The following is a 72,089-nucleotide window of genomic DNA, read 5'->3' as shown; positions in this document are numbered from 1 at the left end:
CTACCAAACATTTCCAGAAGAATTAATACCTATTCTTCTGAAACTCTTCCAAAAAATAGAAATGGAAGGAAAACTTCCAAACTCATTGTATGAGGCCACCATTACCTTGATCCCCAAACCAGACAAAGACCTCATCAAAAAGGAGAATTACAGACCAATATCCCTGATGAACAAGGATGCAAAAATTCTCACCAAACTACTAGCCAATAGGATCCAACAGTACATTCAAAGGATTATTCACCACAACCAGGTGGGATTTATCCCTGGGCTGCAAGGTTGGTTCACCATCCGCAAATCAAACAACGTGATACAATACATTAACAAAAGAAAGAACAAGAATCATATGATCTTCTCAATAGATGCACAAAAAGCATTGGACAAAGTACAGCATCCTTTCTTGATCAAAACTCTTCAGAGTATAGGGATAGAGGGTACATACTTCAGTATCATAAAAGCCATCTATGAAAAACCTATAGCGAATATCATTCTCAATGGGGAAAAACTGAGAGCTTTCTCCCTAAGGTCAGGAACGCGGCAGGGATGTCCTCTACAACGACTGCTATTCAACATAGTATTCGAAGTCCTAGCCACAGCAATCAGACAATGAAAAGAAATCAAAGGCATCCAAATCGGCAAAGAAGAAGTCAAACTCTCACTCTTTGCAGATGATATGATACCTTATGTGGAAAACCCAAAAGACTCCACCCCAAAACTGCTAGAACTCATACAGGAATTCAGTTAAGTTGCAGGATATAAAATCAATGCACAGAAGTCAGTGGCATTCCTATACACCAACAAGACAGAAGAAAGAGAAATGAAGGAGTCAATCCCATTTTCAATTGCACCCAAAACAATAAGATACCTAGGAAGAAATCTAACCAAACAGACAAAGGACCTGTACTCAGAAAACTATAAAATACTCATGAAAGGAATTGAGGAAGACACAAAGAAATGGAAAAACGTTCCATGCTCATGGATTGGAAGAACAAATATTGTAAAGATGTCAATGCTACCTAGAGTAATCTACACATTCAATGCAATCCCCACCAAAATACCATCCACTTTTCTCAAAGAAATGGAACAAATCATCCTAAAATTTGTATGGAACCAGAAAAGACCCCGAATAGCCAGAGGAATGTTGAAAAAGAAAAGCAAAGCTGGCGGCATCACAATTCCGGACTTCCAGCTCTATTACAAAGCTGTCATTATCAAGACACTATGGTACTGGCACAAAAACAGACACATCGATCAATGGAACAGAATAGAGAGCCCAGAAGTAGACCCTCAACTCTATGGTCAACTCATCTTCAACAAAGCAGGAAAGAATGTCCAATGGCAAAAAGACAGTCTCTTCAACAAATTGTGTTGGGAAAGTTCGACAGCCACATGCAGAAGAATGAAATTGGACCATTTCCTTACACCACACACAAAAATAGACTCCAGATGGTTGAAAGACCTCAATGTGAGACAGGAGTCCATCCAAATCCTAAAGGAGAACACAGGCAGAAACCTCTTCGACTCAGCCTCAGCAACTTCTTCCTAGAAACATTGCCAAAGGCAAGGGAAGCAAGAGCAAAAATGAACTATTGGGTCTTCATCAAGATAAAAAGCTTTTGAACAGCAAAAGAAACAGTCAACCAAACCAAAAGACAACCGACAGAGTGGGAGAAGATATTTGCAAATGACATATCAGATAAAGGGCTAGTATCCAAAATTATCAAACCCAACACCCAAAGAACAAAGAATCCAATGAAGAAATGGGCAGAAGACATGAACAGACATTTTTCCAAAGAAGACATCCAAATGGCCACAGACACATGAAAAAGTGCTCAACATCGCTCGGCATCAGGGAAATCCAAATCAAAACCTCAATGAGATACCACCTCTCACCAGTCAGAATGGCTAAAATTAACAAGTCAGGAAAGGACAGATGTTGGCAGGGATCCGGAGAAAGGGGAACCCTCCTACACTGTTGGTGGAAATGCAAGCTGGTGCAGCCACTCTGGAAAACAGTATGGAGATTCCTCCAGAAGTTGAAACTTGATCTACCATATGATCCAGCAACTGCACTGCTGTGTATTTATCCCAAAGATACAAATGTAGGGACCCGAAGGGGTACATGCACCCCGATGTTTATAGCAGCAATGTCCACAATAGCCAAACTGTGGATAGAGCCAAGATGTCCATCGACAGATAAATGGATAAGGAAGAAATGGTATATATATACAATGGAATATTAGTTAGCCATCAAAAGGAATGAGATCTTGCCATTTGCAACGAGGTGGATGGAATTGGAGGGCATTATGCTGAGCGAAATAAGTCAAACAGAGAAAGACATGTATCAAATGACCTCACTGATATGAGGAATTCTTAATGTCAGGAAACAAACTGAGGGTTGCTGGAGTGGGGGGTGGGATGGGAAGACTGGGTGATAGACATTGGGGAGGGTATGTGCTCTGGTAAACCTTGGGAATTGTGCAAGACGGTTGAATCTCAGATCTGTACCTCTGAAGCGAATAATGCAATATATGTTAAGAAACAAAAAAAAAAAAAAAGAAGAAGAAGATATCAGGAGGGGAAGAATAAAGGGGGGGAAAGTGGAGGGGGAGATGAACCATGAGAGATGATGGACTCTGAAAAACAAACTGAGGGTTCTAGAGGGGAGGGGGGTGGGAGGATGGTTTAGCCTGGTGATGGGTATTAAATAGGGCACATTCTGAATGGAGCACGGGGTGTTATGCACAAACAATGAATCATGGAACACTACATCTAAAACTAATGATGTATGGTGATTAACATAATAAAAATTTTAAAAAAAATTTAAAAAATTTTAAAAACAGTGTTTCTAAGACGGTAGTTTGTAGTGATACAGGCGTAAATCAAGAAACAAGAATCGTCTCAAATAAGCGGCCTAACTTTCCACCTCAAGGAACCAGAAAAAGAACACGGAAGCCCAAATTTAATAGAAGAAAGGAAGTAACATCTCAAACAAATAAATCAAATACAGACTATGAAGGCAATAGAAAGATCAACAAAAGAGCTGGTTCTTTGAAAAGAAAAAAGCTGAGGGCGCCTGGGTGGCTCAGCTGGTTAAGTGACTGCCTTCGGGTCAGGTCATGATCCTGGAGTCCCGGGATCGAGTCCCGCATCGGGCTCCCTGCTCAGCAGGGAGCCTGCTTCTCCCTCTGACCCTCCCGCCCTCTCATGTGCTCTCTGTCTCTCTCATTCTCTCTGTCTCAAATAAATAAATAAAATCTTTAAAAAAAAGAAAGAAAGAAAAGAAAAAAGCTGACAAATTTTCAGCTAGCCTCAAGGTAAAAAAAAAAAGAATGAGTACACATAATCAGAAATGAAAAAGATGTTTCCATTGATACCATAGACAAAGGCTCATAAGAGACTACTGTGAACAATTACACCCCGACAAGTTTGACCGTCCAAAAGGAAAGGATAAATTCCAAGAAACACACAACCTTCCAAGAATGAATCATGAAGAGACAAATTCTGAACAGACCAATTACCAGTAGGGAAACAAAATGAGTAATTAAAAACCTCTCAACAGTCAGGAGTCCAGATGGCTTTCCTGGTGAATTCTACCAAATTTTCAAAGAAAAATGAATACCAATCCTTCTCAAACTTTTCCACAAATACAAGAGGAAGGAATGCTTCTCAACTCCTTTTAGGAGGCCAGCATTGCCCTTATCAAACCCTACCAAAATACCACAAGAAAAGAAAATTACAGACCCGTATCTGTGATGAACATAGATATAAAAATCCTCAACAAAAGAAGAGCAAACGAAATTCAACAATACAGGAAGAAGTATGAACAAGTCAGATTTATTTCAGGGATGCAAGGGGGGTTCAACATCCACAAATCAATCAAAGAAATAGGCCCCATTAACAAAACAAAGGGTAAAAATCCTATGATCTTCTCCACCAATGCAGAAAAAGCATCTGACAAAACGCAACACCCATTTTGATAAAAGCTCTCAACAAAGCAGGTATACAGAGAATGTAACTCAACCTAATAAAGGCCATACCTGAGAAGCCACGTCCTATGCAAGAGTGAAAGCCAAAAGCTTCTCCTCTAAGATCAGGAACAAGACAAGGATGCACACTCTCGCCACTTCTATTCAACATACAGTTGGCCCTTGAACAATGCAGGGATTAGGGTTGCCAACCCCTGTGCAGTTGAAAATCTGAGAATACTTTTGAGTCACCCAAAACTGAAATACTAATATCCTACTGTTGACCACAAAAGTTATCAGGAACACAAAGATTTGATTCAGACATATTTTGAATGTTACATGTATTATAGACTGTATTCTTACAACAAAGTAAGCTAGAGAAAAAGAGTGTGATTAAGAAAATCTTGATGGAGCTTGGGGCTCAGTTATTAAGCGTCTGCCTTCGGCTCAGGTCATGATCCCAGCGTCCTGGGATCGAGCCCCGCATTGGATCCAAAGACTGTGGGGAGCCTCCTTCTTCCTTTCCAACTCCCCCTGCTTGTGTTCCCTCCCTTGCTGTGTCTCTCTCTGTCAAAAAATAATAGTGTGGAGGTTCCTCAAAAATTTAAAAATAGAGGTACCCTATGACCCAGCAATTGCACTACTGGGTATTTGTCACAAAGACCCAGATGTAGTGAAAAGAAGGGCCATATGCACCCCAATGTTCATAGCAGCAATGTCCGCAACAGCCAAACTGTGGAAAGAGCCGAGATGCCCTTCAACAGATGAATGGATAAAGAAGATGTGGTCCATATATACAATGGAATATTACTCAGCCATCAGAAAGGATGAATACCCACCTTTTACATCAACATGGATGGGACTGGAGAAGATTATGCTAAGTGAAGTAAGTCAAGCAGAGAATGTCAATTATCACATGGTTTCACTTATTTGTGGAACATAAGGAAAAACATGGAGGACATGAGGAGAAGGAAGGGAAAAATGGGGGGGGGAATTGGAGGGAGAGATGAACCATGAAAGACTATGGACATGAGAAACACACAGGGTTTTAGAGGGGGGTGGGGGGGATTGGTTAGCCCAGTGATGGGTATTAAGGAGGGCACGTACTGCATGAAGCACTGGGTGTTATACGAAAACAATGGACCGTGGATCACTACATCAAAAAGTAATGATGTATTGTATGGTGACTAACATAACATAATAAAATTAAAAAAAAAGAAAAAGAAATAAATAAATTCTTTAAAAAAAAAAATCCTGATGAAGCTAGAGTGTATTATGCTAAGCAAAATAAGTGAGTCAGAGAAAGACGAATACCATGTGATTTCACTCCTAAGGATTTAAGAAACAAAACAGATCAACAAATGGGAGGGGGAATACAAAGAACAGAGAGGGAAACAAACTGTAAGAAACTCTTGATGCTGGAAAACAGAGATTTGACAGAGGGGAGGTGTTTGGGGGATGGTCTAGCTGGGTGATGGGATTAAGGAGGGCACTGTTATGATGAGTAGTAGGGGTTGTAAGCAAGTCATGAATCACGGAATTCTCCTGAAAGCAATATTGCACTGTATGTTAAGTAAGTAGAATATAAATAATCATTTTAAAAGAAAAAAAAATTCAAAAGGACAATACCTTTACAAGCAATGCCTGTATTTACTGAATAAAAAAGGTATTCATTGGACCACACAATTCAAACCGACGATGGACAACGGTCAATTATACTACTGGAAATCCTAGCCAGAGCAATTACACAAGAAAAATAAAGAAATAAAATACATCCAAATTGGAAAGGAAGAAGTAAAGGTCATTATATTCAGGGGCGCCTGGGTGGCTCAGTTGTTTAAGCGACTGCCTTCGGCTCAGGTCATGATCCTGGAGTCCCGGGATCGAGTCCCGCGTCGGGCTCCCTGCTGGGTAGGGAGTCTGCTTCTCCCTCTGACCCTCCTCCCTCTCATGCTCTCTGTCTCTCATTCTCTCTGTCTCAAATAAATAAATAAAATCTTTAAAGAAAAAAAAAAAAGGTCACTATATTCAAATGACATTTTATATGTAAAAAAACCCTAAAAACAACATGAAAAAAACTATTAAACAGATTCAATAAAGTTGCAGGATAAAAAGTACATAAAAATATGTTCCATTTTTATATACTAATAATGAACAGGAAAATAAATTTAAAAAATAATATTTAAAACTGCATCAAAAAAAAAAACAACACAAAAAACACTTAAAGATAAATTTAACCAAGGAGGTGAAAGCCTATATACTGAAAACTGTAAGACACTAAGGAAAGAAACGGAAGACAACACAAGTAAATCGACATTCCATGCTCATAGATTAGAAGAATTAAGTGTTAAAATGTCTACACTACCCAAAACCGTCTAGAGATTGAATGCAATTCTTACCAAAATTCGAAACACGTTTTAAAGACATAAGGCAAAGAATCTTTAAAATTTGTATGGAGGGGCGCCTGGGTGGCTCAGTTGGTTAAGCGACTGCCTTCGGCTTAGGTCATGATCCCAGAGTCCCGGGATCGAGTCCCAAGTCAGGCTCCCTGCTCAGCAGGGAGTCTGCTTCTCCCTCTGACCCTCCCCCCTCTCATGCTCTCTATCTCATTCTCTCTCTCAAATAAATAAATAAATAAATCCTTAAAAAAAAAAAAAAAAGATTAGTATCCAGTACATATAAAGCACTCCTACACTCAATAACTACAGCAAAAAAACAAAGTGGTTAAAAAGTGGGAGGATTATCCAAATGGACATTATCCAGAGAAGACATCCAGAGATCCAACAGGGACGTGAAAAGATGCTCAACATCATGAATCATCAGGGAAATGCAAATCAAAACAACAATGGGATAGCACCTCACACTGGTTAGAAAACTTAGTATCAAAAAGATGAGAAATAACACATGTTAGCAAGGATGTGGCCGAAAGGGAACCCCAGTGAGCTGTTGGTGGGAACGTAGGTACGTGCATCCACTGTGGAAAAGAGTATGCAGGCTCCTCAAAACATTAAAACTAGAACGAGCCTACAATCCAGCAATTTTTCTCCTGGCCATTTAGCCAAGGAAAACAAAAACACCCATTTGAAAAGATACCTGAACCCCCATGTTCACTGCAGCATTATTCATAACAGCTAAGATAGGAGAACAACCTACATGTCCACGGAGGGATGAATCGATAAGGAAGATGTGGTGTATGTAGACACTGCAATACTCTTTAGCCATAACAAAAAACGAAATCGTTCTTTTTACAACAACATGGATGGACCCTGAGGGCACGATGCTAACTGAAAGAAGTCAGAGACCAATACTCTATGACAACACTTTTATATGGAATCTAAAAACACCAAAAAACTGAGCTTAAAGATACAGCAGTCAGATTGGTGGTTGACAGGCAGGGGGATGGGTGTGAAATGGGTGACAGGGGTCAAAGGTTCAAACTTACAGGTATAAAGTCAGTCAGTCACAGGATGTAACGTACAACATGGCGGCTATATTTAATAACACTGTATTACAAGCTTCGAAGTTGTAAAGAGAGTGATCTTACAAGTTATCCTAAGGAAAAGGTCTTGTAAAACACTCCAAGACAAAACTGGATTTAAACAGGTAAGCCGTACACCATTGTTCAGGGGACTCAGAAAGTGCAGGGACCTGCCCAAATCTGTGCGGGAAACTGCCCTCCTGTTCCTCACAGAGGCTAAAGGAGAGCTTTGTACACTGGTGAGTGCGTGCACAGAACAGCATGTAAAGTGCTAGGCTCCTCTCTACCCAGAGCACTGGGCACTGCATCCCGCTTAGGGGTACAGGAAGAAGCAGGGAGTTCCTGGGAGATACTGAAAAAGTTGAGGAAGAACAATGCAGGGTGGATGGAAAGTGCCTTACCGGTTTTCCAAATCCCTGGGCATGTTCCATCGTGTAGGTGTCTTTTGAGATGCTACCAAAGGTCGCCGCTGCTGTCTACTCAGGCTCTTGCGGCTGGGCAGCCAACTTCTTTAACTCACTGGCAACCTCTGAGTCATCACTGTCTCTTGACCGTCATTCTAGGGGGAGAGGAACACATAAAATGGGTCTCATTTCTCTCAGTTGGGATGGTCTGTCAGCTCTTGATCTGAATCACTAACCACCGCCGTTACATCTGTGCCCATAAAGCACTGCGAGTGAATAAAGACTACGATGGTAACAGAAATAGAGAATACTTATCCCTCTGTATTCCTCTGGGTTAGGCCCTATTCTAAGCTGTAAGGTGCAGAGTCAAGCAGAGAGGCATGAGGGTTTCGGATACGCCCCAAACATGGAGAGGTTGGAAGCACAGGTTTTGGAGCTGCAAAGACAAGGGCTTGAAATCTGGTTCCAAGCATTACCTGCGTCTCTAAGACTCAGAGGCCTATCAGGATCCTAGCCCACGGAGATGTGCAAACTGATAAAGGGTGTAGAATGCTTAGCCAGTGCCAGGCACAGAGCAGCTCCTCAATTAACTCACGATGATAATCATGAGGATGGCAATCAAGGTGTTCCTTCCCCAGTGCTAGCAATAACAATAACTAATACTTCTGTGATATTAATCCCAAAGACTCTTACTGCACTTATCTCGTGCCAGGAACCATGATTTACATTGACTTTGGAAATGGGTTCTGTGTACTACTTCACTAAATCCCCAAAACAAGCCTATATAGGTCCTCTTTGCAGGCCCATCTCTCAGATGAGAATTCTGAGGCCTGGCGATTACCTATCTTGCTCAAGGACACACAGCTGGAAGTGGAATAAGAGGAATGACAACCTGTACTCTGAACCAGTCTAGAGGAAACCCATTACCTACGTTAAATCTGCACCATAACCCTAAGGTTTGGCTGTTCTGCCCACTTTACAGATGGAGAGACTGAAGCTCAGGCCCAGGGCAGAGGCCGAACTCACCTGGCCTCCCCAATGGGAGGAAGCAGGACTTGGCACTCCGTCTCAGGCTTGGCCACTGGGTCTGTGTGGCCCCCTGTGTCCCCTGCAGATACCAGGCTGAGGGGCACCTCTTCCTCGGAACCGCAGCATGCTAGGGTTCCAAGGACGCCGATGCCCCCGGCTCCCTCTGCTCCCAGCCATACCGCCACTGCCCCCAGCTACCGCCACTGCCCCCAGCTACCGCCACTGACACCCGCTGCCCATCACAGACGATGCTTCTGACCGCCGACGCGGCTGGCCCACGCTGCCGCCCTCTGCCGCCTGCTGCTTGCTGGCACTGACTGCCCAGCGCTGACCCTGCCCCTACCGCCACCGGGCCGCTGCCCCCGCCAGTTGCTGCCAATTATCGCTGCCTACCGCCCCAGCCACCTACCTGCCGCTGCCGCCTGCCACCCTTGCCTGCATCCCCTTGCCTCCGCCTGCCTGCCCCTTTCCCCTGCCGCTGCCTGCTACCTCCTTCCACCGCCCGCCGCCCTTGCTTGCCTGCCGCGGCCGCCTGCCTGCGTGCCGTTGCTTACCACAGCCTGCCACCGCTTCCTGCCGCCGCCTGCAATCGCCTACCGCCGCCGCCCACCACACTTGACTGCCGCTACCTGCCTCCCTGCCCCCACCGCTTACTGCCGCCCCCTGCCTCCACTGCCTCCACCGCCTCCCGCTGCCACATACTGGCCCCACTAACCCGGCAACTACCGCTGCCGCCGCCCGCTGCTGATACTCCCACTGCTACCTCTGTTGCCCGGAGCTTCCTCTGCTGCCCAACGTGGAAGCTGACTGGCGCCAGCAATACTGCTAACGCCGCTGACGCCGCTGACGCCGCTGACGCCGCTGACGCCGCTGACGCCGCTGACGCCGCTGACGCCGCTGACGCCGCTGACGCCGCTGACGCCGCTGACGCCGCTGACGCCGCCGCGTAACCCGACTCTGCCCGCCGGCGCTTCCGGCGCCCCTCCCCACGCTGACCGTCGCTGCCGCCGCTGACCCGCCTGCTGCTGACCCCGCCCCTATCGCGGCGCCTGCTTCCCGCGCCGGTGACTCCGGCTGAAGCCAATGGCACCTGCTGTTGAGGCTGCCACACACCGCCACCCGATGACCCGGGGCTGCCCAAAGCTGGCGCCCCTGCAGCCCTTGCCGCCCCTGCAGCCGCTGTAGCCGCAGACGCCCCCCGCTAGTGCTGTCACCGCTGCAACCTCTGCTGCTGCCCGCTGCCGCCTGCCACCGACTGCCACCGCCTGCCTGCCGCTGCCTGCAGCCACTACCCACCAATGCTGCCACCGCCGCCTGCCACTGCCTGCCTGCTGCCGCCACCAGTCAGTACTACCACTGCCGTCTGCCACTGCCGCCCCCTGCTGCCGCTTACCTCTGCCTGCCGCCGCCACCTGCCTTCTGCCACCCACCGCCCTTGCCTGCGCCTGCAGCCTGCTGCCCGCCGGCATCCATGACCGCCTGCCTGCCGCCGCCGCCGTCTGCTGCCACAGCCTGGCTCCACCGGGCCCAGCTACCTAACCCCGAGAATGCATGCCAACGCTGCCTGCCTACCCCCACCGCTGCCGGCACCACCGGCCTACCGCTGCCACCTCCCTAATGCTGCTCTCTGCCACCTGCCTGTCCCCGCCGCCTGCCTGCTGCCGCCGCCTGCTATATCCTTGCACCACCCGCGGCCCTTACCTGCCGTGGCCTGCCTGCCAGCCACTGCTTACTGTAGCCTGAACCTGCTACCTTTTACCTGCCGCCACTGCCTGCCTACCGCTGGCGCCTGCAGCCCGCTGCCCCCACTGCCTGCCTCCGCTGCAGCCTGCCTCCTCCTGCCACCTTCCCGTGCCACCTGCCTCCGCTGTCTGCCACCGCTTCCTGCCACTGCCGCCTGACACCGCTGCCGGTTGCCCGCCACGGCCCGCTGCCGCTTCCTTACCACCGCCGCCTGCTGCCGCTTACCACTGCCCGCCACCGCAGTCCGCCACCAACGCATGCCTACTACTGCCGCCTCCCAACAGTTGCAATTCCCGCCTTCCTAACACTGCTGCCTGCGGCCACCACCTGTCCCCGCCAACCGCCTGCCACTGCTACCTGCCACCACCGCCTGTTGCCATCTGCGGCTACTGCCACCAGCCTCCGCTGCCTAACCTCGACGATGGTTGCCAACGTTGCCTGCCTACCGCCGCCACCTGCTGCCGCTGCCCCCTGCAGCCCGCTTGGCCCCACCGCCAGCCGCTGCCACCTGCCGCCGCTGCTGTCTGCTGCCCTCACTGCCTGCCGCCGCTGCGGCCCGCATCCCCCTGACACCTGCCCCTGCCGCCGCTTTCTGCCACCGCTTACGGCCGGCTGCGACTGTTAGCCGCCGCTTCCTGCCTGGCCCCTGCTGCCTGCAGCCCGCCACGGCCTGCAGCATCGCCGCCTACCCCCGCCTACTGCCACTTACCACTACCCGCCACGGCAGCCCCCCGCCAGCACATGCCTACCGCTGCCGCCTACCTAACGCTGCTGCCTGGACCTGCGCCTGCCGCCGCTTACCACTGCCTGCCCCCGTCTGCCACCTCTTGCCGCTGCCGCCCCCTGCCTGCCCATAGCCGGGGCCTGCCGGCCGCCACTACCTGACCCCACCACTGCCCGCTGCCACTTCCTGCTGCCACTGCCTGTTGCCACCTGCGGCTACTGCGTACCCCCAGTGCTGCAGCCTGCCTGCAACTGTCTGCCAGCTGCCTGCCGCAGCCTGCCTGCCCCCGCCCACTGCCGCCGCCGCCGCCTGCTACCTCCTTCCACCGCCCGTGGCCCTTGCCTGCCTGCCGCCGCCGCCTGCCTGCCTGCCGCTTCTTACCCAAGCCCGCCACCGCTTCCTGCCGCCGCCTGCAATCACCTACCGCCGCCGCCCACCACACTTGCCTGCCGCTACCTGCCTCCCTGCCCCCACCGCTTACTGCCGCCCCCTGCCTCCCCTGCCTCCACCGCCTCCCGCTGCCACATACTGACCCCCACTAACCCGGGACCTACCGCTGCCGCCGCTCGCTGCTGATACTCCTGCTGCTGCCTCTGCTGCCCGGAGCTTCCTCTGCTGCCCAACGCTGAAGCCGACTGACGCCAGCACTACTCCTGACGCCGCGAACGCCGCGGACGCCGCTAACGCCGGGGACGCCGCCGCGTAACCCGCAGATGCCCGCCGGCGCTTCCGGCGCCCCTCCCCACGCTGACCCACGCTGCCAACGCTGACCCGCCTGCTGCTGACCCCGCCCCTATCGCGGCGCCTGCTTCCCCCGCCCGTGACTCCGGCTGAAGCCAATGCCACCTGCTGCTGAGGCTGCCACACACTGCCACCCAATGACCCGGGGCTGCCCAAAGCTGGCGCCCCTGCAGCCCTTGCCGCCCCTGTAGCCACTGCAGGCGAGGACGCCACCCGCTGGTGCTGTCACCACTGCCACCTCTGCTGCTGCCCGCTGCCACCTGTCACCGACTTCCACCACCTGCCTGCCGCTGCCTGCCACCGCCTCCTGCCACCGCATGCCTGCTGCCGCCACCAGTCAGTACTACCACTGCCGCCCCCTGCTGCCACTTACCTCTGCCTGCCGCCGCCACCTGCCTTCTGCAACCCACCGCCCTTGCCTGCGCCCGCCGCCTGCTGCCCGCCGCATCCGTGGCCGCCTGCCTGCCACCGCCGTCTGCTGCCGCAGCCTGGTTCCACCGGGCCCAGCTACCTAACCCCGAGAATGCATGCCAAAGCTGCCTGCCTAACCCCACCGCTGACAGCACCGCCGGCCTAACGCTGCCACCTGCCAATCGCCACAGCTGCCGCCTGCCTAATGCTGATGTCTGCCACCTGCCTGCTGCCACCACCTGCTATATCCTTGCACCACCCGCGGCCCTTACCTGCCGTGGCCTGCCTGCCAGCCGCTGCTTACTGCAGCCTGCACCTGCTACCTCTTATCTGCCGCCACTGCCTGCCTACCGCTGGCGCCTGCAGCCCGCTGCCCCCACTGCCTGCCTCCGCTGCAGCCTGCCTCCTCCTGCCACCTTCCCGCGCCACCTGCCTCTGCTGTCTGTCACCGCTTCCTGCCACTGCCTCCTGACACCGCTGCCGCTGCTTCCTGTTGCCGCCTGCCTGCCGCTTGCCGGGGCTTGCCTGCCTGCCGCCCCAGCTGCCTGCGTCCCACCGCTTCCTGCCGCCGACGCCTGCTACCTCCTCGCACCGCCCGCCTCCCTTGCTTGTGGCTGCCTGACTGCCAGCCACTGCTTACCACAGCCTGCCCGTGCTGCTGCCTGCTGCCACTGTCGCCTGCCCTGCCGCCTGCCTTCACTTCCTGCCGCCGCTTCCTGTCACCACCTGCCGCCGCCGCTGCCCCCTGCCCCGCCGCTTGCCTTCGCTTCCTGCCGCCGCTTCCTGTCACCGCCTTTCGCCGCCAATGCCCCCTGCCCCGCCGCCTGCCTTCGCTTCCTGCCGCCGCTTCCTGTCACCACCTGCCGGCCCGCTGCCACTGCCGCCTGCCTTCGCTTCCTGCCGACGCTTCCTGCCACCTCCTGCTGCCAAGGTGCCTGCCCCGCCGCCTGCCTTCACTGTGTCACTGTACCAACACCGCGTGGACAAACCACATGGGACACATTGACTGTTTTCATAGCTCCCCCTCTTCCTGATGCAATGGCCACATTTAGATGGAAAATACTACTTCAATACGTGAAAGAAGAACCATCAAGGGCAGCATTCTAGCAAGAGATTTAAGAGAAGGGGGAAAGGACTAGGCCACTCTTCTCTCCCCTTCTCTCTGGGAGGACTGGTGTGATCTTGGGAATTTGCTAGAACAGCTCAGGGAACTCCTGGAAAGAACAGCTGCATCTTCTGTCGATCAGCACTCACATCTGGGACTGCCTAGAGTTGGAGAAGGCCCAGTTCTCCAGGTGAGCACCTGTTTGCACCATTCGCCATGTCACCACCTGAACAGGCTGGTGTCAACGTCCTCACATTTAAAAGAAGGATGAGCATCATGACACCAACTTCATAAAGCTGTCATGAGACCTGAATGCCCCCACAAAACTCTTAACACAGCCCCTGGCATATTGTGTGTGCTCAAGAGATACTAACTCTTATGATCATTACTAATAACATATTAAAGTTTTCCACGACTAGAACCTTCCACAGATCTTGTTTTTTTTCCGGAATCGGTCATGGGTATTATATTTGACCAAAGATATACATTTATGAGATAGTTTCCAAGGGGTGAAGATGCATTGTGTCCATAAAACAGTTTTCTGCTGGAGCCCACATAGCCTTGCCTGCTTCAAATGCAGTGGGTAGCTCATGTCTGCTCTAGAGATTAGAAACACTACATGGGGAGCTTAAGGACCCCATGGTTCTGATTGTGTGACCTCCTGGAACAGAAAGTCATTCAACCTACTAAACCTCAGATTCCTCAACATCGCAATACACTTTACCGGATAATCTTAGAGATCCTCTCCAGGCAAAAATTCCAGTTCAACAGTTTTATAACCCAAGCTTTGGAGAATTTGTCTGCCATGTTTGCTCCTCTATTCCCAATCCCTGCCACAGAGAAGACACTAAATAAGCATTTGTAGAGTAAAAACATGGATAAATAAAAAAGATCCACTTGAAAAAATAAATCCAATTGATCCTTTTCCTCTTGAAGAAAAAAAAAATATTCATTAATTAGATACTTCCAAAATTTAATATTTCTGTCTATTTTGTTGTGCTGCCCATGTATTAACTGTGTAAAGCAATAATAATGCCTTCTTTTTTTTAATTTATTTTTTTATTCTTATGTTAATCCCCATACATTACATCGTTAGTTTTAGATGAAGTGTTCCATGATTCATTGTTTGTGCATAACACTCAGTGCTCCATGCAGAATGTGCCCTCCTCAATACCCACCACCAGGCTAACCCATCCTCCCACCCCCTCCCCTCTAGAACCCTCAGTTTGTTTTTCAGAGTCCATTGTCTCTCATGGTTCGTCTACCCCTCCGATTTCCCCCGCTTTATTCTTCCCCTCCCGCTACCTTCTTCTTTTTTTTTTTTCTTAACATATATTGCATTTGTTTCAGAGGTACAGATCTGAGACTCAACAGTCTTGCACAATTCACAGAGCTTACCAGAGCACATACTCTCCCCAGTGTCTATCACCCAGTCACCCCATCCCTCCCAACCCACCCCCCACTCGAACAACACTCAGTTTGTTTCCTGCGATTAAGAATTCCTCATATCAGTGAGATCATAGGATACATGTCTTTCTCTGTTTGACTTATTTCACTCAACATAGTACCCTCCAGTTGCATCCACGTCGTTGCAAATGGCAAGATCTCATTCCTTTTGATGGCTGCATAATATTCCATTGTATATATATACCACCTCTTCTTTATCCATTCATCTGTCGATGGACATCTTGGCTCTTTCCACAGTTTGGCTATTGTGGACATTGCTGCTATAAACATCGGGGTGCATGTACCCCTTCGGAACCCTACCTTTGTATCTTTGGGGTAAATACCCAGTAGTGTAATTGCTGGATCATAGGGTAGCTCTATTTTCAACTTTTTGACGAACCTCCATACAGTTTTCCAGAGTGATAATGCATTCTTTTTTTAAAATTTAAATTCAATTAGCCAACATATAGTACATCATTAGTTTTTCGTGTAGTGTTCAATGACTCATTAGTTGCATATAACACCCAATGCATATCACAACACGTGCCCTCCTTAAAAATCCCATCACCCAATTACCCCATCCCCCCACCCACCTCCCTTTCCACAACCCTCAGTTTTTTTCCTGGAGTCAAGAGTCTCTCACGGTTTGTCTCCTTCTCTGATCTTTCCTCCCTTCCCCTATGATCCTCTGCATTGTTCCTTATATTCCACTGCCTTCTTGGGCTTACAGTGAATACAATAAAATATAGTTCAGCAATGATATGTAGATTGTGGGAGTAGTAAATGAAGTTAAAGTATTCTAGTGTCCTCATATTTTCTGGGAAAAGATCAGAGGCTCTAATTTATATTTGTCTGTAGTAAGTCAAAGGCATACTTTTTACCTTTGATTGCAGTTACTAAAAGAATAGTAAGTGAATGTATTACTTCTGTAGTGCATTGAATGGTGGCCCGCAAAATGATATGTCAACATCTTAACTCCTGGAGCCTGTGAATGTGATCATATTTAGATATAGAGTACACAGATGTAATTAAGTTAAGGATATCGAGAGATCATTGTAGATTGCCCAGGTGCACACTAAATCCAATGATAGGTGTCCTTCTAACAAACAGAAGAAGATGGACGCACAAAAGGGAACACTATGGGACAGCAGAGTCAGAGATTAGAGTGACAATGTCACAAGCCAAAGAATGAGAACAGACACCAGAACTGAAGAGGCAAAGAAGGATTCCCTCCTAGAATGGCTGGAGGGAGCATGGCCCTGCTGACTCCTTGACTTCATGCTCTTGGCCTCCAGAACTGTGTTCAAGCCACCGTGTTTGTAATAATTGATTATAGCAGCCATAGGAAATTGAGAAGTCTTTTATTTTAATTTTTTTCTCTTTCATTATTCAACCAATTTCTTACTTTATCAACTTTTTTTAAAATCTTTTTTTTCATTTTTACACTTACATTTTATCCTTTCATTGTATTTAATTTTATTTTTGTATATATATAAGTTTTTCTTTCTTTACAATTTTGGGATGCAGTTTCTTCTAACAAATAGACCAAAATACACCCAGAATTTAGCATATGGTTCTCTTCTCTTCACCTATCTGATCGTATTCTCTCTTTTTTGTCTTTGTTTTGTTTTGTTTTCTTAAAGTCATTTTTGTACTTTCATCTTTACACTTACATTCTATCCTTTCAATGTATTTAATGTTATTTTTGTATATATATGTTATTCTTTCTTTATAATTTTGAGATGTAGTTTCTTCAAACAAACTGAACAAAATACGCTCAGGATATAATGTATAGCTCTGTTCTGTTCACCTGTTTATATTCCTGTCTTCTTTTTTTCATTTTTTTCTTTTTTAATTTTCATGTCTACAGTTACATTCTATTCTTTCACTGTATTTTATTTTATTATTGTACACACATAAGTTTTTCTTACTTTACAATTTTGGGATCTAGTTTTCTAACAAACAGACCAAAATACACACAGGATCCAGTGTATTGCTCTATTCTGTTCACCTCTGGTTATATTCTCCTTTTGATTCTTTAATTTCAATTTTTTTTTTTTTTAGTTTAAGATCTCTCCTGATTTGTTTAGTGTATATTTCTCTGGGGTCATTGCTGTCATTGTGGTATTTTGTTCTTTCATTCATCTATTCTTCCTGGACAAAATGGTCTAAGACAGAAAAACTCACCTCAACAAAAGAGAACAAGAGGCAGTACTGACTTCCAAGGACCTAATCAGTATGGAGGTAAGTAAGATGTCAGAACTAGAGTTCAGAATAATGATTATAAAGATAATAGATGGGCTTGAAAAAAGCATAGAAGACACTACAGAATCTCTTTCTGGAGAAATGAAAGAACTAAAATCTGCGCGTGTTGAAATCAAAAAGGCTATTAATGTGATGCAATTAAAAATGGAGGGAGATCCCTGGGACATTTGCAGACAGGACCAGGAGTCCCTGAAGCCAAGGGAAACTTCAGATCAGGAGAACGGGCCTCGCCCGGGAAGGAGGCCTGAACACTTTGCCCTGATTGTCTTGTGCGCACGGACGGACGTGACCTGGCCCTGCCTTGAGCCCCTAGGTTTGCTGTAGTGCCAGGTGGGCCTGAGTGGCTGGGCTCCGGGCCGGGATCAGCCCTTCCCACCTCCCCCAGGGCTTGTGTGATTGAGACAACTTCCTACTTCATGGCAAAGTCAGGGGCAACTGTTTTCTGGAACCTGGCTGGCCTCCCCTCCCCCAGCCCAACTGCTCTGCCCTGGTTGCCGGGCACCGTTGACCTCATAGGTGGAACTCTCCACAGGATTCTCAGTGGTCCGTTGTGGCCACAGGACTCTGGCACTTGGAGACAGAGCTGTGGAGCCTGACGCAGCCATGGAGGGCGCCCTCTTGGCCACCAGATCCACTTGCCAGCTGGTGTTGGAGCACCTGTGGGGGGCGCTGCAGCTGATTTCTGAAAGCTGGGGACACACCCCGAGTCTCCCCGTGTTGCCCTGTGCGGTGCTCATATGGACTGTGCTGCTGGTTCTCCTAGTGAAGAGACAACTCACTCGAAGAAGCGCGAAGGCACTGGGCCACAGGGGCTCTGCCCGCCACGAAGTGTGTGGAGCCCGCCGTGAGGAGAGTGGCCCAACCACACAAGCCGAGGCCGCCCTCAGGCCGCCCGCGGTGGTGGCCAGTCCTCCCTTGTTACAAGCCCTGTGCTTGTCGGCAATGAACACAGAACTGAGCAGGCTGGTGGATAGGGACACTGTCAACTTTTTGAGGAAGGTACTGAAGGAACTGGACCAGCCTCCCGACCTGCCCCAGGTCCCTAGGGAAAAACCCATCCTCAGAACATCGGAGAAGGATGGAAAACAGCTTCTGACGAAAAGAACGAAGGATCAGAGTGAAAACACTCCTTTTCCAGAAGGTCCCGAACCGCTCAACCAAGAAGTTTCGAGATAGAGGCAGAAAGGGCAGGAGAAGGAGGAGGAAGAAAGGCTGGAGCCGTCGAAGGCATGCATGGAGCTGGTCCCGAAAGATCAAGCCAGCCAGTCCCCGTCCAGGGCCGGACCCGGGCTGCAGGCCGTCCCCCCGCCTGACCTCCCTGCAGAGCACAACGGTGCTGGGACCCAGGGAGTCCAGCCAAAGAGGGGAGCAGGAAATGGTGATCAGCCCGCCCATCGGGCAGCAGTGGATCTGAAGGGCGTCCCTGAGGATGCTGGCTGCCCTGGGTCCCCTCCAAGTCCCGAAGGGGAACAGCAACACAGAGCCAGACGACTGTGGGCAGAAAGGCAAGAGATCGTGGAGCTGACACGACAAATCCACAGCCTGCAAACCCAGGAAGCCTCTTTGCAGAAGGAAACTTCACAGCTGGACAAGGAGATTCAGCCGCTGAAGCTGAAACTTCAGAACCCCCTGGATGAACAGGAGCAATACATCCTGCAACTTGACCGAAAAGCGTTTCAGGCGCAAGCTCAGTGCTTGGAAATGAAGAAGAAACTGGCCAGCGTGCACAGAGAAATGAATTCACGTGCCAGATTCGCAACCTCTACAAGAAGATGGCCCAAGACCTGGGCAAAGAGCTGGAGAGAACCACCTCCTACTATCATCGCAAGCTGGTCCTCTTCCATCAGGACAGAGTCGCGAAGAGCTGGGTGGTGGCTGCATCCAGAGAGAGGGAGTTCCAGGAGCTAAGGAAAGAGAATGATCACTTGAGGCGGATGCTAGCCGGTGTGGAGTCCAGCTGCCGGCCTGTCCTGAGGGACCCTCTTGGTCCTGCTGCTCCGCCCACAGCCCACGCAGGCTGGGAAGTGTCAGGGGGTACCCGGGGTCATCAGGCCCCCAGGGGGGATGGGAGGTCCACCGTGAGGGCCCCGGGACCCGGAGTCGCCAGCAAGGGTGACCGGGCTCAGGGCAGCCGGGCTCTGAGCAGCCAAAGCCCGGCTCAGCATCTGCGCAGAGCTCCGTGAAGAACGTCTGATGGCTCTCTCTCTAGTGAAACGGCTACCATTTCGGAACTGATGCCACAGTGACTCTCTGCAGGATAGCGGTGGAACCCCATCACAGACTGTGTAACTAGAGCTTTGTCCACATTGTCATGAATACATAGCTTCCCTGCCGGACGCTTTAGAACTCTCGGCTGTAGGTATGGTGGTCGGATTTAAATTAATGCCACTGGGACTGAAGACATCCTCAATTGTGGACATAGACAGAGACTTTCAAACAAGACCATTTCTGTGCTCTAGGACTAGGGTTACAGTTCCGCAGAAATAACTCAGTATTTATGTGATTGCCTTAAAAAAAGAGAGCAGAAAAACCTTAAACAAAACATCTCACTCAAACTGTATGAAAGAGTTTGTGCTGTCTTAAATTCAAATTTTAGTCCTAAAACTCATATTTTAGTCCTAAATTCAAATTTTAGTCCTAAATTCAAATTTTAGTCTTAAATTCAAATTTTAGTCCTAAATTCACATTTTAGTCCTAAGTTCATATTTTAGTTCTGAATTCATATTTTAGTCCTAAATTCATAGCAATAGTTTAGTCTTAAATTTATAGATAGGAAAACTTAGGAATTTGCAACCATTTCTTCCTTGTTCTGCAATTTTTTTCTTCTTAGCCTCTGTTGTTTTGTTTAAGATACTGTTTGTTGTTTAACATTTGTGAATTTTATGCAGTCAAAATACAAACTTTTCTCCTGATAACAAGCATACACTCCCATGAACGTGGACGCGTGCACACGCACACACCCCAGGATGCAAACCTAGACTATTGTAGTTGTTTTATGAATTCATATTTTAGTCTTTAATTCTTATTTTAGTCCTAAATTCATGGGATTAATTTAATCTTAAACTTATAGATAGGAAAGCTTAAGAATCTGCAACCATTTCTTCCTTGTTCCGTGATTTTTTTCTTAATCTTTGTTGTTTTGTTTATGATACTATTTATTGTTTAACACTTATATATTTTAAGCAGTCAAAATACAACGTTTTCTCCCGAAGACAAGCATACACTCCCATGCACGTGGACACGTGCACACGCGCACACCCCAGAATGCAGAATCTAGACTATTGTAGTTGTTTTTTGAGTACCTGGAAAATGTAAAAATAGAATTGACAATTTCATTAATTGCTTGTAGATAAATAAATTACTGAAAGGAAAAAAACGTGTGTGTGCAATGTGTAAAGAGAGGAAAGTCTCCTTGATCTTCTGCACAGAGAGCAGAGTCTCCAAATGGACCAGGGAAGATCCCAGGCAGAAGCGCTTCTCCCACAGGGTCTGGAGGAAGAGGCCAGGGGACAGTCCCCAGCTGAAGCAGGGAGTAGGGCAGGACCAAGGAGGGGGCTCCCAGCCTCCAGCCACAGGGGGAGGTGGTCCCACCCCTGGGCCTGGAGGGAGGACAGGGAGGTGGCATCTGCTGAGCCCAGTGGGGGGCTGTCCCAGGAATGGTGCAGGGCCGCCCCCAGAGGGCCTGGAGAGCAGACAGGAGTCAGCCTTGGGCACAGGGCAGACAGAAGAGGGTTCAGGAGCAATTTGGAGAACGACCCGCAATCATGACTCTCTTTGACCCAAAGTGTGCCTGTGTGTGTTACTGCCTGCATTTGCGCCCACATATGTAGTGAGAATCTCTGCAGCTTCTACGATGTCTTTGGCACTGGGCCGCCGTGGCTCTCTAACTGTCCCTGCTACAGGCTGGGGTGGGGTGGCAGGGCAGGGGGGCTCTCTGGAGGAGGTGGCCTCTGAGCTGAACACTGATGGATAAGCAGCGGTTATCAGTGGTGCTTTCACACTTGAAAGAGCATGTGAAAATCTTGGAGACCTTGTTACAGAAAGATTTTGATTTCAAGTTGTGGAGCTGAGAGCTTGCACGGCCCCCACGTGAGCTCTATGCTGGGACCAGACATGGAGTAGGAAGGATCCTTAGATGATGATGGGCTAGGAGCGAGTGGGGGCAGGTGGATGGCGCAAAGGCATTTCCGGCAGAAGGCACACACAGGCAAAACCACGGGACACAAAACAGCCTAGTCTGGTGAGCAAGGCAAGGTTGTGCAGTTAGCTTTCTGGAGCCCAGAAACTCAACGCTGGGAGGGTGCGAACAGGAGTCGGAATAGATGCACACCCTGTGCACATGTACTGTTCCCAATTACGCTGTCCAGGGCTCCTGTCCTAACGGGCAATCTTGTCCCGCTAGAGAACCTCTCTCCTGACTCACAAGCACCTAGAATACTCTAATCTTGGGGTGCCAACGGCCATCATGTTGCTTTTGGAAATCCTCCGAGAACATAAGCTATCACAGAGAAAACAGTAGAGCCAAAAGACAGCAAGAAACAAAATCCTGATACCTGGACCCTTGATCCAGCTGTTCCTGAAGCTTCTTTCCGAGTCTCAGAAAGGACCTAACCTGAGTCCCCTTTGAGGCTTAAGCAGGTTGAGATAAGTTTCTACCACCTGCATATGAAAGAATCCTGCTGGTTATATTTTATAATAGTTCTGCTGATAGCAAACCCTGTCTTCAGGAGAAGGCACTGTCCAAAGTCACAGAGTCCATCAGAACAGACAAGGTGAGACAGCTCACAGGTTCAGTTGGCCACACTCAGGCTCCTACCTTACAAGTATAAGGACAGTGACAAGCTTCCCTGTTTCTGGCACTGCAGGGCATTCTCCCTCTGGGGTCCCTCACTGCCCATGACAGTTGTCCTCTCCCTGGGTGGGCATGGGGACATTGTTGTGCTCAGCTCCCAGGCAGGGTTCTCAAAGCCAAACCCCACCCCATCCTGAGGTTCATGACATCATAGTGAGGACACTAAATCCCCAGGCTCTGCCATCCCTTGACATAAAACCCCACCCGAACTCTTGTCTAACCACCAAAGGTTGACCCTCTGGGAAACTGTGTGAGTGACTGTGCCCTGGGTTAGGCTTAGAAGGGTCCTCCATCCATTGCTAGATTGACAAATCGAGGGTGCTCCCTCACCCAGGACTCACGGGCTGTGCACCCTCCTGGAAGGGCAGGCTGTTCCTTCCCCTCCCAGAGCGACAAGCCTACTACCGGGCTTCTGATGGACCCCAAACTATCGGGTGAGGAGGAAAGGCTGCTGGCCACCCACAGGCCCTGTGTGTAAGATGCTTTGACGTGAATAACCCAGACCCATGGAGGGAAGGACAGGACCCCGTGGGAGCTGGGGAACCATGATGGACACGAAACACAATCACCATGGCAACGTGCTCTCTAGCCCTGGCCTCCTCACCTAGTCCTGGCCCCTGTCCTTTCCAACGTGTGGCCTGAGGTTCTCTCTAGGGTGTGGTCACCGGAGTTCTTTCTGCCTCATGCAGAACGAGGTGACAGATGCACCCATTTGGTGCTTGGTGCCCGTACGGGCTTGAATAACATCCCCTCAGATTCATGTCTGCCTGGAGCCTCAGAAAGTGAGCTTATTTGGAAATAGGGTCTCTGGAGACATAATTAGTTGAGATGAGGTCATACTGGGCTATGGCACAGGCCTGATCCAACACGACTGGTGTCCTTACAGGCGGAGCGGGCGGACTCAGACTGGCAGGAGGGAAGCCGGGTCAGCCGGGGACAGGGACTTCGGTGAAGCAGCTTCGAGCCCAGAAATGCCCTGCTTGGCCGCAGCGCCCAGAAGCTGGGACAAAAGCATGGAAAGGATGTCCCTTTGGGCCTCCAGAAGGGACGGAACCTGACGGACCCTGATTACAGAACTGTGGCCTCCAGAACAGTGAGAGAATACAGTTCTGGGGTCTCAAGCTGCCTGGTTTGGGGTGTTTTGCAAGAGCAGTCACTGCAAACGAATGCGGTGCCACAGAGCCCTCAAAATGCAGGCCTTGCAAATGCTCAGAGCTGGAATCCAAGGAGCCCGAAGCTGCGGGGAAAGGAAAGACGTGTGTCTGTCTGACGTGCACCCCTCCTGCTTCTAGGGACAGATGTCGCCAGACAAATGGCCCCGAACCATTGAGCCCCTCCTCTTGGATACTGATGTGAGAAGTCACCCCCTAGGGAGCCCATCATGACCTGGACCCATGACCCTGGGTGCAGAGTTAGCCTCCGGGAGTGACCCCGCAGCTGCGGGCTGGAGACCACCCCAGTGGTTGCTCTGCGGACTGAGCAAGAGTGACGGGCAGGAAGGCACGCGGGAATGCTCGCCTGCCGCCCTCCAACCTCTGTCTTATTCTTCCAGAGGTTGCTTTGTTTGGGGTGTGTTCCCAGGAGGGGGTTGGAGACTCTGTCCCATGGCTTCCACTTCTGGGCAGCCCCCACTGTCAGTGCGGAGTGCACTAAGTCAGCCCCTCGTGGGAAAAGCGTTTGTGGACCTGCCATTCCAACACGACACCATCCAGCACTTGGGGCACCAGCGCCCCCCAAGCAGTGGTGGGGGAGGGACAGGGACACTTCTGATGGGACTCCAGCCCTCCACAACCACATGAACCACGATCTCAGCACGTGTGAAGCCGTCAGACCGTAACGGAGTGTTGCGGGAACAGAGTGTGGCCGACGACCCGAATCACCCGCTAGCAATCTTTCGCCCTGCTTCAAGACCAGAGGGGGCTGCATTCACTGTCCTTCCTTCACGTCTGTGGTCCTGCATCCACCAGCACCCTGTACATCACAGGGTGGGGGTCCTTTCCTGTCTGGGGCATGCCAGGGTTCCTGGTGTTTGCTCTGCAGAGTCAGGCTTGGGTTCACCTAGAAAGGTCTTGGCCCTGTGGCTTTGTCTACCTGGATGCTACTGGGACAAGTGACACTGTGGAGACCCTTCCCCCACTACATGCAACTTTGAGTGAAGGAGAAGGCTCTTGATTGTCACCAGTGCATGGAGCAGCATCAGCCTGGGCCAGGGGTTCCTTCATTGGGCTTAAGACATGTCTTAAGACATGTCCCCATCAGAGATCAGGCTGGAGAGTCAGGTGAACCACCAGTTAGTCCCCTCAGCTTTGAAGAAATGGGACAGGAAGGCAATGGAGATGCGAGGATATGAGGAGGGTATAAGAAGGGGAGAGAATGGGTTACTATGGAGAATTTTACCACAGATGCACAATTACATTCTAAAAATTTGCTTTTTCTGATGGCAAAGCCTAAAAGGTATCCTAGTTAAAACTTTACTCTGCAAAAGAGAAATTAAGAACCGGTCCCATTTACAATTGCACCAAAAAGAATAAAATACCTCAGAATAAACTTAACTAAGGAGATGAAAGACTTTACTCTGAAAACAACAAAACACTGATGAAAGAAATTGAAGAGGACACAGACAAATAAAGATATTCCATGCTCATGGGTTGGGAGAAAAAATATTATTAAAATGTCCATACTACCCAAAGCAATCTACAAATTCAATGCAATCCCTATCAAAATGTCAACAGCATTTTTCACAAAACTAGAACAAATAGTCCTAAAAATGTGTATGGAACTGAAAAAAAAAAAAAAAAAAAAAAAACATCACCACAACAAAAAAAGCCCTGAATAGCCAAAGTAGTCTTAAAGAAGAACAAAGCTGGAAGTATGACAATCCCAGATTTCAAGATATACTATAAAGCAATAGTAATCAAAATGCCATGGTACTGGTACAAAAATAGACACATAGATCAATGGAACAGAATGGAGAGCCCAGAAATAAACCCACATTTATATGGTCAGTTAATCTTCGACAAAGCAGGAAAGAATATCCAGTGGGGAATAAAGTCTCTTCAACAAATAGTGTTGGAAAAACTGGACAGCAATGTGCAAAAGAGTGAAACTGGACCTCTTTTTTACACCATACACAAAAATAAATTCAAAATGAGTTAAAGACCTAAATGTGAGACCTAAAACCATAAGAATCCTAGAGGAGGGCACAGGCAGTAATGTCTCTGACATCAGGGGTAGCAACATTTGCTAGATGTGTCCCCTGAGGCAAGAGAAACAAAAGCAAAAATACACTATTGGGACTACATCAAAATAAAAGCTTCTGCACAGCAAAGGAAACGACCAACAAAACTAAAAGACAATCTACTGAATGGGAGAATGTATTTGTGAGTGACAAATCCAACAAAGGGTTAGTATCCAAAATATATAAAAAACAGATACAACTCAAAAAACACCCAAAAAACAAATAATCCAATTAAAAATGGACAAAAGACATAAACAGACATTTTTCCAAAGAGGGCATACAGTTGGCCAACAGACACATGAAAAGCTGCTCAATATCACTCACCATCAGGGAAATGCAAATCAAAACCACAAGGAAATATCACCTCACACTGTGAGGATGGCTAAAATCAAAAAGGCAAGAAACAACAAATGTTGGTGAGGATGTGGAGAAAAAGGAACCCCCGTGCACTATCGGTGGGAATGCAAACTGGTGCAGCCTCTGTGGAAAACAATATGGAGGGTCCTCAAAAAATTAAAAATAGAATTACCATATGATCCAATAATGCCAATACGGGGTAATTACCCAATGAATACGAAAAAACTAATTTGAAAAGATACACGTACCTCTAGGCTTACTTCAGCATTATTTATAAGAACCAAATATGGATGGATGGATAAAGAAGATGTGTTATGTATGTATGTACACACACACACACACACACACACAAATGTAAATGGAATATTATTCAGCCATAAAAAGGAAATGAATCTTGCCATTTACAACAACACAGTTGGATCTAGACAGTATAATCCTATGTGAAATAAGTGGGTCAGAAAAAGACATATGATTTCACTCATATGGAAAATTAAGAAACAAAACAGACCAAAAGAAAAGGAGAAAAACAACAACAACAAAAAACCAAACTCTTGAATATAGAGAACAAACAGAGGGTTAGCAGAGGGGAGGAAGTTGGGGGAAGGGGGAAATAGAGGATGGGGACTAGGGAGTACACTTGTCCTGATGAGCACTACATTGTACACCTGAAATTAATATAGCACTCGATGTTCACTAACTGGAATTAAAAAATATATATATAGGCATAAGGTTCAAAGCCAAATGGATCCCCAGTATCTTTTCTTTAATAGTTTTACTTTTTATTGAGATATACACCATTTCTACTGTAGGTGCTCAAATCTTAGGGGCACTTAACTGTTCAGTGACCTTTTACATACGTCTACAGCCATGTAAGCAACTCCCAGAGCAAGATGCAGAACATTTTCAGGCCCAGAAAGACTAATCGCTCAATAACTAATCGCCCAACCCTAGAGGTAACTGCTGCTCTGACCTTTGGCACATGTCACTACACTTAAAATTTAGAGATGGAATCATACACTCTGCATTCTAGGACCTGCTTTCTTGAGCTCAATATTGAGTCTATGACATGTCCTTGTGTATAGCAATAGTTTGGGGTTTTGTATTGTTGCATACTGTCCCATTACGTGACTATAGCACAATTAGTTTAATTTCTTCTGCAGCTGGTGACCACTTGGGTTGTTTTGTGTTTGGGGCTATTAGAAACAAAGGTGCTATGACCATCCTGGTGGCCAGAGCCCTCACTTGTCCTGAGTACACACCCAGGGATGCCGGCCACGGACATCTGCATGCTCAGCTGTACTAGACACGGACATGCTATTTCCCAACGCTGTGCCACTCCCCCCAGCAGCCTTCCCGGACGGGAGCTGCAACCATCCCCCGTCGTTGTCACACTTGGTGCCAATCTTTTCCATTTTAGCCATTCTGATGGGTGCGCAAGGGTATCTTACTATAGGCTTAATTTGCACTTTCCTGTTGGCTAATAATGTTGGGCACCCTTCCCTATGCTTATTGGCCTCTTGGTTTCCTCTGTTACAGGGGTCTGCATGTTTTTCTGTAAGGGTCTGACGGTAAACATCTTTGGTTTACAGGTCAGATGGTCTCCACTCCAGCCACGCAGCCCTGACGGTGTAGGGGAAAGCAGCATTGACGATGTATGAACGAACGGGCATGGCTGTGTTCCAATGAAACTTTATTTATAAAACAGCCTGAAGGGTTGGATTTGGTCTCCCGGGCCTTCATTTCCCGACCCCTACTCTAGAGTAAAGCCTCTGCTGAGGACGTTTGTCCATTGCAAAATGAGTTTGTTATTTTTTTTTATTCTTATGTTAATCCCCATACATTACGTCATTAGTTTTAGATGAAGTGTTCCATGATTCACTGTTTGTGCACAACACCCAGTGCTCCATGCAGAATGTGCCCTCCTCAATACCCACCACCAGGCTAACCCATCCTCCCACCCCCCTCCCCTCTAGAACCCTCAGTTTGTTTTTCAGAGTCTATCATCTCTCATGGTTCCTCTACCCCTCGGATTCCCCCCGCTTCATTCTTCCCCTCCCGCTACCTCCTCCTTCTTTCTTCTTCTTCCTCCTCCTCCTCCTCCTCCTCCTCCCCCTCCCCCTCCCCCTCCTTCTTCTTCTTCTTCTTCTTCTTCTTCTTTTTTTTTTTCTTAACAGATATTGCATTATTTGTTTCAGAGGTACAGATCTGAGATTCAACAGTCTTGCACAATTCACAGCGCTTACCAGAGCACAAACCCTCCCCAGTGTCTATCACCCAGTCACCCCATCCCTCTCAACCCACTCCAGCAACATTCAGTTTGTTTCCTGCGATTAAGAATTCCTCATAAAAATGAGTTTGTTATTAATCTGTACAAGTTATCTATAAGTTCTGGATCCCAGTCTTGTACTACTAATCACTTATTATGTTCTAGAAATTAGAAGAAATCATGGTACTATATCAGACCATTTCGATAGCTTTGTCCTCGATGTTTCCACATGAGGGCCCTCAGGGAGGAGATGACAGTTGTCGCAGGGAGCCTTCCTCTTGACACGGGGACCCAGGAGACCTGTCCACTGCTGTATCATCCGAGTGGCAGACGGTGCCACACAGCAACCCAGAGCCCTGTGTCTCTCTGCCCCCTACCGCAGATCGCCATGTGTGATGGGCTACAGGATAAACGGCCCTGACTTGTTAAAAGGCACACATTTCCCAAAAGGAACAGAAACAGTATGGATAATGAATGTATATGCCACAGGGCTTTTTTCTTCTGAAGGAAATTTTCCAGTCCTTCAGATCGAAGATGGTCAAAGTGGGGGAGCTCGTAGGGACCCCCTTGCCATTTTTAGCCAAAAGCTTGATGGGCTGGGCATCGGCTGACAGAGGGCTGGAGGGGAAATGGGCCCCCATTCGAAGACCGGCCTGGAAGGGCTGCTACTGGAAATCTGGTCAGGTTCTGCGCACCAGGATGAGACCTTGAGGTCCTTGGGGGCGGGGGTTGGTCAGAGGACTTGTCACTCAGGCCCCAACAAGCCAGCTGCACAGCTGGGATGAGAACCCAGATTTCCCAAGTCCAAAGTCTTCCTCACATCTTCCCTTTATCTAAGTAACTCTGACTTTGCCAGGTGAATCATAATGTGAGCTGCATAGAAACTGACAGGTATTTTGTCTTTTCCTCCGCCATACCCACGTCAGTAAGAGCATCCAAAGACTGAGGAGCCCCATTTATAGAACAAACGGATCATAAGGAAATGAGTAGGAGGTGGTCTGATTATGTCCTGCATAGACGGTTTGGTGCTCATCCCACCCATCCCTCCCTCTCAAGTGTCCCCTCAAGACGGACAGGGTGGCTCGATGCCCAGCATCAGTCAAGACCCTGGGCCAAGAGGAGACTCGCGCTATCAGACTTCTTTCCTTTGTACGTTACTAACGTCGTGGAGGTACCACAGTTTGTGTCCTTCACAGGTGCTCTAATCACAAAGAGATACATCAAAATACGGGAACTTGTCTCATCCAACCTGGCCTTAGATGACCAACTACTCTTACTTTCAGTTTTACCTGATTCCAAATATACAGCTCCTTAGGAACGTAGGAAAGCTGTTCCCAGTCCCTAACTGTGGGATTTATCAGTCATGCATTGTTTATTCTTGCTCAATTTGGGACATCATTTCTGGGAAAGGACTTTCAGGACTGAATAAATCTGTGTCATTTTCCTAGCAGTAATTCTTCTTTGGGCATGCCCTCCTTTCACACCAAAGTGGGGTTATGGGAAGTTTGGGTCAACAAAACTCTTGTGAGTAATTAGTATCCAATTAGCCCAAGGTTTCATGTCTGTGGGAGTCAAGGCCTCTTTCTCCAACCTCTGGGAAGAATGAAGTAGGTCAGGCCTCTGTTTAAAATCAAGGCCCATGCTGACTGCCCACCCATTTTACTAGTTGCTATTAGGGCCTGGACATCTACAGAAAGCGACTCAGTACTTTTGTTGGCCCTCACTGCCAGTGGAAGGTCAAGACTGGCCCCCAGTGACCTAAGTCCTTCCTCTCTATGTCCGTCTTGTAGGAGGTTCCAGCATCACCGAGAATCTTCATCCTGGCCCAGAGGGAAGGACACGACACTGCTCTCTGGGTGAAAGATCATGACGTCCTTCCCATCATCAGCCTGTTTCAAATGATGAATCTGGAGTGAGAGCCTCTCTACTGACAAGAGTTTGTGCCTCATTTACCTTTCCAATCTTTGTATTATGAAAATGTTCAAATATGCAAAAAAGCTAAAAGAAGAACACAACGAACATTTGTATACCTACCCTTAGATTCACCAATTGTCCAAATTGTGCTGCACCATTGGAAAGTAAGTTACACCTTAAATACTTCTGCATGATTTCCTAGGAATAAGTACATCCTTTAATACAACCAAAGTAACATTAGGATGAAGAATTTATCTATTTCTTTTAAGTTATTGAATTAATTGGAGTGAAATTGCTCATAATGTTTCTTTCTTATCCTTATAAAGTCTATAGGATCTGTAGTGATGCTTCTATTTCATTCCTGAGGTGGTAAATTGTGTCTTCTCTCTCTTTTTCTGAATAAATCTGGTTAGATCAATCAATTTCATAGATTTTTTTCTCAGAGGAACTGCTTATGGGATTCTTTTTCTCTTTTTAAAATTTTGCATTTCATTGATATCTCCTTTTATGTTTATTATTCCATCTTTTTGGGGAGGGTTAGTTGTTTTGTTTTGGTTTTTGGTTTTTTTTTTTTTTGTCATTTCTAACAGCTTAAGGTAGAAGTTCAGATTATTAAAAACTGTATCCTAATCTTATCTTTTGCTTCTAAATATTCTTCGTCCCCTTGTGATTTCTTCTCTGACACATGGATTCTCTAGAGGTATGTTGTTTAACTCTCAAATATTCAGGAGTTTGGAACTATATATCCTTGTTCAACACTTGTCATTGTCTATCTTTTCTCCTTTTATGTTTGCCATTCTAGTGCAGGTGAAGTACTATCTCAGTGGTTTTGATTTGCATCTCCTGAAAGACTAATGAGGCTTAGCGTGTTTTCATGTGTTTCTTCCCCATTTGTGTATCTTTTTATAGAAATGTCTATTTACTGGAGTGCCTGGGTGGCTCAGTTGGTTAAGTGTCTGCTTTTGGCTCAGGTCATGATCTCAGGGTCCTGGGATCAAGCCCCGAGTTGGTCTCTCTGCTCAGCAGAGAGTCTGCTTCTCCCTCTTACTCTCCTTCTGTGTGCTCTCTCTCTCTCAAGTAAGTAAATGTCTATTCACATCTTTTTTTAGTTGAAGTATATGTTGCTCTACTGTTGATTTGCAAGTGTTCTTTGTATATTCTGGACACAAGTCTTTTATCAGACACATGATATGTGAATATTTCTTTCCATTCTGTGGGTTGTCTTTCCACTTTCTTGATTTTGTCCTTTGAAGCACAAATTTTTTAGTTTTGATGAAGTCCACTTTATCTGTTTATTCTTTTGTCCCTTGTGTATTTTGGTATTGTATCTAAAAAACTATTGCCGAATTCAAAGTTACAAAACTGTCTTACGTTTCTTTCTAAGAGTTTTATAATTTTAACTTATTTTTAGTTCTAATTTTGAGCTGTTTTTGGTGTGTAGTATAAGGAAAAGGTCCACATTTATTCTTTTGCATGTCGACATCCAGTTGTGCCCTTGATCATTCATTATGCCAAGAAAAAAATTTCCTCTGATATATAAATGAAAAGCTTTCTAATTTTTTAAAGTCATAGGACGTTACCTCTAGAATTCTGTTTACAGGTACTTAGTCCAAATGCTCTCAAACAGGTCAACTGATGTATCCAAGGCCATCCAGGCACCAATCCTGGTCTCAGCTTATGCTCTAGGATCTGCACCAACCCTGATCCTCATTGTGCTGGTATTTGGAGATGGGGCCTTTGAGAGGCAATTAAGTGGAGAGAGTGGAACCCTTGTGATGGAATTAGTGCTCTTATAACAAGAAGCAGGAGAGCTCTTGCTTCCTCTCTCTCTCCACCATGTGAGGACACAGCAAGGAGGCCACCATCTATAAATCAAGAAAAGAGCTCTCCCAAGAACCCTACTGCCCTGGCACCCTAATCTCAGACTTTCAACCTCCAGAATAATGACAAATACATTTTTGTTGTTTACACCATCCACTCTATTGTCATTTGTTATGGCAGCCTAAACTAAGAGCCAGCTACATAAAAATGTCTTTGCTTCTCTTGTCTTTAAAATGGGGTAACCACATTTACCCATCATTTTGGGGAAGATTAATTGAAATGAAATATATCAAGCCCTGAGTCCACTGATGTGCTTGGTCAATGGAGCATAACCCTGGCATGACCCAAGGGTGGGAGATGTTGCTCATGAGCTGGATGACAGATCATCACTGATTACTTAGCTCAGGGGGGCTCCTTCTTGAAGCATCCCCCATCCCCCAGGGGCTCTCTAAAATTGGCAAGATCCCAGTCTTGGCTGATAAAGCCTAAAGATTCCTAAGTCACACTCCCTGCCTCCTGGGGACATAGGCAAATAACCCTGAGACATGTCATTTTAACCCTTCTTCTGCTCCTCCTGCTGGAGGGGCAGCACGGTCAGTCCCACTAGGGACGATCATTCACTCTGTATATGCTCTCTCCTGCTGCTCCACTCAGGCCACCATCCAGCTCTGCAAGTACTCTCTCCTATCTGTCCAGACTCCCTTACTTGAGTGGCTGAGAACAGGCCCAAATCATTATCCACTTGGCCTATTGCAATCACCTCTTAGCGGGTGGCCACACCCTCAAGTCCTCCCCAGTTTCTAACCCCTTATTACACTGCCACTTGAGCAACCTTCCAAAGTCTGTGTAAAGTGTGATCCTGATAGCTTCTGCTCTCAGAAGACACCATTCTCCATTTCTACCATTGGAAATCATCATGGGGCCATTATTCTGAGAGAGAAACTTGACAAGTCTACCAGAGGATCCCTTTTCCTTTCATTCCAAAATCTATGCTTTGTGGTATGTCTCTCAGGCCCTTGGTGCCCTTCCCTGCTGATGCTGCAGTTCACCTTGCCACCCCTCATGGAATTTCAGGCTTTTCCCAAACTAAACTAGATGGACCCTCCTTATAAAACCAGCTATGCCCTGCCTCTTGGCCTTCCCTTGTCACTTTCCCTGCACCTAGTTTATCCTTGCCTCTCATCTTCACCCACATAACACATATGCCTAACACATACGCTATTGTCTCGACTCAGGGTCTCCTTCTTTCAGAAGGCCCTTCTTGGGGCCCCAACAGACTTAAGGGCCCCTCTCATGGTCCCACAGTCTGAGCCCTTGACAAGTCCTTACTAGCTGGCCAACTGCCTTATCAGAGGACAAACTTCTTGTGCATTACTACTCACTGCAGCCCTAGACTTAGCACCACACTGTCAGTGAGTGCAACTCTTCTTAAATACATGTCAGTAGGTGGGGGGACCTTGGTTTGGGAACTAGCTGGGTAGAATGCAGACATGCTCGCCATGTCAGAAGAACTGTTGAATGGGCAGGAAGGCAGCCAGGGGGACAGATCAAAGAGTCTCCTGGGAGAAAACTCAAACTGTGGGAGAGTTTCCAGCTACAAGCTGTTTTATGCTATTATTTGTTGAAGTGATCACCTTCACTTTCCAGAAGTCTCAGATAAGAGGCTGGGGTGGCTGGGATTCCTGGGTGGCTTAGTCGTTAACTGTCTGCCTTCGGCTCAGGTCATGATCCCAGGGTCCTGGGATCAAGTCCCCACATTGGCTCCCCGCTCGGCGGGAAGCCTGCTTCTCCCTCTCCCACTCCCCCTGCTTGTGTTCCTGCTCTCGCTGTCTCTCTCTCTGTCAAATAAATAAATTAAAAAATCTTAAAAAAAAATCCATGTCAGGTATAATCTGGAATCAGAATAGAGATTCCTATCATGTTGGACATGACCTACCAATTAATTTGAGTCTTGATCGCCCCACTCTCACATTGACTTCCAAGATCATGCATCATTCTCAACAACACACAAACATACTTTCAAATCGCCTTTCTTTAAAAACCCCTTCCCTAGACTCTACATCCTCTCCAACTGCTGCTCTATTCCTCTGACATCACAACTACTCTGAAGAGTTGTGTAAATTCACTCTTTGCTTTCTCACTACATATGCTCCCTCCAAACTGCTCCATTCAGGATTTTAGAAACTAACTCTGATTAAGGTCACCTACAACTTCCATCTCACCAAGTCTAATGTTGAATTCTCATACTGCACCTCATTAAAACTCTTCTCGGTATTGGACACAATAATCACTCCCTCCTCTTTCACCTGACTATAAGAGGACCACACTCTCCAGACTGTTTTCCCACAATCTCAGTTCATTGTCTGGTAGTTGTTCTTCTTCCAGACCTCTGAGCACTCGCATAGTCTTGACTGTTTTCCTTGGGCTGTTCCTTTGAACTTACATCAGGTCCTGACTTTAATCCTCTTAATCCTAGAAGCAATTCTCAATTACCCTAATATCCCAGTTTTCCTAAGAGCATAGAGGGCTTTATTCCTGGACCTCGCCTCCAACAACACTTATACTCCAGGTAATATTTTCCAGTTGCATTCCCTCAGTTACCATCTATATGTTGATGGCTCCCCAATTTGCATCCCCGTCCTCAACCTTTCCCCTGAATTCTAGACTTGTAGAGCCAAACACCTACTTGACACCGCCAACTTGGATGTGTTTGCATACACAGGCCAAACTCATGACAAAACAATCCAAAAACGTTTCCTTATCTCCTCTTTAGCTTGCAAAGTTCTATTTCTCTCCCTCTTTCATGTACTTCTTCTTGGCAAGCCAAAAAGCTGAGTCTGGGAACTTTATCTACCAGGCTCATCTAACTTTCAGTTTCGGGTTGCATCCGTGTTCTGCTACTAAAGAGCCCTAGTGTGAAATTTTGAAGGTCGAGGAGAAATAGAATATATTCTGCTTCCCCATGTGTCAACATTCGATATGAAAACTTTGGCAGATGTGAGTCTTTGCAGTAGCCTCTGGGTGCTCCACTGTGATAACTGCTCTCAGTACTATGGGCCAGCTGTGACCATCACCACCAATATCCTGTACTTTATTAATCTCTGGGTGGAAGCAACAACTTCTATATTCACTGGACCAGCAGTGATGGCAGAACTGAATGTCACTGGCACTTCCCCTAACTTGTGTTTCCTCAGCTCTTTCAACATTTTTGTAAGCACTCAAATCCCTATATTAAATCTCTTCCTGCTTAAAAGACCTAGAGCAGTTTCTTTTTCCCTGTTTGAATGCTCACAGATATGGTTCCCCATCTTCTCAATTAACAACACCAACATTTACCCACTTGCAAAGAGCAAAAATTTAGGAGGCATCCTTGACTCTTTGTTTTTCTCTTTATATCTTGCAATCAATCCAGGAAAAAGTCAGCCTGGATAGTCCTCCAAAATATATGCTGAATCCCACTCCCTCACACCTCAAGTATAAGATCCAAACCCCTTACTTCAGCCTACAAGGTCTTGAAACACTAACCTTCACCCACTTTAATGAACTCAGCCCCTCAGCTCTCTCCTTGCTCCAGCTGTAATGATCTCCTTAATTTTTCATGAATACGCCAAGTTAATCCGCACCCAGTGTGTATTTAATATTTTCTGTGCCTAGATTCCTTTATCTCTATACCTTCCTGTGGCTTCTTCTTCCAGTTCATTTAGGTCTCTGTTCAAAAACTTCCTCCTCAGATAAGACTTTCCGAATTCCCCATCCAAAAGAGCCCCTCAAACACCCTTTCTATGCTCCTTTAACCTGTTTATCACTATCTGAAATTGCATTGTCTATTTACAAAATATCTTTGGGGCTAACTATGCCCTCCACTAGAATGTTTGCTCTAAGAGGGCTTGGTCAGCTAGTTCACCACTGTACCCATTCCTTATATTTGTACCTAGCACTTGGTGGACATTCTATAAAAAGTGGTTGAATGCATAATTGGATGGCCTTGCTCCTCTGTTCAGAGAACTTGAGCTTTCCAAGAGGCACAGTTAGCTGATTTCCTCAGGATATTCTCTCCATTAGCTAGTCACAATCATAAGACCCTGGTGAATTCAAAGAGAAACTTGCACAACTACAAAGTTATTGAAGACACAGACCACTTTCCTGACATATACCTAAACTCTTAATAGGGATTCAGCTGAAAATGAAGAAAATCCATTTAAATGTTCCTCATAAGCATTTTCTCTATGCATGGGTTTTAAAAGTTATTTATAATAGCATATAGGACATCAATACATAACATCTTTAAATTGAAAGACATGGCCCACGTTTCCTTGGCAGGAGTCCACCTAATGGATCAACCTTTGATAAGCAAATGCATATCATGTGTCAAGATCAATGCTACATGCTATATGTGTGAAGTGATGGGCAATGGAAAGTCAGCAAAGAACAGAGAGCAAAGGAAAAATACAAGTTAAGAAATAAAATGATCTAAAGGCCAATGAAACTTATTTGACTGCCAATTTTCTGCCTTGGCAGAATTATTTCAGAGAAGCCAAAAATAGCAGGGGAGATTTGAAAGGCATTAAGCAAGAAGTTCAGAATGAAATGCAAGAGGCATGACTTCCAAGAGCTAGTGAATAATGATATATTTGCATTTTTAACTATTCCCCACCACCACCAAGGGTGTAATTGCTTCCATATAGAAGCTCCTTGATACCAGCCCAAGATGCTAAACTGTGTCTATTTACATGGATACTGATGATCTCACTGCTCAAGGCTGTAACTATTGGAGGAGCTGTACCATGTGATCTCCGCTAAGCAAGGCAGGGAAGATGTTTCCTACAGAAAGAATTGTTGAAAAAAGTCCTTTGCCATAAACAAAGAAGCAAAGTGAAGTGGGCCACATAATACATAGTATTAATTAAATATGTATATATATAATTATACATAAATACATAATATGAATAACTGTGGAAGTTATTAATTGTGTTCTCCAAGTATGATTTCTCCCCCTCTAGGCACATCATCATTTTTTTTTTCCTGCTTCCTTAAGGCTCTACTTGACTACTTAAGAATTTCCAGCCAATAATGTCTAAGCATAAACAATATAGTCATCACTGCAGGATAACTAGATCTACCCTATCTGAGTGCCAGATATCTTGTTAAGCATTTTACATTTATTAACTCATTAATTCTCACAATAACCCTATGAGGTAGATAGTTTATTATCTCCCCTTTACAGATGAGGAAACTGAGGCCTAGAGTAGTTAAGTAGTTTTCCCATGGTCAAAATCCACCAAGTGGCAGAGCTTAGATTTGAACCCATGGAGTCAGGCCTCAGCACCTATGCTCTCAATCACACAAATGATGAGAAGGCCTTTAGTTTGTGCAAGGAAGGAAAGTGAAGTCATCTGTTTGGGGAGAAACATATTTATATATGACAGTCAACCCAGGGGTCCATGGGGTCCTCTTATCATAGAGTTATCAGGGACTGTACTAAAGTCTTATTTTATGAATGGAACTGTACTAGTCAGTGTTTCTCTCTCTCTCTGAGAAAGAAAAGAAAAGAAAAGAAAGAAGAAAGAAAGAAAGAAAGAAAGAAAGAAAGAAAGAAAGAAAGAAAGAAAGAAAGAAGAATGAAACAAAGAAAGAAAGAAAGAAAGAAAGAAAGAAAGAAGAAAGAAAGAAAGAAGAAAGAAGGAAAGAAAGAAAGAAAAAGAAAGAAAGAAGAAAAAAGAAAGAGAAAGAGAGAAAGAAAAAGAAAGAATGAAAGAAAAGAAATTGAGGAAGAAAAAAAAAGAGAGAGAGAAAGGTCTATTAGAAGGAATTGCCTCACCCAGTTATGGAGGCTGACAAGTCTAAAACTGCAGTGTGCAGACACAGGAGAGACAATCATGCAGATGAAGTCCAAAAGCAGCCTTCTGTGGAATTTTCTCTTACTCAGAAAAGCTGCTCTTTTTGTTCTAGTCAGGCCCTCAACGGTTTGGATAAGGCCCACCCACATTATGGACGTCAGTCTGCTTCAGCCTAAGTTCATCAATTTAAATGTTAGTCTCATACAAAAGAGCCTTCTAAGCTGACACATAAAATGGACCATCACAGGAATATAGGACCTAGAGGGGTTGAGTCAATAGTCCAAGTTTACATGACAAAGCCAACATCAGAGCTCAGACCTTCTGGTTCCCCAGTCAGTATGATCCTAACACACACTGTCTCCCTGTGAAACCGTGAGACCCATGTGCCACACTTGAGGAAAGAGGTAAGGAGGGAGTGAAGGTGCCCTGTTTAGCTCTGCTGTCTAATGGCAAGAACACAAAGGAGCTTTAATTCCTTCTTATCAATTCTTTTGTAGTTGATGCATCAAATGGAAGTTTTGATAAATAGCAATGGTCTGTTATTTACTGCTTCGAGAAATGGAAACAGAGGAACCACAAAATGTGGCTTAAAATTAGGGAAGGCATATGATTTTTTCCAAGCTGTAGCATTTTTGTTTAGGAGAACTGATGTTTGACCCCCTCAACTAAGAAAGACCGGATCCAGCCCACAATAAGGAGTAGGAGACAGACTGCATTTGAGCTCATCTGAAAATTGCATTTTAATCGCTTCTTTTATCTTAGACTCTCCTGACTTCTTAATTCTTATCTAAATGATATTTCTTGTCCCCCTGCCACATGCCACACTTTATGACATTACCAAAGCAGGTGTCAAACATTGTGCTTGGTGTAACATTGACCAACAACTCAGATGCTCAGAAACATATCATCTCGCTCAAGGTTAAAGGCATTGTTCCCTCTCCTATACATGCAAGATATGTGTATGGACGTGAGCTGGATAAACCTCAAAGCATAGACTGTTTGTATAGACATGATGCAACCAGGAAGTCTGAGAACTGAAAGTTTCAAGAGGTTTATCCAAAGTCAACCAATTTTTCCTTAAGATCCCCATTGCCAGATTATTTGCATGCCAATAACTACTAAATGGTGCGCTTTCTGGGTACAAAACACTGCTGAGCACTTTCCAAGTATTGATTCCTTTCTCTCATACATCCCCCAGGTCGTTATGATTATCCCCAGTTTATACATGTGGCAACTGAGATGCAAAGAGATTAAGTGACTAGCTCAGTGTCACCCCAACTAGCAAATGTTGGAGCCAGAAACCTATCTTCTCATCATCTAGACTGGGGGTTAGCAAACATTCCCTGTGAAGGGCCAGATAGTAAATATTTCAGGCTTTGTGGACCACACATTCTCTATTGCAACTTCTCAGCTCTGCTATTATAGCAAGAAAGCCACAGAAAACACGTGAATGAATGAGCATGGATGTGTTCCAGTAAGTGTTTTATGGACACTTGTCAGTCACACAAAACCAGCAGCTGCCTGGATCTGGCCCATGGGCGATGGTTTGCCAAACCTTCACCGAGACCATCACAGGTTCTGACATGACAAAGAACTGCAGAATGAATCTAGGAATTCGGAGTGAAACGTGTCATTTCTCAAACCATGAGAGACTATGGACTCTGAAAAACAAACTGAGGGTTCTAGAGGGGAGGGGGGTGGGGGGATGGGTTAGCCTGGTGATGGGTATTAAAGAGGGCACGTTCTGCATGGAGCACTGGGTGTTATACACAAGCAATGAATCATGGAACACTACTTCAAAAACTACTGATGTTATGTATGGTGATTAGAATAACATAATAATAAAAAAAAAGAAACATGTCATTTCTACCAGCCAATCATAAAGCTGTAATTATCAAGTAAAATATTGGAAAGAAAGACCTTATCTCCACTTAAAAATGGATTTAAGTACCAGAGAACAGGCAGCTGAGATGTTCGGGTGTGTGTGTGGAGCAAGGTGAGTTTGACTTTGGGCCTAAAGTTCTACTCACAGATGTCTGTGCTGGGAAGAGAAAGCAGAGGGGTTGGGTGGGAAATGGCAGCACCATTCAGAAGGCAAGTGCAAGATAATGCCCTCTGGTTTTTCTCTTTCTTCCTCAGTTCTAGCAAGACTAATACAAGAATGTCCCCTTGCCTTCCCCACAGTGACTAAAGTAAATGAGACATTGAAGAAGTTCAAGAGGGGGATGGAGGTGCATATGTGTAGGCAGAGGCCAGCTCTACTTTCTGGGCAAAGGAGTCCATTCAGTCTTTGGGTTTTAAAGCCCTGGGCTCCCAGGGAGCAGTTGGGGTGCCACCATAGGAGAGAGGGGTAACAGGAAACTTATTATCCCAGTGGGTTAAGTACTAAAGGCTGAAACCCTCTGGGTCAAATCATGGTGTCCCATTAGCAGAGCTTAGCTCTGAGGCACATCATTCACCCTGGAAGATACACAATGGTCTGGTCAGTGGTTGCCCCGCAGAGACTTTCAGGTGGATGGAACCAGCGGTGAACCCAAGCCATGTGACTGCTAGCACCAATCCAAGCCCAGCTTCGTGGGTGGGGTTTGATTAAGTTTGGCCCATTTGGATCAGGTCAACCCCACCAAGTTCCTGAGCAATTTGCAGAGGAGAGAGCCTCAAGAGGGAGATGTTGGACTTTCAGACAAGATGGCCCTTTGAAGGGCGAATCCATTTTTAGTTAGGAAAGAAAATGAATAGATGGGAAGTGTTTGCACCCAAGCTCTGGGAAGCCTTCACTGGGTTATCTGAGGACTAAGTGAGATCCTGTATTTGGAGACTTCCTCCTGTGGCCTGATGTGCCCCGGGGTATAAAAACTGTTCACCTCCATGCTCCCCACTTGGACATTCTCTACCCGTTAAGGAAGAGAGAACCCCATACAGGCTCTGCAGATTGACTCCTTGAGTCTCTGGGTTTTGAGACTGGCCCTCACTTACTGGGCCCCCTACAGGGGCAGACCTACGCTGCCAGTTGGCAAGTCTATCTTCTCTTTGCCTTCTGCCTTCAGTGCTAGCCCTTAGCACACCTTCTTGGAACACCGAACTCCTCCCCTCTGCACACAGACATCTCCGTGCCCTTACATCCTCGAGCCCCAGGACTCCCAGATTCCCAGCTGGGATAAGAGGGCAGCTGAAAGTCCAGCTGAGGGACTAGTTACCCAAAAGCAGGTGGACAGGGTGGGGCACCGGTGGAGTGAGACCCTGGACGTGGGGCCCGAGGGACTGCACCTGGTGCCGTGTGAAGCGGGGGAAAGGTAGCACCCTGTTCTGCGGACACTGCCCTCTCTGTTCTTGTTGACTATCTGGAGGGCTGGGGAGAAGGGGCTGGTCTAAGGTCTATCTCATCATTCTGGTTATCAACAGTAGGAAACTTAGCAACATGAGTAGAGGAAATCAAAAGTAATATGCACTTGAAACTTTTTGAAATTGCTTATCATCTCTGCCTCATTACCAAGAAGCATAATCATGATTACTGACAGCCACTAAGTGTCACAATTGCTTCTTTTCCCAGGGTCCTGTATTCCCAAATCACCATCTCAAGACTTGCGGTTGCAGCTCTGATGAACGGGGCCGTCTCTACAAGCTGCACACGCACTTTTGCATTATCTCTAGATGACCGCTCTTGAAGGACCTACTGTCTTCTCTTAATGAGAAGAGCTCCTGGATCTCTTGTCAGCCTGGATCTTCCAGGTCACCGTCTTAGCATTTCTTTGTATTCTGACGCTCTGACTCCTGGGGCCTTGCCAACCTGGAGACACTGTCCCTCACAGGGCTGGCCAATTCCTAGAGATGATAGATGATTCACCTGCAAGCACACTTTCCATATGTAAGCCAACCAATACAGAGCCCATTCCCAACCACCTCTTTGACTGGGCTCTCACACTCTGGGCCACTATCCCCTTACACAGATGCCCCTGGGGTCAAGAACCAGACAACTAGAGACAACCCCTACACCCCAGAGCCCACCAAAATTATTCAAGCCAGCCAATCCTATGCCTGCTTATTCTGCTTCACCTGTTCCTTCCCATGGAAACCACAATAAGGCTCTTGCCCACATCCTTGTCTGACGTTCTGCCTCCTGAGGGACCCCATTGCTTCCCATATGGCCCTGCATGGCGTGGCATGGCCTCTCTTCTTGGAACTGTGAGTGACACTCATCTTTTCAATGGCAGTCATCTGATCTGCTGGCTTCACCGTATTTGAATAATAATAAAATCTACATTTTAAAATAGTCAAGTCCCCAACAAATGCCACAGATCTTCCTGCTCCTGTAAAAACTGAAAATGACCCAAACCTTCACGCATTAAAGATGTTCTAGCACACATATGCAAAGAAATGGCCCGGAGGGGGAGACATGGGCTTTTTTTTTTTTTATGTTATGTTAGTCACCATACAGTACATCATTAGTTTTTGATGTAGTGACCCATGATCCATTGTTTTCGTATAACACCCAGTGCTCCATGCAATACGTGCCCTCCTTAATACACATCACCGGGCTAACCCACTTTAGAGTCAGATTCTCGGGGAGCCTGAGGTTGTCTCCTGCCCTTCTGCTTTGGAGCTGGGTGGTTACTGCACCTCTCTGTGCTTCAGGCCCCTCGTTTGCAAATAGGAGGCTCAACTGGATTTCAACTGAAAAAAACCTGATACTTCAAAAGTTTTTATCATGCAATAAACACTCAAGATGATTATTTTTGCTGGCAACATTACTCTTCTTCAATAAGTAGTTACCCATATTTTTTTTTAACCAATAGGCCCAATCTTATCTGAATGAAGATTGTCATTTTCCCCTTTACTTCAACTATTCTCTTAAACATTTGATTTGCATATGGTCATTAGAAAGGGTATAGACCTCATTAATCATTAAGGCTTCAAAACCTTTGGGTTAGAATTTGACTGGAGCCTCAAGCAGTGTTTTCCTAACTTGAAAGTTAAGGCAGCCAAGAACACCTCAGCGGACAGACCCCAGCTTGAGAAGCACAGCATTAAAAATTAAATACTGTCCACAGGGGTGATTTCTTCATGCTGACAGAATCTTAAAGCCAACAAATGGGGGCCAAACACAAATGAGGGCCCTGAAATATCACAGGAATGCATGAGGCTATTACCCAAATAATTCATGTTATGAACATAAATATGTAGAGCTAGATGGAATCTAAAGGAAGAAAAAAAAAAAAAAACCTTCTCAAAGAGAGAGTCCCCAGGGATAGTTATAAAGTAGTTTTAAAGTAATTCAAATCATCTTGAAGATGAAAAAAAAAAAAAGAAAAAAACGAGGTGAAGCCTCTGCAAATAGACCTTTTCCTTCTGGACGCACAACTTTTCTTTTTTTTTTAATTTAATTTAATTTTATTATGTTATGTTAGTCACCATACAATACATCATTAGTTTTTTTTTTTTTTTTAAGATTTTATTTATTTATTTGACAGAGAGAGACACAGCGAGAGAGGGAACACAAGCAGGGGGGGTGGGAGAGGGAGAAGGAGGCTCCCTGCAGAGTAGGGAGCCCGATGCGGGACTCGATCCTAGGACCGTGGGATCATGACCTGAGCTGAAGGCAGTCGCTTAACCAACTGAGCCACCCAGGCACCCTAGTTTTTTTTTTTTTTTTTTTTTTTTTTTTTTTTTTAATTGCACTTTGTTTTATTGTACTTCACAGATAATGTGCTTTTTACAAATTGAAGGTTTGTGGCAAAACTGTATGGAGAAAATCTATTGGTGCCATTTTCCCAATAGCAATTGCTTACTTCCTGTCTCTGTGTCACATTTTGGTTATTCTCATAATACTTCAAACTTTTTTTAAATTTTATTATGTTATGTTAATCACCGTACATTACGTCTTTAGTTTTTGATGTAGTGATCCATGACTCATTGTTTTTGTATAACACCCAGTGCTCCATGCAGTACGTGCCCTCCTTAATACCCATCACCGGGCTAACCCATCCCCTCACCCACTCCCCTCTAAAACCCTCCGTTTGTTTCTCAGAGTCCATAGTCTCTCATGGTTCATCTCTCCCTCCGATTTCCCCCCTTCCATTTTCCCTTCCTTCTCCTAATGTCCTCCATGCTATTCCTTATGTTCCACAAATAAGTGAAACCATATGATAATTGACTTTCTCCTCTTGACTTATTTGACTTAGCATAATCTCCTCCAGTCCCATCCATGTTGATGCAAAAGTTGGGTATTCATCCTTTCTGATGGCTGAGTAATATTCCATTGTATATAAGGACCACATCTTCTTTATCCATTCGTCTGTTGAAGGGCATCTCGGCTCTTTCCACAGTTTGGCTATTGCGGACATTGCTGCTATGAACATTGCATATGGGGTGCATATGGCCCTTCGATTCACTACATCTGTGTCTTTGGGGTAAATATTCAGAAGTGGATGCACAACTTTTCTTAAATCAGCGTTCTGGACTAAAGAATTTATCCAGCTTCCATATTATAAACGTTAAGTCTTGGGCATGACAAGTGACTAAATCAACAGCGAGAAAAGATTTGCTCCTCCCCCACTGACACCTATAGTCTCAGCGTCATGGGCATGTCACCTGTGTGCTCACCCAGGGCATGTGCTCAAAGGCCTCCACACTTGATTTATCCCTGCTATCTTGAAAGTCTTACACTTTTTGAACAATGTGCCTGCATTTTCATTTTGCATTGGGCCCCTCAAACTATGCAACCAATCCTGTTCATCCCCACTTACTGCCCAAGGGGTGAAGGGTACAACCCAGGCGGAGAGCCGCCCTGGGAGGCTGCCTTGGGAAATGTGGAGGGCCATCAAGGCACCCTGACAGGAGGCTGGCTCTTCAGAGAACCACCTTCTGGTAGAAATATAATGAGCAAATTTAAAATCATTAAAAATTTAGCAGATACCAGCTTAGAAAAGATGAGGCACCCTACCAGCTGCCTGTTCTCTCTTGTTTATCTTGGCATTTGATTCTTTATTTGGTAGCAAATTAATCTGGGTAGTGATCCCTATCGTAAGTCTTCTGAGTGGTTGAAAGGGCTGATTTTATTACAAGAGATGAATTCTTGGATGCCTGCGGCCTGTTGGAAGATACAGAGCAGGCAGAGCAAATACATTCTGTTCTTTACAAGGTCAGTGTTCCAGAGAACTATTGTCTTGTATCTAAACAAACAACATAGGCGATTCCAGCTCCAAGCCCCTTCTCTTTATCTTTGGCATTGGAAACAGCAACTGGGATCACGCTGGTAATCACTGATCAGACAGGGAACAGACACAGAGACAAAGTTTGCTCTTAGCACCTCCCCAACTCTTTCCAGGGTCCCTGTTTCCTTTTTGTAAGATGCCTCTAATCCTCAGGTCCCCCTTTGCTCAGATACTGCTGTTGGCTCTCTGATGCTCCCTTCCTCCGTCGGTTGCCTGAGTGCCCTTCCACCTCCCACTTGCCAAGCCCTGCAACCTGTAACCTCAGGACTCCACCCTCAGCCCCTCGTCCCTGGAAAACACTAAGCAAACAGGACAGCTGAGGACTGATGACGTGGCAATGGCAATCAAGGAATGCTTGCATTTCACAAGAGGAGACTCCCGGATACAGAATCTGTAAGCACTGTTCCAGACGTGGGGGGTTCTAGGGGTACTTCCTTCCACACGTGACAAGGACATGATCCGGAGTAAGATGAGCTGGGAGAAAGGCTGTCGAGATCTACTTAAAATAATATTATATTTTGTTAAATGTTTGAAAACTTACATTATCAGAGGGAAAAAATGATGGTTTCTTCCACTGAGACTGTCTCAATACATCTCATTGCACGAGTTTTGCTAGCAACTGAGAGAAACTGGTGGGTCTCCAGGGGTGTGGCCTAGCTTCCCAAAGACATATCTCAGTGGCATTGGTGTATTTGCTCCACTGGTTTCTTACTTAAAATAAAAACAAGAAAATTAACTGTTGGTGGGAATGCAAGCTGGTGCAGCCACTCTGGAAAATAGTATGGGAGTGCCTCAAAAAGTTGAAAATAGAGCTACCATATGGTCCAGCAATTACCCTTCAGAGTATTTATCCGAGGAAACTGAACACACTAACTGAAACAGGTATGTGCACCCGTGTTCACTGCAGGATTATCTACAACAATGAAAATATAGAAACAACCTAAGTGCCCATGAGTGGATGAATGGATAAAGAAATTGTCGTAGGTAAACACAATGGAATACTACTCAGCCAGAATAAAGAATGAAATCTTTCCAGCTGCCAAATGGATGGACCTTTAAGGCATTCTGTGAAGTAAAACAGGACAGACAGAAACAGACAAACACTATCCATCACTTACTTGTGGAACTTCAAACAAAACCAAAACAAAAAACTGACCTCCTAGATAGAACAAATGGGTGATTGGCAGAGGTAGGGTGTTGGAGGTGGGAGAAATGGGTGAAGAGGTTAAAAGAAAAAAGAAAACAAGCCCAATTACAACATCTTTCTATTGTAAGTAAGCTGAACCCACAATGTGGCTCAAACTCATAACTGTGAGATCAAGAGTCTCATACTACACTGACCGCGCCAGCCAGGTAACCCAAATTATAGCATCATCCAAAGCGCAATGATTTGAGAAAGGCTAAAGTAATTTAATCTACAATATTTTGAGGGTTATGTATATATTTGGTAAACTTAAAAAAGAAAGAACACAGACTTCAGAGTCCCACACTCAGGTCTGTATCTGGTTCTAATATTTACTATGACATTGAGCAAGTCACTTAACTTCTTCTTTTTATTATTTTATTTATTTATCTGTGAGAGAGACACATACAGAGAGCGAGCAAAAGCAGGGGGAGAGAGAGAGGGAGAAGCAGACTCCCCACTGAGCAGGGAACCCGACACCGGGCTCAATCTCAGGACCCTGGGATTATGACCTGAGCCAAAAGCAGAAGCTTAACCAAATGAGCCACCCAGGTGCCCCTACTTAACCTCTCTTGTGCCTGTGTTTCCCCAGCTCTGAGGATAATATGAAAATTTACTTTTAGGATAGCTTTTGTTTTTAATTTTCTTTAAGAAAAAATTGTTTTTAGAATTAAATGAGATAGAGGTCACATAGAATACTCCTACAACAGTAAGCCCTCAATAAATATTATTATTTTTTTAAAATCTTATTCTGGGGGTGCCTGGGTGGCACAGTCAGTTAAGCAGCTGACTCTTGATTTTGGCTCAGGTCATGATCTCAAGGTCCTGGGACAAAGCCCCACATCGGACTCTGCACTCAGCAGGGAGTCGGCCTGAGGATTCACTCTCTCCCTCTGCCCCTGCCCCTCCCCTCTCGAATACATGCCTGTGCATGCTCTCTCTCCCTAAAGTAAATACATGTGTCAAAAAAAAAAAAAATCTTATCCTGAACATTTGGCTGTGGTATAATCAAAAGCAGTATAACTTTTCATATTTGGGCGTTATCTATAGTTTACAAAGCACTTTTATACACATTCTCTTATTTGAGTCATGAGATGGTCCTCAGGGAAGACTTTGCTTTTATTTTATAGAGGAAAAAAAAAAAACAGACTAAGAGAAGGGGTATGTTTTGTTCAAGGCTGCAGAGGTAACGCATGATCTTCTGATTCTCAGTCTAACCAAGGAGAAAAAAAATCCAAACATTGTAACAAGAGCCAAAGAAGGGAATTACATAATGATAAAGGAATCAATCCAAACAGAGGATGCAACATTTGTAAATATTTACCCACCCAACAGAGGAGCAACTAAATATGTAGAGCATATATGAACACACCTCAAAGGAGAAATCAGCAGCAATACCGTGGGGGACTGTCACACCTCACTTGTATCAATGGATAGACCATCCAGACAGAAGATCAATAAGGAAACATCAGCCTCAGACAACTAGGTAATTAGATGGAGTTAAGAGATACATACAGAAGCCTCCGTCCAAATGCAGCACATGGGATACACTCCTCTCAAGTGCACATAGAACATTCTCCAAGCTAGACCATATGTTAGGCCACACAAGTCCATAAATTCAAGAAGCCTAGAATTTTCCAAAATGATGACTGAAATCAAATCAAGCATCTTTTCCAACCACAGTGGTATGGAATGAGAAATCAATTACAAGAAGAAAACTGGAATTTCACAAACATGCAGATTAAACAACATGCTACTGAATAACTAGTGGGTCTGTGAGCAAACCACAAGAGAAACCAAGAAATACTTGGAGACAAATGAAAATGAAATACAACATAGCAAAATTTATGGAATGCAGCAAAATGGGTTCCAAGAATGCTGCACTTGGCTGGCCTAGACGGCGGAGCATTGGGACTCTTGATCCTGTGATTGCAACTTTGAGTGCCCCATTGGGCATGGAGTTCAATATATTTGTTTTTAAATGTTTCATTTACTACTGGATCACGAGGGCAGAATTCGAGAGAAGCGATACCGTAAGACGAAACAACATTAGAATTATTGGGATCCCAGAAGAAGAAGAAAGAGAGAGAGGGGCAGAAGGTATACTGGAGCAAATTACACCAGAGAACTTCCCTAATTTGAGGAAGGAAACAGGCATCAAAATCCAGGAGGCACAGAGAACCCCTCTCAAAATCAATAAAAATAGGTCTACAACCCAACATCTAATAGTAAAATTTACGAGTCTCAGAGACAAAGAGAAAATCCTGAAAGCAGCTCGGGGGAAGAGATATGTAACCTACAATGGCAGAAACGTTAGATTGGCAACAGACCTATCGACAGAGACCTGGCAGGCCAGAAAGGACTGGCAGGATATATTCAGAGCAATAAATGAGAAAAATATGCAGCCAAGAATACTCTATCCAGCTGGGCTGTCATTGAAAATTGAAGGAGAGAGAAAAAGCTTCCAGGATAAACAAAAACTAAAGGAATTTGCAAACACAAAACCAGCCCTACAGGAAATCTTGAAAGGGGTCCTCTAAGCAAAGAGAGAGCCTAAAAGCACCATAGACCAGAAAGGAACACAGACAATATACACTAACAGTCACCTTACAGGCAATAACAATGGCACTAAATTCCTATCTTTCAATAGTTACCCTGAATGGAAATGGGCTCAATGCCCCAATCAAAAGACACAGTCTATCAGATTGGATTAAAAAACAAGACCCATCGATATGGTGTCTGCAAGAGACTCATTTTAGACCCAAAGACACCCCCAGATTGAAAGTGAGGGGGTGGAAAACCATTTACCATACTAATGGACACCAAAAGAAAGCTGGGGTGGCAATCCTTATATCAGACAAATTAGATTTTAAACCAAAGACTGTAATAAGAAATAGGGAAGGACACTATATCCTACTTAAAGGGTCTATCCAACAAGAAGATCTAACAATTGTAAATATCTATGCCCCTAACATGGGAGCAGCCAATTATATAAGGCAATTAATAACAAAAGCAAAGAAACACATCGAAAACAATACAATAATAGTGGGGGACTTTAACACCCCCCTCACTAAAATGGACAGAATATCTAAGCAAAAGCCAACAAGGAAATAAAGCCTTTAAATGACACACTGGACAAAAGGGACTTCACAGACATATTCAGAATATTCCATGCCAAAGCAACGGAATACACATTCTTCTCTAGTGCCCATGGAACATTCTCCAGAATAGATCACATCCTAGGTCATAAAGCAGGTCTCAACCGGTACCAAAAGATTGGGATCATTCCCTGCCTATTTTCAGACCACAATGCTTTGAAACTAGAACTCAATCACAAGAGGAAAGTCGCAAAGAACTCAAATACATGGAAGCTAAAGAGCATCCTACTAAAGAATGAGTGGGTCAACCAGGAAATTAAAGAAGATTTTAAAAAATTCGTGGAAACCAATGAAAATGAAAACACAACTATTCAAAATCATTGGGATGCAGCAAAGGCAGCCCTAAGAGGAAATTACATAGCAATACAAGCCTTTTTCAAGAAACAAGAAAGTGGCTCAGTTGGTTAAGCGACTGCCTTCAGCTCAGGTCATGATCCTGGAGTCCCAGGATCGAGTCCCGCATCGGGCTCCCTGCTCAGCAGGGAGCCTGCTTCTCCCTCTGACCCTCGCGCCCTCTCATGTGCTCACTGTCTCTCTCATTCTCTCTGTCTCAAATAAATAAATAAAATCTTAATAAAAAAAAAAGAAACAAGAAAGGTCTCAAATACACAACCTAACCCTACACCTAAAGGAGCTGGAGAAAGAACAGCAAATAAAACCTAAGCCCAGCAAGAGAAGAGACATAATAAAGATCAGAGCAGAAATCAATGAAATAGAAACTAAAAGAACAGTAGAAAAGATCAACGAAACTAGGAGCTGGTTCTTTGAAAGAATTAACAAAATTGATAAACCCCTGTCCAGACTTATCAAAAAGAAAAGAGAAATGACCCAAATAAATAAAATCATGAATGAAAGGGGAGAGATCACAACCAACACCAAAGAAATACAAACAAGTATAAGAACATATCATGAGCAACTCTATGGCAGCAAATTAGATAACCTGGAAGAGATGGATGCATTCCTAGAGATGTATCAACTACCAAAACTGAACCAGGATGAAATAGAAAACCTGAACAGACCTATAACCACTAAGGAAATTGAAGCAGTCATCAAAATCTCCCCACAAACAAAAGCCCAGGGCCAGATGGCTTCCCACGGGAACTCTACCAAACATTTCCAGAAGAATTAATACCTATTCTTCTGAAACTGTTCCAAAAAATAGAAATGGAAGGAAAACTTCCAAACTCAGTATATGAGGCCACCATTACCTTGATCCCAAAACCAGACAAAGACCCCATCAAAAAGGAGAATTACAGACCAATATCCCTGATGAACAAGGATGCAAAAATTCTCACCAAACTACTAGCCAATAGGATCCAACAGTACATTCAAAGGATTATTCACCACAACCAAGTGGGATTTATCCCTGGGCTGCAAGGTTGGTTCACCATCCACAAATCAATCAACGTGATACAATACATTAACAAAAGAAAGAACAAGAATCATTTGATCTTCTCAATAGATGCAGAAAAAGCATTTGACAAAGTACAGCATCCTTTCTTGATCAAAACTCTTCAGAGTATAGGGATAGAGGGTACATACTTCAGTATCATAAAAGCCATCTATGAAAAACCTAAAGCGAATATCATTCTCAATGGGGAAAAACTGAGAGCTTTCTCCCTAAGGTCAGGAACGCGGCAGCGATATCCACTACTACGACTGCTATTCAACATAGTATTCGAAGTCCTAGACACAGCAATCAGACAACGAAAAGAAATCAAAGGCATCCAAATCGGCAAAGAAGAAGTCAAACTCTCACTCTTTGCAGATGATATGATACCTTATGTGGAAAACCCAAAAGACTCCACCCCAAAACTGCTAGAACTCATACAGGAATTCAGTTAAGTCGCAGGATATAAAATCAATGCACAGAAGTCAGTGGCATTCCTATACACCAACAAGACAGAAGAAAGAGAAATGAAGGAGTCAAGCCCATTTACAATTGCACCCAAAACCATAAGATACCTAGGAAGAAATCTAACCAAAGAGACAAAGGATCTGTACTCAGAAAACTATAAAATACTCATGAAAGGAATTGAGGAAGACACAAAGAAATGGAAAAACATTCCATGCTCATGGATTGGAAGAACAAATATTGTAAAGATGTCAATGCTACCTAGAGCAATCTACACATTCAATGCAATCCCCACCAAAATACCATCCACTTTTCTCAAAGAAATGGAACAAATCATCCTAAAATTTGTATGGAACCAGAAAAGACCCCGAATAGCCAGAGGAATGTTGAAAAAGAAAAGCAAAGCTGGCGGCATCACAATTCCGGACTTCCAGCTCTATTACAAAGCTGTCATCATCAAGACAGTATGGTACTGGCACAAAAACAGACACATCAATCAATGGAACAGAATAGAGAGCCCAGAAGTAGACCCTCAACTCTATGGTCAACTCATCTTCGACAAAGCAGGAAAGAATGTCCAATGGCAAAAAGACAGTCTCTTCAACAAATGGTGTTGGGAAAATTGGACAGCCACATGCAGAAGAATGAAATTGGACCATTTCCTTACACCACACACAAAAATAGACTCCAAATGGTTGAAAGACCTCAATGAGAGACAGGAGTCCATCCAAATCCTAAAGGAGAACACAGGCAGCAACCTCTTCGACCTCAGCCTCAGCAACTTCTTCCTAGAAACATTGCCAAAGGCAAGGGAAGCGAGGGCAAAAATCAACTATTGGGTCTTCATCAAGATAGAAAGCTTTTGAACAGCGAAAGAAACAGTCAACAAAACGAAAAGACAACCGACAGAGCGGGAGAAGATATTTGCAAATGACATATCAGATAAAGGGCTAGTATCCAAAATTATCAAACTCAACACCCAAAGAACAAAGAATCCAATCAAGAAATGGGCAGAAGACATGAACAGACATTTTTCCAAAGAAGACATCCAAATGGCCAACAGACACATGAAAAAGTGCTCAACATCGCTCGGCATCAGGGAAATCCAAATCAAAACCTCAATGAGATACCACCTCACACCAGTCAGAATGGCTAAAATTAACAAGTCAGGAAAGGACAGATATTGGCAGGGATCCAGAGAAAGGGGAACCCTCCTACACTGTTGGTGGAAATGCAAGCTGGTGCAGCCACTCTGGAAAACAGTATGGAGGTTCCTCCAGAAGTTGAAAATAGATCTATCATATGATCCAGCAACTGCACTGCTGGGTATTTATCCCAAAGATACAAATGTAGGGACCCGAAGGGGTACATGCACCCCGATGTTTATAGCAGCAATGTCCACAATAGCCAAACTGTGGATAGAGCCAAGATGTCCATCGACAGATAAATGGATAAGGAAGAAATGGTATATATATACAATGGAATATTATGTAGCGATCAAAAGGAATGAGATCTTGCCATTTGCAACGAGGTGGATGGAATTGGAGGGCATTATGCTGAGCGAAATAAGTCAAACAGAGAAAGACATGTATCAAATGACCTCACTGATAATGAGGAATTCTTAATCTCAGGAAACAAACTGAGGGTTGCTGGAGTGGGGGGTGGGATGGGATGACTGGGGGATAGACATTGGGGAGGGTATGTGCTCTGGTAAACCTTGGGAATTGTGCAAGACGGTTGAATCTCAGATCTGTACCTCTGAAACGAATAATTCAATATATGTTAAGAAACAAAAAAAAAAAAAAAGAAGAAAAAGATATCAGGAGGGGAAGAATGAAGGGGGGTAAATTGGAGGGGGAGATGAACCATGAGAGATGATGGACTCTGAAAAACAAACTGAGGGTTCTAGAGGGGAGGGGGGTGGGAGGATGGTTTAGCCTGGTGATGGGTATTAAATAGGGCACATTCTGAATGGAGCACGGGGTGTTATGCACAAACAATGAATCATGGAACACTACATCTAAAACTAATGATGTATGGTGATTAACATAACAATAAAAATTTTTTAAAAAAATTAAAAAACAGTGGTTCGAAGATGGTAGTTTATAGTGATACAGGCATAAATCAAGAAACAAGAATCGTCTCAAATAAGCGGCCTAACTTTCCACCTCAAGGAACCAGAAAAAGAACACGGAAGCCCAAATTTAATAGAAGAAAGGAAGTAACATCTCAAACAAATAAATCAAATACAGACTATGAAGGCAATAGAAAGATCAACAAAAGAGCTGGTTCTTTGAAAAGAAAAAAGCTGAGGGCGCCTGGGTGGCTCAGTTGGTTAAGTGACTGCCTCCGGGTCAGGTCATGATCCTGGAGTCCCGGGATCGAGTCCCGCATCGGGCTCCCTGCTCAGCAGGGAGCCTGCTTCTCCCTCTGACCCTCCCGCCCTCTCATGTGCTCTCTGTCTCTCTCATTCTTTCTGTCTCAAATAAATAAATAATATCTTTAAAAAAAAGAAAGAAAGAAAAGAAAAAAGCTGACAAATTTTCAGCTAGCCTCAAGGTAAAAAACAAAAGAATGAGTACACATAATCAGAAATGAAAAAGATGTTTCCATTGATACCATAGACAAAGGCTCATAAGAGACTACTGTGAACAATTACACCCCGACAAGTTTGACCGTCCAAAAGGAAAGGATAAATTCCAAGAAACACACAACCTTCCACGAATGAATCATGAAGACACAAATTCTGAACAGACCAATTACCAGTAGGGAAACAAAATGAGTAATTAAAAACCTCTCAACAGTCAGGAGTCCAGATGGTTTCCTGGTGAATTCTACCAAATTTTCAAAGAAAAATGAATACCAATCCTTCTCAAACTTTTCCACAAATACAAGAGGAAGGAATGCTTCTCAACTCCTTTTAGGAGGCCAGCATTGCCCTTATCAAACCCTACCAAAATACCACAAGAAAAGAAAATTACAGACCCGTATCTGTGATGAACATAGATATAAAAATCCTCAACAAAATAACAGCAAACGAAATTCAACAATACAGGAAGAAGTATGAACAAGTCAGATTTATTTTAGGGATGCAAGGGGGGTTCAACATCCACAAATCAATCAAAGAAATAGGCCACATTAACAAAACAAAGGGTAAAAATCGTATGATCTTCTCCACCAATGCAGAAAAAGCATCTGACAAAACGCAACACCCATTTTGATAAAAGCTCTCAACAAAGCAGGTATACAGAGAATGTAACTCAACCTAATAAAGGCCATACCTGAGAAGCCACGTCCTATGCAAGAGTGAAAGCCGAAAGCTTCTCCTCTAAGATCAGGAACAAGACAAGGATGCACACTCTCGCCACTTCTATTCAACATACAGTTGGCCCTTGAACAATGCAGGGATTAGGGTTGCCAACCCCTGTGCAGTTGAAAATCTGAGAATACTTTTGAGTCACCCAAAACTGAACTACTAATATCCTACTGTTGACCACAAAAGTTATCAGGAACACAAAGATTTGATTCAACATATTTTGAATGTTATATGTATTTTAGACTGTATTCTTACAACAAAGTAAGCTAGAGAAAAAGAGTGTGATTAAGAAAATCCTGATGGAGCTTGGGGCTCAGTTATTAAGCGTCTGCCTTCGGCTCAGGTCATGATCCCAGGGTCCTGGAATCGAGCCCCACATTGGATCCAAAGACTGTGGGGAGCCTCCTTCTTCCTTTCCAACTCCCCCTGCTTGTGTTCCCTCCCTTGCTGTGTCTCTCTCTGTCAAAAAATAATAGTGTGGAGGTTCCTCAAAAATTTAAAAATAGAGGTACCCTATGACCCAGCAATTGCACTACTGGGTATTTGTCCCAAAGACCCAGATGTAGTGAAAAGAAGGGCCATTTGCACCCCAATGTTCATAGCAACAATGCCCGCAATAGCCAAACGGTCGAAAGAGACGAGATGCCCTTCAACAGATGAATGGATAAAGAAGATGTGGTCCATATATACACTGGAATATTACTCAGCCATCATAAAGGATGAATACTCACCTTTTACATCAACATGGATGGGACTGGAGAAGATTATGCTAAGTGAAGTAAGTCAAGCAGAGAAAGTCAATTATCACATGGTTTCACTAATTTGTGGAACGTAAGGAAAAACATGGAGGACATTAGGAGAAGGAAGGGAAAAATGGGGGGGGGATTGGATGAGAGATGAACCATGAAAGACTATGGACCTGAGAAACACACAGGGTTTTAGAGGGGGGTTGGGAGGATTGGTGAGCCCAGTGATGGGTATTAAGGAGGGCACGTACTGCATGGAGCACTGGGTGTTATACGAAAACAATGGACCGTGGCTCACTACATCAAAAAGTAATGATGTATTGTATGGTGACTAACATAACATAATAAAATTAAAAAAAAAGAAAAAGAAATAAATAAATTCTTTAAAAAAAAAAATCCTGATGAAGCTAGAGTGTATTATGCTAAGCAAAATAAGTGAGTCAGAGAAAGACGAATACCATGTGATTTCACTCCTAAGGATTTAAGAAACAAAACAGATCAACAAATGGGAGGGGGAATACAAAGAACAGAGAGGGAAACAAACTGTAAGAAACTCTTGATGCTGGAAAACAGAGATTTGACAGAGGGGAGGTGTTTGGGGGATGGTCTAGCTGGGTGATGGGATTAAGGAGGGCACTGTTATGATGAGTAGTAGGGGTTGTAAGCAAGTCATGAATCACGGAATTCTCCTGAAACCAATATTGCACTGTATGTTAAGTAAGGAGAATATAAATAATCATTTTAAAAGAAAAAAAAATTCAAAAGGACAATACCTTTAGAAGCAATGCCTGTATTTACTGAATAAAAAATGTATTAAGTGGACCACACAATTCAAAACGACGATGGACAACGGTCAATTATACTACTGGAAATCCCAGCCAGAGCAATTACACAAGAAAAATAAAGAAATAAAATACATCCAAATTGGAAAGGAAGAAGTAAAGGTCATTATATTCAGGGGCGCCTGGGTGGCTCAGTTGGTTAAGGGACTGCCTTCGGCTCACGTCATGATCCTGGAGTCCCGGGATCGAGTCCCGCATCGGACTCCCTGCTGGGCATGGAGTCTGCTTCTCCCTCTGACCCTCCTCCCTCTCATGCTCTCTGTCTCTCATTCTCTCTGTCTCAAATAAATAAATAAAATCTTTAAAGAAAAAAAAAAAGGTCACTATATTCAAATGACAGGAAGAAGCAGGGAGTTCCTGGGAGATACTGAAGAAGTTGAGGAAGAACAAGGCAGGGTGTATGGAAAGTGCCTTACCGGTTTTCCAAATCCCTGGGCATGTTCCATCGTGTAGGTGTCTTTTGAGATGCTACCAAAGGTCGCCGCTGCTGTCTACTCAGGCTCTTGCGGCTGGGCAGCCAACTTCTTTAACTCACTGGCAACCTCTGAGTCATCACTGTCTCTTGACCGTCATTCTAGGGGGAGAGGAGCACATAAAATGGGTCTCATTTCTCTCAGTTGGGATGGTCTGTCAGCTCTTGATCTGAATCACTAACCAACGCCGTTACATCTGTGCCCATAAAGCACTGCGAGGGAATAAAGACTACGACGGTAACAGAAATAGAGAATACTTATCCCTCTGTATTCCCCTGTGTTAGGCCCTATTCTAAGCTGTAAGGTGCAGAGTCAAGCAGAGAGGCATGAGGGTTTCGGATACGCCCCAATCATGGAGAGGTTGGAAGCACAGGTTTTGGAGCTGCAAAGACAAGGGATTGAAATCTGGTTCCAAGCATTATCTGCGTCTCTAAGACTCAGAGGCCTATCAGGATCCTAGCCCATGGAGAAGTGCAAACTGATAAAGGGTGTAGAATGCTTAGCCAGCGCCAGGCACAGAGCAGCTCCTCAATTAACTCACGATGATAATCATGAGGATGGCAATCACGGTGTTCCTTCCCCGGTGCTAGCAATAACAATAACTAATACTTCTGTGATATTCATCCCAAAGACTCGTACTGCACTTATCTCGAGCCAGGAACCATGATTTACATTGATTTTGGAAATGGGTTCTGTGTACTACTTCACTAAATCCCCAAAACAAGCCTATATAGGTCCTCTTTGCAGACCCATCTCTCAGATGAGAATTCTGAGGCCTGGTGATTACCTATCTTGCTCAAAGTCACACAGCTGGAAGTGGAATAAGAGGAATGACAACCTGTACTCTGAACCAGTCTAGAGGAAACCCATTACCTACGTTAAATCTGCACCATAACCCTAAGGTTTTGCTGTTCTGCCCAATTTACAGATGGAGAGACTGAAGCTCAGGCCCAGGGCAGAGGCCGAACTCAACTGGCCTCCCCAATGGGAGGAAGCAGGACTTGGCACGCCGCCTCAGGCTCAGCCTCTGGGTCCTGGGTGGCCCCCTGTGTGCCCTGCAGATACCAGGCTGAGGGGCACCTCTTCCTCGGAACCGCAGCATGCTAGGGTTCCAAGGACACCGCTGCCCCTGGCTCTCTCTGCTCCCAGCCATACCGCCACAGCCCCCAGCTACCGCCACTGACACCCGCTGCCCATCGCAGATGCTGCTGCTGACCGCCGACGCGGCTGGCCCACGCTGCCGCTCTCTGCCGCCTGCTGCTTGCTGGCGCTGGCTGCCCAGCGCTGACCCTGCCCGTACCACCACCGGGCCGCTGCCCCCGCCAGCTGCTGCCAGTTACCGCTGCCTACCGCCCCAGCCACCTGCCCGCCACCGCTTCCTTCCACTGCCGCCTGCCACCCTTGCCTGCATCCCCTTGCCTCCGCCTGCCTGCCCGCACCCCCTGCTGCCATTTACCGCTCTCTACCGCCGCCACCTGCAGCCCGCAACCTGCCACCTCCTCTGCTGCCACCAGCCTCCGCTGCCTAAACTCGACGGTGCCTGCCAACGCTGCCAACCTACCGCCGCCAACTGCTGCCGCTGCTCCCTGCAGCCCGCTTGCCTCCGCTGCCTGCGGCCACTGCCGCCTGCTTCCCACACTGCCTGCCCCCACTGTGGCCCGCCTCCCCCTGCCACCTGCCCCCACCTGCCGCCGCTTTCTGCCACCGCTTATGGCTGGCTGCGATTATCAGCCGCCGCTTCCTGCCTGGGCCCTGGGGCCTGCAGCCCGCCACGGCCTGCTGCTTCTTACCTACCACCGCCGCCTACCACCGCCTGCTGCCACTTACCATTACCCGCCACGCCAGCCCACGGCCACCACACGCCTATCGCTGCCGTCTACCGAACGCTGCTGCCTGGCCCTGCCACCTGCCGCCGCTTCCTCCTGCCGCTTACCACTGCCTGCCCCCGTCTGCCACCTCTTGCCGCTGCCGCCCCCTGCCTGCCCCTAGCCGGGGCCTGCCGGCCGCCACTACCTGCCCCCACCACCTGCCCGCCGCCGCTGCCTGTCGCCACTGCCTGTTGCCACCTGCGGCTACTGCGTACCCCCAGTGCTGCAGCCTGTCTGCAACTGTCTGCCACCTGCCTGCCGCAGCCTGCCCGCCCCCGCCCCCTGCCGCCACCGCCGCCTGCTACCTCTTGTCGCCGCGGCCCCCTGCCTGCCTCTGGCCGTGGCCTGCAAGCCGCCGGCACCTGCCCCCACCACCTGCCCGCCGCCGCTTCCTGCCGCCACCACCTGTTGCCACCTGCAGCTACTGCGTACCCCCAGTGCTGCAGCCTGCCTGCAACTGCCTGCCACCTGCCTGCCGCAGCCTGCCTGCCCCCGCCCCCTGCCGCCGCCGCCCCCTGCCACCTCCTTCCACCACCCGCCGCCCTTGCCTGCCTGCCGCGGCCGCCTGCCTGCCTGCCGTTGCTTACCACAGCCTGCCACCGCTTCCTGCCGCCGCCTGCAATCGCCTACCGCCGCCGCCCACCACACTTGCCTGCCGCTACCTGCCTCCCTGCCCCCACCGCTTACTGCCGCCTCCTGCCTCCACTGCCTCCACCGCCTCCCGCTGCCACATACTGACCCCACTAACCCGGCACCTACCTCTGCCGCCGCCCGCTGCTGATACTCCTGCTGCTGCCTCTGCTGCCCGGAGCTTCCGCTGCTGCCCAACGCGGAAGCCGACTGACGCCAACAGTACTGCTGACGCCGCTGACGCCGCCGCGTAACTCACAGATGCCCGCCGGCGCTTCCGGCGCCCCTCCCCACGCTGACTCACTCTGCCGCCGCTACCCGCCTGCTGCTGACCCCGCCCCTATCGCGGCGCCTGCCTCCCCCGTCGGTGACTCCGGCTGAAGCCAATGGCACCTGCTCTTGAGGCTTTCACACACCGCCGCCCAATGACCCGGGGCTGCCCAAAGCTAGCGCCCCTGCAGCCCTTGCCGCCCCTGCAGCCGATGCAGCCGCAGACCTCACCCGCTGGTGCTGCCACCGCTGCCCCCTCTGATGCTGCCCGCTGCCGCCTGCCACCGCCTGCCACCGCCTGCCTGCCGCTGCCTGCCGCCACTGCCCACCAGTGCTGCAACCGCCGCCTGCCACCGCCTGCCTGCTGCCGCCACCAGTCAGTACTACCACTGCCGTATGCCACTGCCGGCCCCTGCTGCCGCTTACCTCTGCCTGCCGCCGCCACCTGCCTTCTGCCACCCACCGCCCTTGCCTGCGCCTGCAGCCTGCTGCCCGCCGGCATCCGTGACCGCCTGCCTGCCGCCGCCGTCTGCTGCCGCAGCCTGGCTCCACCGGGCCCAGCTACCTAACCCCGAGAATGCATGCCAACGCTGCCTGCCTACGCCAACCGCTGCCGGCACCGCCGGCCTACTGCTGCCGCCTGCCTAATGCTGCTGTCTGCCACCTGCCTGCCCCCGCCGCCTGCCTGCCGCCGCCGCCTGCTATATCCTTACACCACCCGCGGCCCTTACCTGCCATGGCCTGCCTGCCAGCCGCTGCTTACTGCAGCCTGCACCTGCTACCTCTTACCTACCGCCACTGCCTACCGCTGGCGCCTGCAGCCCACTGCCCCCACTGCCTGCCTACGCTGCAGCCTGCCTCCTCCTGCCACCTTCGCCCGCCACCTGCCTCCTCTGTCTGCCGCCGCTTCCTGCCACTGCCGCCTGACACCGCTACCGCCGCTTCCTGTTGCCGCCTGCCTGACGCATGCCGGGGCTTCCTGCCTGCCGCCCCAGCTGCCTGCGTCCCACCGCTTCCTGCCGCCGCCGCCTGCTACCTCCTTGCACCGCCCGCCTCCCTTGCTTGTGGCTGCCTGACTGCCAGCCACGGCTTACCACAGCCTGCCCGCGCTGCCGCCTGCTGCCACTGCCGCCTGCCTTCGCTTCCTGCCGGGGCTGCCTGCTACTACCTACCACCACCGCCTGTCTGCCAACCCTGCCTGCCGCCGCCCGCCGTCCTTGCCTGTGTCCCCGTGCCTCCGCCTGCCTGCCCGCACCCCCTGCCGCCGCTTACCGCTGCCTACCGCCGCCACCTGCCGCCACCACCACCACCACCTGCCTACCGCGGCCGCTTGCAGCCCGCTGCCGACGTTGCCTGCCACCGCCTGTCTGCCCCGACTGCCCGCTGCCCGCTACAGCCCACTGCCACTTCCCTACCACCGCCGCCTGCTGCCGCTTACCACTGCCCGCCACCGCAGCCTGCCACCACCGCATGCCTACTACTGCCGCCTCCCAACAGCTGCAATTCCCGCCTTCCTAACACTGCTGCCTGCGGCCACCACTTGTCCCCGCCACCCGCCTGCCACTGCTTCCTGCCACCACCGCCTGTTGCCATCTGCGGCTACTGCCACCAGCCTCCGCTGCCGAACCTCGACGATGCCTGCCAACATTGCCTGCCTACCGCCGCCACCTGCTGCCGCTGCCCCCTGCAGCCCGCTTGCCCCCACCGCCTGCCGCTGCCGTCTGCTGCCCTCACTGCCTGCCGCCGCTGCAGCCCGCCTCCCCCTGCCACCTGCCCCTGCCACCTGCCGCCGCTTTCTGCCACCGCTTACAGCCGGCTGCGACTGTCAGCCGCCGCTTCCTGCCTGGCCCCTGCACCCTGCAGCCCGCCACGGCCTGCTGCTGCTTACCTACCACCGCCGCCTACCCCCGCCTGCTGCCACTTACCACTACCCGCCACGGCAGCCCACCGCCACCACATGCCTACCGCTGCCGCCTACCTAACGCTGTTGCCTGGCCTGCCGCCTGCCGCCGCTTCCTCCCGCGGGTTACCACTGCCTGCCCCCGTCTGCCACCTCTTGCCGCCGCCGCCCCCAGCTTGCCCCTAGCCGGGGTCTGCCGGCCGCCACTACCTGCCCCCACCACCTGCCCGCCGCCGCTTCCTGCCGCCACTGCCTGTTGCCACCTGCGGCTATTGCGTACCCCCAGTGCTGCAGCCTGCCTGCAACTGTCTGCCACCTGCCTGCCACAGCCTGCCTGCCCCCGCCCCCTGCCGCCACCGCCGCCTGCTACCTCTTGCCTCCGCGGCCCCCTGCCTGCCTCTAGCCGTGGCCTGCAAGCCGCCGCCACCTGCCCCCACCACCTGCCCGCCGCCGCTTCCTGCCGCCACTGCCTGTTGCCACCTGCGGCTACTGCATACCCCCAGTGCTGCAGCCTGCCTGCAACTGTCTGCCACCTGCCTGCCGCAGCCTGCCTGCCCCCGCCCCCTGCCGACGCCGCTGCCTGCTACCTCCTTCCACCGCCCGCCGCCCTTGCCTGCCTGCCGCGGCCGCCTGCCTGCCTGCTGTTGCTTACCACAGCCTGCCACCGCATCCTGCCGCCGCCTGCAATCGCCTACCGCCGGCGCCTGTCTGCCAACCCTGCCTGCCGCTGCCCACCACACTTCCCTGCCGCTACCTGCCTCCCTGCCCCCACCGCTTACTTCCGCCCCCTGCCTCCACTGCCTCCACCGCCTCCCGCTGCCACATACTGACCCCACTAACCCGGCACCTACCGCTGCCGCCGACCGCTGCTGATACGCCTGCTGCTGCCTCTGCTGCCTGGAGCTTCCGCTGCTGCACAAAGCTGAAGCCGACTGACGCCAGCGCTACTGCTGCCGCCGCTGACGCCGCTGACGCCACTGACGCCACTGACGCCACCGCGTAACCCGCAGATGCCCGCGGCGCTTCCGGCGCCCCTCCCCACGCTGACTCACGCTGCCGCCGCTGACCCGCCTACTGCTGACCCCGCCCCTATCGCAGCGCCTGCTTCCCCCGCCGGTGACTCCGGCTGAAGCCAATGGCACCTGCTGCTGAGGCTACCACACACCGCCGCCCAATGACCCGGGGCTGCCCAAAGCTAGCGCCCCTGCAGCCCTTGCCGCCCCTGCAGCCGATGCAGCCGCAGACTCCACCCGCTGGTGCTGCCACCGCTGCCACCTCTGCTGCTGCCCGCTGCCGCCTGCCACCGCCTGCCACCGCCTGCCTGCCGCTGCCTGCATCCACTGTCCACCACTGCTGCCACCGCCGCCTGCCACCGCCTGCCTGCTGCCGCCACCAGTCAGTACTACCACTGCTGTCTGCCACTGCCGGCCCCTGCTGCCGCTTACCTCTGCCTGCCGCCGCCACCTGCCTTCTGCCACCCACCGCCCTTGCGTGCCTGCCGCGGCCGCCTGCCTGCTTGCCGTTGCTTACCACAGCCTGCCAACTCTTCCTCCCGCCGCCTGCAATCGCCTACCGCCGCCGCCCACTACACTTGCCTGCCGCTACCTGCCTCCCTGCCCCCACCGCTTACTGCCGCCCCCTGCCTCCACTGCCTCCACCGCCTCCCTCTGCCACATACTGGCCCCACTAACCCGGCACCTACCGCTGCCGCCGCCCGCTGCTGATACTCCTGCTGCTGCCTCTGCTGCCCGGAGCTTCCGCTGCTGCCCAACGCTAAAGGCGACTGACGCCAGCACTACTGCTGACGCCGCCGACGCTGCCGACGCAGCCGCGTAACCCGACTATGCCCGGCGGCACCTCCGGCGCCCCTCCCCACGCTGACCCACGCTGCCGCCGCTGACCCGCCTGCTGCTGACCCCGCCCCTATTGCGGCGCCTGCTTCCCCCGCCGGTGACTCCCGCTGAAGCCAATGGCACCTGCTGCTGAGGCTGCCACACACTGCCGCCCAATGACCCTGGGCTGCCCAAAGCTGGCGCCCCTGCAGCCCTTGCCGCCCCTGCAGCCGCTGCAGCCGCAGACGCCACCCGCTGGTGCTGTCACCGCTGCCACCTCTCCTGCTGCCCGCTGCCGCCTGCCACCGACTGCCACCGCCTGCCTGCCGCTGCCTGCCGCCACTGCCCACCAGTGCTGCCACCGCCACCTGCCACCGCCTGCCTGCTGCCGCCACCAGTCAGTACTACCACTGCCGTCTGCCACTGCCGCCCCCTGCTGCCGCTTACCTCTGCCTGCCGCCGCCACCTGCCTTCTCCAACCACCGCTCTTGCGTGCACCCGCCGCCTGCTGCCCGCCGGCATCCGTGGCCGCCTGCCTGCCTCCGCATCCTGCCGCCGCCTGCCACCGCCGTCTGCTGCCGCAGCCTGGCTCACCGGGCCCAGCTACCTAACCCCGAGGATGCATGCCAACGCTGCCTGCCTACCCCCACCACTGCCGGCACCGTCTGCCTACCGCTGCCACCTGCCAATTGCCACAGCTGCCGTCTGCCTAATGCTGCTGTCTGCCGCCTGCCTGCCCCCGCCGACTGCCTGCCCCCGCCGCCTGCTATGTCCTGGCACCACCCGCGGCCCTTGCCTGCCGTGGCCTACCTGCCAGCCGCTGCTTACTGCAGCCTGCACCTGCTACCTCCTACCTGCCGCCTCCGCTTGCCTACCGCTGGCACCTGGAACCGGCTGCCCGCACTGCCGGCCGCCACTGCAGCCTCCCTCATCCTGCCACCTTCCCCCGCCGCCTGCCTCCGCTGTCTTCCGCCGCTTACTGCCACCGGCACCTGAAACCGCTGTGGCCGCTTCCTGTTGCCGCCTGCCTGCCGTTTGCCGGCTCTTGCCTGCCTGCGGCGCCAGCTGCCTGTGCCTCACCGCTTCCTGCCGCCCCTGCCTCCACCGCCTCCCGCTGCCACATACCGACGCCCACTATCCCGGCACCTACCGCTGCCGCCACCCGCTGCTCATACGGCTGCTGCCTCTGCTGCCGGGAGCTTCCGCTGCTGCCGAACGCTGACTCCGACTGACGGCCAGCACTACTGCTGCCGCCGCTGACACCACTGATGCCACCGTGTTCCCCGCAGTTGCCCGCCGGCGCTTCCGACACCCCTCCCCACGCTGACCCACGCCGGAGCCTCCTAGCCTCGCACAGGCACCATGCTCCTCAACATGGGCACGCTGCTCAGCCCCTGAGAGCGCCAGGCCAGGCCTCCCAGAAGGCGGGGGCACCCGGAGCTTACCGGCCTCGCCGACGAACACCTCCACGGGCGCGCTACTGGGCTCTCGCCGATGATGTTGTAGGCCGTCAGGATGACGTCGTAGCACCGGTGTTTCTCGGAGCTACAGGTGGAAAGAGACAGGGGTCAGCTGGCCTGGGAACACCTCGCTCTTCCCACTCCTTGAACATTTAGCTTTGCTGGGCCCTTGTAAATCTTACCTTCCCTTGTGTCCTCGGTGAAATCCCTTTTCCCTGACAACCTATCTCAAATGGCTCCTCCTCCGTGAAGCCCCCCCTGATCGCCACACTGGGTGCAAGTCCCCAAAGCCCAGGAGCTCTCCATGGGCCACCCCTCTCCGTGCACACCTGGGCTGCCACAGAGACCTGTCCACCCCAGTGGCTGTGCCCCCTGGAGGTGAGCCCCATCTCCTCTGGCCCTCCAGGGCATCTCCCACCCAGGTTTGTGGCAGCCTCACTGGGGACGGGGCGTGCAGTGAGTGCTCTGCATGCCAGATCACCCCTATTCTGCCCTGACTCAGACCTAAGCTGGAAGCCCCATGGTCCCTCCAATGTCAGGTGACAATGAAGGGCGGGCCTAGGGTAGGGCAGGTGCTCATTTGACATTTTGACACCCTGTGGAACATGAATGGTGGTAGCCAGGCCCTGAATCTCAGAATTGAACCACACCAGGATGCACACAGAGATGCCCAGCTCACATTCTCCCTCCCGTCAATTTCTGTTGGTTAATTAGTCTGGGGAGGGCTGCAGCAGCCAGAGTGCAGGCCAGGGGGCCAGGGGCTCTTGGTCCCGGGTGTCCTCTGGAATACTCAGCAAATAAGGACAAGAACCGCTCAAGCTGTGACCAGACAGATGGACAAAGGGCATGCCCATGACCCCTGGCTGCAGCAGGGCGGTGAAGCTTGTCCAGAGATGGATGCACGCTGAATTCTCAGTGATGCCTACACAGCCGGTGTCTGTAGGATGCCACCAGCATCTTAGGAAATGCTGTCCTGGTCTCAGAGTAGAGGCCACAGCTTTGTTGTACGAAAACTGCTCTGTTGTGGGTTGAACTGTGTCCTCCAAAAAGATACGTTGGTGTTCTAACCCCTGGTACCTGTGGATGCCAGCTTATATGGACACAGGGTTTTGCAGACCTTGCAGTTAAGAGCAAGTCACAGTGCAGTAGGAAGCACCCTAATCCAGGGACTGGTTTCTTTTTTGGAGGGCAATTTGGTTTTATTTATCAAGGTTTTCAATGCACTTGCCTTTTAACCCAACAATTACACTTCTAGAAATCTACCTGACATAAATGCATGTATAGAGTCCTGGGTCCTACAAATACAAGCTAAACCTACCGATGCCCCCAAAACCCCAAAACAAAGCATCGAGGGGTCTTTTCAATGACACCTAAGTCAAGAGGACTACCTTCAAGCTTGAGGTCACTAACAGCAAAGCTGCTTGTAAATGTAACTGCAAACTCTGAACAGATGAACATGAGCAAGGTATTATAATAGCTAATTCACATGGGGAGCCCAAGTGTTCCACATGATCCGTTGCTGAACATGAAGAAAGCCATATTTTGAGAAGCAATTTAGGATCCAGCAATCATTTGACAAATAGTGAGGCAATAAGGCGATCCAAACATCCTTAGAAGAGGAGAGAAATTTGGACACACCGCTGGGAGGGCGTCCTGTGAGCACAGAAGCAGAGACTGGAGCCATGTTTGCAATGTTGTGACTTGTAAGAAGAATATCTATTTAGCCATTCAGAGGAGAAAACTTGTTTCTCATATACACGTCTTTGTCCAGAGTGACAAAGGTGTCTCTTGTCATGTTAATGAGGATGTGGGCTGGTCACCAGGACAACCAACGTTGTGATCAGAGGGTTGGAACTTTTGGTCCCACCCATGACTTCTGAGGACGGGAGAGGGGCTGGAGGTTCAATCAATGGCCAATGGCCAATGCTTTCATCAGTCTAGCCTATGGAATGAAGCCTCCACAAAAACCCCAGAGGACAGGTTCGGCCTGATGTGTGGAAGTAGAGAGAGCAATGGGCTGCAATGCCTGGAAGGTGGCCAGAAGGTGGCAAGAGCTCAGTGCACGCCGGCCTCTTTTGCCTTCTATCTTTGGTAGGTTTCAGATCAGCCCTTTGGATTGTTTTTCAAGCACTCTGGGTTCAACCCCTGCCTCACTTAAACCATCTGCTCTAGATCTTGTCCTAGAGTGATCACACGCGGGGACACCGGCTCACACTCTGAGCAAGGCCATGGCACCACGTGGACGGTGCTGGCCCTTGGGTGCTTCCCAAGAGGCCACCAGGTGGGCGCCAGGGCACAGAGAGGGGAAGGGCCTTGCCTAAGGTCACACAGCTCCAGAGCCTGGCGCTAGGCACTCCCACATGGGAGGTAGGACAGGCCATCTCTCCGAGCGCACCCGTTGGCTCTGCGTGCAAGTGCCTTCCTGTCCTCCTCTTCCCTCAGACCTCTGGGTCTGGCCCTGACCTCCACACCTGGAATTGGGGTGGCCTTGGTTAGGGAGCCTGCTGAGGCAGATTCCACAGCGAGGCTGAAGGGCATGTCAGGGGCTTGCCGAGATGGGAACTCACAGAAGATTGGTGTGGGAAAAGGGGGTCGGGGGGGGGTCTATGAAGGGTGTTCACATCACTGCCCCCACAGCAGGAAATGACTGAATCTGTCTGGACCCCCACTTCTTCTGTAGAACTGGGGCTCACAGAGCTTTATTCCCCAGGCTTTGGTGAGGATAAACCAAGACAATGTACAATAAGCATCTCACCAGTGTTTGCAACAGAAGCGGCGTCCATGAAGACAGATCTCCCTACGATTGCTCCACAGGAAACTTTAATGAGCACCTGCTCAGCTGGGCACATGGTTTTGAACATCAGAGACCAAGTGCCTGGCTTCAGGGAGCTGCCCTCCAACACAGTGACTCAGAGCCACCCTGGGCCAGTTACACAACCTTTCTGAGCCGAGTCTCTAGCATTAAACCGGGGACATTCCTGCCTGGCTGATAAATGTCAGGCTGTGTAGACACGCGACGGTACAGGGCCTGACCTGGACGTCGTGGACCATGCAAGTTCCCGGCTCCGTTTCCTGCCCAGCTCTCCTCCCTGTAGCACCACGACAGTGGACTTGGGCCTCGGGTCTTACCTCTCTTCTCAGTGGTGACGACGGGGGCCTACAGCAGCTTGCCCAGCCCTGCCTCAACTTGGCCGGCAGCCTGAAGATGTATGCCGACTCCAGGGCCAGCTTGGTGCCCATGAACTGCCTCACCATGGCACCCACCTCCACAGTGGTGAACGTGCTGGGGCTACTGCCGGCCAGGCGGTGGCGATCTGGTACCCCGCGGGGTGGACAGGAGGGCCATGCGTCAGTGACATCACCCTCAAATGGCACAGGAAACCTTCCTCTAGCCTCTCAAACGGCACGGAGTGCCTTCCCCTCTCTGTTCTGCTCACCACATACTTGTTGACAGGCCACACGCCTTGATGGGAACCTGGGCCCCTGGACGCCGGGACTGCATCTATCTTGGCCTCCCCCCAAAGCCCTTGCCTTGCCCAGGGCAGGCACTCAGGGAAGATGACATGAATGGAGTGGCAGGGTTTCAGGGCCCCACCAACATTGGTGAAGGATTCTCTTCTCTCAGGAGGGCCTGATTTTCAGATTTCACAATAATGACTTGGCCATTTTCGAACACGGACAGGGATCAAATGATCATTCTGTAATCCCCCCAGCAATGCAAAGCAGCTTGCAGGGGTGTATCCCTACACTGGCTTCAGGCACCTGCTGGTGAGATGATCTTGTTCCAGGTCTCACAATTTCACCCCAGGGCACACGATCTACCCACAGCTCACAGCCAGATGCTATGGGTGGGGCTGGGCTACCGTGCAAAGAGAGATGTTCTGTCTCGTTCTATGACCTCCCCTAGCACAAAGTAAATCCCAACCAGAAAATCACCATGTGAAGCACCGAGACCTGCGTACCCCTTCATTTTTTAACACCAAGAGTAAGTACCAACTTAGGAAATTACCAGAGGTTCCTGAACACAGGATTCTCACTAGAATTTTGCAAATGTAACAGGTTTCAGGCCATGCCATTTGTTCCATTTGGTGTTTTTTTGACGGGCACCACCTGGGCCACGATGTGGGGCATTGACGGGTCCCCTGTGACAGGCGCCACGAACACAAGTGAGAAGTGGGAGGGAACGATGGCTATTGCAGAGCAGTGGCATCCGTGGGGCACAGCCTGGGGTCCCCCTCGGTCAGCAATCACACGGCCCTCCTGCTCCCCTTCCCCAAGCCACTCACCTCGCTCTCGCTGAGAACAGTCACACCAAGGCTATTCAAAACCACGATTTCTAGTTGGCTAACATATCACAATGGACACACCAAAACAAAGGCTCAAAGGAACTATTGTGAAGAGTACACAGCAACAATTTGGACAACCTCAAAGAATCAGAGGTTTATTTATTCATATTTATGTTATACGTTTTTATTTCAATTCTAGTTCCTTGCGGCACCTGATGGCTCAGTCGGTTGAGCATCCAACTCTTGGTTCCGGCTCATGCTATGGTCTCAGGGGCATGTGACTGAGCCGCAGGCCAGGCTCCAAACTCAGCATGGAGTCTTCTTGAGACTCTCTCTCTCCTCCTCTCCCTCTACCCCTCCTGCTGTCCATGGTCTCTCTCTCTCTCATAAAAATAAAATCTTAGGGGCGCCTAGGTGGCTCAGTCATTAAGCGTCTGCCTTCGGCTCAGGTCATCATCCAGGGTCCTCGGATCGAACCCCACATGAGGCTCCCTGCTCGGCGGTAAACCTGCTTCTCACTCCCCTAATCCCCCTGCTGGTGTTCCCTCTCTTGTTGTGTCTCTCTCTGTCAAATAAATAAAGTCTTTAAAAAATAAATAAATAAATAAAAGAAAATCTTAAATAAATAAATTCGAACTAGTGACATACAGAGTACAGTATTAATTTCAGGAATAGAATTCAGTGATTCAACACTTACATAAAGCACCCAATGCTCGTCATATCAGCAATTTACAACCTCCCAAAAACCAAGTTCCAGGACCAGATGCCTTTACTGGTGAATTCTTCCATTCAGGGAAGAATTCATACCAATTCTTCTCAAACATTTCCAAAAAACAGAAGACAAAGCTTCCAAAATCATTTCCTGAGTCCAACATTATCCTGATACCAAATCCAGACAAGGACACCCCAAGAAAATAAAATTACAGGCCAATATCCATGATGAACACAGAGCAAAAATGTTCAACAAAATACTAGCAAACCGAGTTCACCAATATGCTGAAAGGATCATATGCTATGATCCTGGGATTTGTTCCAGGAATGCAAGGAGGGTTCACACGTGCACATCAACCCAAGTGATCCATCACGTTAACAAACTGAAGAATAAAAATCATGCTACCATCTTGAGAGATGCACAAAAAGCATTTGAAAAAACTCAATATCCATTGACGGTCAATATTCTCAACAGTGAGTGGAGCGGGAACATACCTCAACATGATAAAGGCCATACAGGACAAGCCCACAGATAACATCACATCCAATAGAGAAAAGTTTCAGCTGTTACTATTTCCTCTAAGATCCTCTACATTAGGAACTTGCCTGGTCTTTCCTCGCCACTTTCATTCAACATAGTATCGGAAAACCTAGGCAGAGCAATTATGCAACAAAAATAAACAAGGCATCTAAATTGGAAAGGAAAAAGTAAAACTTTCACTATTTGCAGATGGCAGGCAGAGTATATAAGGAAAACCTTAAAGACTCCACAGAAAAATTGTTCGAACTAACGACTGAATTCAATAAAGGTACAGGATCCAATATCAATATACAAAAATCTGTTGCATGTCTATACACTAATAACGAACTATCAGAAAAAGAAATTGGGAAGATCATCCCACGTGAAGTTGCATCAAAAAGAATAAAATACCCAGAAAGAAACTTCACCAAGACGTGAAAGCTTATACTGAAAACTACAAGATGTTAAGGAAAGAAAACGAAGACAACACATGGAAATGGAAAGATACTCCATGCTCTTGGATTAGAAGAAATCATGGTGTTAAATTCTCCACACTTCCCCAAACCATCTACAGATTCAATGCAATTCTTATCAAAATTGTAATTCTATTTTTCACAGAAATACAACAAAGGATCCAAAAACTTGTATGAAGCCACAGAAGACTCTGAATAGCCAGAGCAATCTAGAGAAAGAAGAACAATGCTAAAGGCATCACACTCACTGATTTCAGATTTTTGCAAAGCTAGAGTATTCAAGACAATCTAGTGTTGGCAAAAAACCAGACACACACAGAGCACCAGAACAAAAGAGAGAGCCCAGAAGGAAACCCACCCATCCAAGGTACAGTACCTTATGACCAAGGAGCCAAGAATATACAAGGGGGAAAGAACAGTCTCTTTAAACAACAAGGCTGGGAAAAGTGGACAGTCACATGCAGAACAACGAAACCACACCACTATCTTACACTACACAAAAAATTAACTCCAAATGCATTCAAGAATTGAATATAAGTCCTGAAACCCTAAAACTCTTAACAGAAAACACAGGGAAAAGCCACTTGATAGAGGTCTTGGTAGTGATTTTTTAACCTGATACCAAAAGTAAAAACAATTAAAAAAAGTGTGGGATGACATCAGCAAGGAAACCATCAACAAAATAAAAAGGCAACCTACTGTATGGGAAAACATTTGCAAATCATATATCTGATAAGGGGTTAATATCACTCATGCAACTCAACAGCAAAACAAAACAAAACAATCGGGAAAAGAAAAAAAACAAGAAAAAAAACAGAAACAAAACAAAACCAAAAAACCCACAAGCAATCTAATTTAAAAATAGGGAGATCTTGAGATACCACCTTACACCAGTTAGAATGGCCAAAATGGACAGGGAAAGAAACAACAAATGTTGGAGAGGTTGTGGAGAAAGGGGAACCCTCTTACACTGTTGGTGGGAATGCAAGTTGGTACAGCCACTTTGGAAATCAGTGTGGAGGTTCCTCAAAAATTTAAAAATAGAGCTCCCCTATGACCCAGCAATGGCACTACTGGGTATTTACCCCAAAGACACAGATGTAGTGAGAAGAAGGGCCATATGCACCCCAATGTTCATAGCAGCAATGTCCGCAATAGCCAAACTGTGGAAAGAGCCGAGATGCCCTTCAACAGATGAATGGATAAAGAAGATGTGGTCCATATATACAATGGAATATTACTCAGCCATCAAAAAGGATGAATACCCAACTTTTACATCAACATGGATGGGACTGGAGGAGATTATGCTAAGTGAAACAAGTCAAGCAGAGAAAGTCAATTATCATATGGTTTCACTTATTTGTGGAACATAAGGAATAGCATGGAGGACATTAGGAGAAGGAAGGGAAAAATGGCCGGGGGGAATTGGAGGGAGAGATGAACCATGAGAGACTATGGACCTGAGAAACAAACAGGGTTTTAGAGGGGAGGGGGGAGGGGGGATTGGTTAGCCTGGTGATGGGTATTAAGGAGGGCATGTACTGCATGGAGCACAGGGTGTTATACGAAAACAATGGATCGTGGATCACTACATCAAAAACTAATGATGTATTGTATGGTGACTAACATAACATAATAAAATTAAAAAAAAATAGGAAGATCCAAATAGACATATTTCTAAAGAAGAGATACAGATGGTCAACACGAACATGAAAAGATGCTCAACATCATTAACCACCAGGGAAATGCAAATCAAAAC

This window comes from Mirounga angustirostris, unplaced genomic scaffold (genome assembly GCF_029215605.1).
Source record: "Mirounga angustirostris isolate CCGP_5_RB_7025 unplaced genomic scaffold, mMirAng1.0.hap1 SCAF_14, whole genome shotgun sequence".
NCBI classification, from domain to species: Eukaryota; Metazoa; Chordata; class Mammalia; order Carnivora; family Phocidae; genus Mirounga; species Mirounga angustirostris.
The sequence above is the reverse complement of the archived record's forward strand: the minus strand, read 5'-3'. Positions refer to the sequence as shown.